Below are 72,089 nucleotides of genomic sequence, written 5' to 3'. Positions count from 1 at the left end.
TTGTTAAAATGTCCATACTTCCCAAAGTGATCTATAAATTCAATGCAATTCTTATCAAAATTCCAATGACATTTTTCACAGAAACAGAAAAAATAATCCTAAAATTTGTATAGAATCACAAAAGATAAAAATAAATATAAAATAACAAATAAAAATTTAATAAAATAATTTAAATAAATACAAAATTTAAAAGTAAGTGAATAAAAAATTTGAAAGAGACAAAATAAAATAAAAATAAAAGATGAAAGATTAAAAATACCCAAAACACATCCTCTCCAGCACCTGTTGTTTCCTGATTTTTTAATGATGGCCATTCTAACTGGTGTGAGATGGTATCTCACTGTGGTTTTGATTTGCATTTCTCTGATGGCCAGTGATGATGAGCATTTCTTCATGTGTTTTCTGGCTGCATAAATGTCTTCTTTTGAGAAGTGTCTGTTCATGTCCTTTGCCCACTTTTTGATGGGGTTGTTTGCTTTTTTCTTGTAAATTTGTTGGAGTTCATTGTAGATTCTGGATATTAGCCCTTTGTCAGATGAGTAGGTTGCAAAAATTTTCTCCCATTCTGTAGGTTGCCTGTTCACTCTGATGGTAGTTTCTTTTGCTGTGCAGAAGCTCTTTAGTTTAATGAGATCCCATTTGTCAATTTTGGCTTTTGTTGCCATTGCTTTTGGTGTTTTAGACATGAAGTCCTTGCCCACGCCTATGGCCTGAATGGTATTGCCTAGGTTTTCTTGTAGGATTTTAATGGTTTTAGGTCTAACATTTAAGTCTTTGATCCATCTTGAATTAATTTTTGTATAAGGTGTAAGGAAGGGATCCAGTTTCAGCTTTCTACATATGGCTAGCCAGTTTTCCCAGCACCATTTATTAAATAGGGAATTCTTTCCCCATTTCTTGTTTTTGTCAGGTTCGTCAAAGATCAAATAGTTGTAGATATGCGGCATCATTTCTGAGGGCTCTGTTCTGTTCCATTGATCTATATGTCTGTTGTGGTACCAGTACCATGCTGTTTTGGTTACTGTAGCCTTGTAGTATAGTTTGTTGGTGGGACTGTAAACTAGTTCAACCATTGTGGAAGTCAGTGTGGCGATTCCTCAGGGATCTAGAACTAGAAATACCATTTGACCCAGCCATCCCATTACTGGGTATATACCCAAAGGAGTATAAATCATGCTGCTATAAAGACACATGCACACGTATGTTTATTGCGGCACTATTCACAATAGCAAAGACTTGGAACCAACCCAAATGTCCAACAACAATAGACTGGATTAAGAAAATGTGGCACATATACACCATGGAATACTATGCAGCCATAAAAAATGATGAGTTCGTGTCCTTTGTAGGGACATGGATGAAACTGGAAAACATCATTCTCAGTAAACTATCGCAAGGACAAAAAAACCAAACACTGCATGTTCTCACTCATAGGTGGGAATTGAACAATGAGAACTCATGGACACAGGAAGGGGAACATCACATTCCGGGTACTGTTGTGGGGTGGGGGGTGGGGGGGGAGGGGACAGCATTAGGAGATATACCTAATGCTAAATGACGAGCTAATGGGTGCAGGAAATCAACATGGCACATGGATACATATGTAACAAACCTGCACATTGTGCACATGTACCCTAAAACCTAAAGTATAATAAAAAAAATAAATAAATAAAGAGTAACATAATATTAAAAAAAAAAAAATACCCAAAACAGTGTGAGCAAAAAGAACAAATCTGGAGGCATTATAGTATCTGACTTTAAAATGTACTACAAACCTATAGTAATCAAAACAGTACAGTACCAGCATAAAAACAGACACATAGACCAATATAACGGAATAAAGACCCCAGGAAAAAACCTATAAATTTATGTTCAACTGATTTTCCACAAAGATGTCTAGATCATACAGTGGACAAAGGACAATTTCTTCAATAAGTGGTACTGGGAAAATTGGATATTCACATACAGAAGAGGGAAACTGGACCCTTATCTTTGGCCAAATAGAAAATCAACTCAAAATGGGTTAATGACTTAAATGTAAGTCCCAAAACTATGAAGCTACTAGAAGAAAACATATGGGAAAAACTTCATGACATTGGGCTGGCTAAGAATATTTTGAATATGACTCCAAAAGCACAGACAACAAAACGAAAAATAAACAAATAGGATTAGATCGAACAAAATTTTTTCTACACAAAAGAAACAATCAACAGAATAATGAGACAGCCTATAGAATGAGAAAAATATTTTCAAACAGTTCATCTGACAAGAGGTTAATATTCAGTGTATGTAAGGAACTCAAAAAACTCAATAGCAAAGCAAACAAAAACAAACAATCTGATTTAAAATGGGCAAAGACCTTAATACACATTTCTTAAAGGAAGACATACAGATGGCCAACAGGTATATGAAAAAATGCTCAACATTACTAACCTTTAGGGAAACGCAAATCAAAACCACAATAGGTGGTTCCTTAAAAAATTAAAAATAGAACTACCATATGATCTAGAAATCCCACTATTGGGTATACATCCAAAGGAAATAAAATCAGTATGTTGAGAAGATACCTGTACACCCATGTTTATTGTAGCACTATTCACAGTAGCCAAAATATGCAATCAAACTAAGAGCCCATCAATCAATTCACAATTGCAATAGTATGGAACCAGCCCAAATGCTCATCAATCAACTAATGGATAAAGAAAATGTAGTATATATATACACCACGAAATACTACTCAGTCATAGAAAGGAACAAAACAATGGCATTCCTAGCAATCTGGATGGAATTGAAGACCATTATTCTAAGTGAAGTAACTCAGAAATGGAAAACCAAACATTGTACATTCTCACTCATAAGTGGGAGCACTTATGAGGATGCAAAGGCATGAGGGTGATATAATGAAAGGGTGGAAAGGAGATGAGGAATAAAAGAATACACATCAGATATGGGGTACAATGCTTAGGTGATGGGTGCACCAAAATCTCAGAAATCACCACTGAATAACTTATTCATGTAACCAAACACCACACGCTCCCCAAAAACCTATTGAAATAAAAAATAATTAATTAATTAAGAAAAAACTTATTAAAGAAAATGTGGTGTATATACACAATGGAATACCATTCAGCCATTAAAAAAAAATGAAATCCTCTCATTTAGGACAACACGGATGAACCTGGAAGACATCATGTTAAGTGAAATAAACTAGGCACCAAAAGACAAATAGTACTTGATCTCATCCACATGTGGAATTTAAAAAGACGACCTCATAGAAGTAATGACTAGGATAGTGGTTACCAGGGTCTAAGGAGAGCGGGAGAAGGAGAATGGGGGGAGAGTAATCAATAGGTAAAAGTCACAATTAGATATAAAGAATAGGTTCTGGTGTCTTATATTGCACAGCACTGTGACTATAGTTAACCATAATGTATAGAATATTTCAAAATAGTTAGAAGAGAGGATTTTGAGTGTTCTGACTACAAATAAATGATGAATGTTTGAAGTGATAGATATGCTAATTTCCATGATTTGATCATTGCACAAGGTATACATGAATTGAAACATGACATTGTACCCCATAAATATGTACAATTATTTTGTGTCATAAAAAAACATAAAAATTATTAGTTTTTGTAATAAAAAACTTAGACAATTGTCAGAACCTTTTATATGTTATATATCTTTGTAGTATATTGTAAACCACCAAGTGCAATAAACTATATATAGTTCTCACTAAATAAAACATAAGGAGATACGACTATACACTCACTAAAACAGCTAACATTACAATGACTGACAATCTTAAGTGTTGATGAAGATGTGGGAAAACTGTCACTCTCACATGTTAAGGATAAGAATGTAAAATGGCACAGCCACTTGGAAGGCAATTTGGCAATTTCTTATAAGATTGAAAATGCATGTACCTTGTGATCAGCAATCCTACTCCTAGATATTTATTTACCTGAGAGAAATGATAACATATGCTTGTGCAAAGACCTGTACACAAATGTCTTTTCTAGCTTTCTTTATAATAGCCAGACCCTGGAAACAACCTGGCTGTCCATTAGCGTGTGAGTGGATAAATAAATTGTGGTATAACTATCTTATGGAATAATATATAGCAATAAATAAAAAAGGAAAAAGCACCGATACATGTTACAACATGAATGAATCTGCAAAAGTATTATGCTAAGTGAAAGAAATCCAAAAGAAAACATTACATGCTGTCAGATTTCATTTATGTACAATTCTGTAGCAACAGAAAATAGATCAGTGGTTCTCCAGGGCTAGGGGTGAGGGTCGTATTGACTGCAGAACTACCCAAGGGAATTTTTGGAATGGTGGAAGTTTGAAATATCTTCATTGTTGTGGCAATTGCATGACTGTATACATGTACAAAATCTCACAAAACAGTACATTTAAATGGGTAAAATACCAACCTACTTGCCAGGTGTCGAGTCTGCTATGGCAGGATGCCTGAGCTTCGGGTCAGAACAGCTTCAGCATCCCCTGCCTAATAAATCCCCCTCCAAAGACCACTGCCAATGGATTCAAAGTTCTTCCATAAAACTCAGCGTGGAGGGTGAGATTGAGGAGCAGAGGAGTTGAGAGAGAGGACAGCCATGGAAGGTACCTCAACTGACACCCTCTCCATCATCAGACCCTTGGAAATGGCAGGAGAGCCACAGCTCGGCAAGGAGATGGTGGGGGTGGTGTACTTATGGAAGTGGCCACATCTCTTTTAGGGACAAGGGTATTAAAAGTGAATGCTTTGTCCATATTCGCTTTGTCCATTGTGTTGACATGAGGACATTCATATTAACTCTCCAAAGCCACTTTAGAGAAGTCAGTGCACAGAATGTTCTAAGTGAGTAGTTGTGGAAACTGAAGAAAGGATGTACATTCTGCATCTGTGTCACAGCAATACAAAACAGAATTGGAGGGGCTGCCAGATGAGGCTGCCAGAACCCAAAGGGTCCCCAGATTGTGCCGTGCAACCTGTGCTCACAGCAGCCTGAGGATGACCCACAAGTGAAATCATTAGGTGGAATGAGGTCCTTAGAAGCAGAAGGAACCAAGAGGACTCTCACTCACTGCCTCTCTGCAACTGACTGGGTTATTGTCCTTTTGGCTTCCATCCAGTCCCTTCATTAGAGGGTTTTACCTCCTTTAACATCCAGGGGATGGAAGAAGGTTGGACCACACTCTATATGATCTCAAAGTTCCAGGGCCGCCACCAGTCAATCAGAGTTGAGTCCAGATTTTACAGTGTGAGGAGAAAGACTGTGGTAGTCCCACTGAGGTAAGTGCATGCCCCTAGTCCAAACCACAAGGCACTTGGTTGGAAACCAGGCTTCAATCCTCCACAGCCATCAGAGTATGAACAATCTGGGAGTAAGGGAGTTTTGAAGAGGTCAATGGGAGTAACAGCCGCTTCCTTCTCTCTAGGCTGCAGCCTGCTTACCTATACAATGAGGGAGTTATCCTGGGCTGTCATTTCCAGAATCCCTGTAAAGCTCTATGACAATGGAATACTCTTTATCCACCTCCTACAGTCCCCAGTGTAGGCTGGTTTTCTCTGTTAATGATCTGAGAACCACAGAGAGCATGCTAGTCAAGAAGGAGCTGCCACGTGGAGGGAAGGATTGGCGAGCCCAGCCATCCAGACCTGAAGATATTTTAAGAACCAGTTTGTCTTTCCAGAGTCTGCACGAGGCATGTTCCAATGGAAATTCCTGGCAAGAAGCTAAGCCTTTCCAGTCTTTCCCAGCACTGCTCCACTCCGCCAGCCCCTGCAATGTGCAGACTTCTCCTTAAACTCAGGGGGCAATTTCTTCCAAAGGTGGATGTACTAGCTCAGTTCTTTACCTGAGAATGGCATTGAAATGACAACCCTGACAGTCTGTGGGTGGGATTTCCCATTCTTTATCTCAAACTTCAGCCAAGCAAAGCACCAGGAAGTGCAAACAAGCACTTGTTTTCAGAGCCTCAGCGTCCTCCTCCATAAAATGTGCATGATTGCTTTGTCTACTGCCTATGAGAAAAGAGAAGTCTGGTTGTGAACATTTGTGATGAGCAGTGATCAAAATCATAAACGGGCTCCTCGATGTTGCACCTCAGCAGCCAGCCTGAGCCAGACTTTGGGGAGCTGTGGCCCGGGATAGGCAGCTCACTCATCCTGATTTTTTCTCCAGAAGAACAGAGCAAAGCGTCTTAAGCCTCTCAGGGTAGCTGAGGACACAAAAGGCTGACTCTTCTAGCCACGGTATGAACTGCAGCAAGGGACACCTCATCTTTGAGGGGTGTGTGCACACAATGGGACGTGGGGCTTTTCCTGTGCAACTTCAGGGCAAGTACAGAAAAATGTCATAGCCTTTGACAACCAGGGTCTGGGAGCAGAGATTGTGGGTTAGTCTGGTGTCCTTAACTCAGAGACAATCCAATGTTTTGGGCAGTTGGGAGGAGGAAGAAGAGGTACAGTATACAGTGGGTGTCAGCAGGCCATGGACATTTACAATTAAATCCAGAACAGCTACAAATTTGCAGGGCCCACTACAAAATGAAACTGCAGAAACTTTTGTTCAAAGATGATTAAGAATTTCAGACAGGCGAGGTGACTCACGCCTGTAATCTCAGCACTCTGGGAGGCCGAGGCGGGTGGATCACCTGAGGTTCGGAGTTCGAGACCAGCCTGAGCAACATGGTGAAACCTGGTTTCTACTAAAAATACAAAAATTAGGCAGGCTTGGTGGCAGCCACCTATAGTTCCAGTTACTCGGGAGGCTGAGGCAGGAGAATCACTTGAACATCGGGAGGCAGAGGTTGCAGTCAGTCAAGATCGTGCCACTGCACTCCAGCCTGGATGGCAGAGCAAGGCTCCGTCTCAAAAAAAAAAAAAAAAAAAAAAAATTCAAAATGGCAACAATAGGACAATAAGCCAGGTCGGGGGGGTCCTAGTGACAGACCTGCGGGACTACACAGGTGGCATATCCATGAGGCTGGCCTCAAACGTGCTTCAGCAATGTATTCCTGACCTATGCAGAAACTTCACCTTCCACTGTTTCTGTGGCACCACCACTATAGGGCTTCTGATTTTCTGTTCCATTGGCCATATCACCACCTTCTCCCTGCTTGGTGCCTGGCTCTGTGTCTCGGATTCAGTAAGTATGCTCTAACTGTGGGTTAAATTGGCCTAATAAGTTTAATATTTGGTCAAATGCTGGAAAGGTGCATGTAATGAAATCACATTTGTTTTCAAGTCATATGATTCCCCAGAAAATGTGTACACTGTGGGACAAGAACCACACAGCCTGATAGGCATTTCCTAACATCCCACAGTAGGGGTTTGATATAGTTTGGCTCTGTCCCCATCTTGAATTGTACCTCCCACAATTCCCATGTGTTGTGGGAAGGACCCAGTGGGAGATAATAACATCACGGGGGTGGTTTCCCCCATACTGTTCTCATGGTAGTGAATAAGTCTCACGAGATCTGATGGTTCTGTAAGGGGTTTCCCCTTTCACTTGGTTCTCATTCTCTCTTTGCCTGCTGCCATGTAAGATGTGCCTTTCGCCTTCTGCCATGATTGTGAGGCCTCCCCAGCCACATGGAGCTATGAGTCCATTAAAGCTCTTTTTCTTTATGAATTACCCAGTCTTGGGTGTGCCTTTATCAGCAGTGTGAAAACGGACTATAACAGGGTTCATGCTCATTAGCTCATGGGACATGCTGAGTTGAGGGCTCTGGAGGTGGTGAGGAAATCTGACCTAAGACACCAGGATAGGGAGGAACCCCTGCATGTTAACAGCAAAGGACCCTGCAAATGTTCTGCTCTGAGGTTTTACCTGTAAGAACCTGCCCTCCATGGGAACTTACTGTCTGAGCTCCTGCTCTTAGGGAAATAGTGAGCCTGCAGGATCCTGAGTCAAACCCAACATAGCCCAGGCCTTCTGCAACAGCTGTCACGACAGCAAGGACCCAGGCTGGCTGGCAACCGTCTCTAGAGGCAGAGCTATAGATAGGATCAGATCAGGACACACTCTAACAGCCAGGCTGTCCGCAGCAGGAATGCAGAGCATGACGCCTTCAGGACACCAAAACACCACTTCTGGGCTGTGTCAGCAGCTAGGTTGAATCAGTGGTTTGCCAACTTAGCCCTTCTTCCTCATCTTGATCTTCATCATGATTGACATATTATGCTAAATCCTGTTCTAAAAACCCTACAGGGGTGATCATGTGTACTATTTACAAGAACCCTGTGAGATAGATACTACGTTCCCTCCTTTTGTAAGAAAAGCAAACAGAAGCACAGAACAGTGGTAGAAATACATAGTTTTAAACCCAGTGTCATAACGCCAAGGCTGTTTTGTTATACAGCTGCCCACCCAAAGCCAACGCAGGGAGCTCTTTGAAAAATGCACACACCTAGGCTGGAGGGTTAGCATTGGGAGTCATAGGGCTTGGGGACCCCGAAGGTCCTTCACAGCCCCAAGATTCTCTGATGCTCTGATTCCACCTGTCTTACAAAGGATGCTTTACTCAGGCTTTACAGGATGGCTCAAATTCCACTTCTCTTCCCCAGTCTCTGAGCTAGATCTAATCACAGGGCCATTTTCCCCTGTCTTCTGTGGCTTACAAAGAATAAAATTAGCCAAATGGATAAAAGCTTGTGGTAGGCATATGTAGAGCATTTCAAAGTCTATTTATCAAAAGGCTGACCATTGCATTTACACCGTGGAAACTCCAAGTGCACAATGACTCTGTCATTTAATTTTGAGGACGAAAAAAAATGCCACGGGGAGATGCAAAGTCACAGCCAGCCACTGGAGAGATTTTGTGCTGCACATGGGTTCATTTGCAGAGGCAGCCACATTCAATGTCATCTGCCCTCAGGGTGCTCTTCTCCCACCCCAAGTACTTGGTCACTAAAGTGCAGAATAATTTGGCTATGTTAAGTGTTGTCTTGACTCCTAACACCCCAGCTCCTGAGTATCTCGCCTGACTGGGCCATTGGAGTGACCAGATGCCATTCCTCACTGGTCACCACTGTGCTGCCACCAGCCCCCACATCCACAGTGTGGCCAAAATGCAAAATGGCATTATCAGTGCTGGGAGGCAGTGACCTGGTGCTCACTGATAAGAATTTTTGTTCATCAATAAATGTTTCTTGAGCATCCATTTTCTCAAAAGTTTTTTTATTCTCTGTAGGTTCTACCCCCTGAATTCTGTTTCACGTTAGTGTTTCCAATGGAGTGATAGCACATTCGGCTCTATAACGCCATTGTGAAATTTCCATTTTCATCTGCATAGGCAGCGCTGCAGCAATATTCCCTTCTTATGCATTGTTCCTAGTTATTCCAAACTTTCAGGCAACTCCTACCTCTCCCAGAGCATCCCGGTCCTGATAGATACTCACTGGCTCATTTGGAAACTCAGCTAGTGCAGCTCAGTTGCTTTTCATGGGATGGCGCTTGCAGCATGGTCCTATGTAGGACGACATCAGCCTGATTGTAGCTTTCCCAATCACCTCAAAACCAGCCAGACACTGGGCACATATAGTCATGACTTCCTCTTTTTACTCTGTAATATTCTCGAACCCTCCTCCACAGAAGTGATGGCTGATGAGTTCATGTTTATGAATTAGACTGTGGGTTTTGACTCAGACATGATGGATTTATTTGATGGAGATGCTGAGAGCAGTATGTATAGTACATATCAATTCATGTCCCTTTCCTATATCAATTATTCATTTTCTAGATGGAGTATACACACACACACACACACAGTGGGTGTGCATGTATCTATACAGTTACCTTTCCTTCTCCAAAGCCGATTCAACAAGTCCTCATGTTAAATCTGGAAATAGGACTGAACGTTGGCTGTACGCCAAGACGGGAAGCACATACAAGCAACGTGTGAGACGTGATTTCTCCCTCATGGCAGCCCGTGAGCTACAGTATCAGACTTGAGAGACTGCTGGCCGTGGCAGCGAGTACCCCACCCACCAGTTCCAGGAAATGACCAGCCACAGAAAACCCCCACCCCAACAGTGAACAACCCTTCTTTTCTTGAAATCTCCCCAAATTACCACCAACCAAGGATGGCCAAATGTACCTGAAGACCAATTAGAAAGTCTCTCCAGCTTCCAAAATTCCACCTAAACATAATATTTGCGAATCAGAGACTGTCTCTATATTTCCTCTTTTTATGCTGTGTAAGAACTCTCCTTTAACACCCCTGAACACTTGTCCACAAAAGTGACAGCCAATGGGTTTCCTTACTACGTACGTATTTACGAATAAACAGGCTGTGAGTTTTGTCTCAGACTTAGTTTTGTCTCTGACAGATTTAACTCATGAATGACCCAACCACAGAACAGAAGTAATCAATATAGAACCAGGTCCTGTAAGTGTGCAAAGAAGGGCAGGAGATGAGGACCGAGATGATGAAGAGAGGCTTCTCAGAGCAGGTCAGACTTGAAGGAGGCCTTCTAGTAGGAGTGGGATGGAGCAGCTGGGAAGGCAATGTATAAAGAATGGGCTGGAAGGAATACCAGACACTGTTATGTGGAGAGGGGCCAGGGATGAAGGTGGGGGAGGACAGGATTGTATGCTTCCCCAGGCGGACACGCTTCCGAAAGAGAAACTCCAAATTGGGAAAATGCAAGGGCAATGAATTAAGATAGTGTGAGGAAAGGAGAGTTAGAAGACCATGTGTTTACATGACATTGTGAAAGTGTTCATACTAAGTATTTCTGGTGTTATCTAAATAAAGGCATGACCATTACACTTTGTCCATCTTCAATCAGTGATAATGAGCATAGCTGTATGCATGTTTTGCTCTCTGGAATGTTTTCGGAATCCCTCATGCTGGAAATATCAAGATATTTGCATGTGTATTTTATGTTGCTTCACTGTAGGTAATATGCATTCAATCAGTTAATCAATCAATCAATTAATCAATGAATCAACAAATACATATTGAGTACCTACCATGCACTAAGCTCTGCTCTAGACCTGGGGATACAGCAATGATAAAAAGGGACTCAGTTCACATGGAACTGGCATTCTAGTGGGGGAGACTGACACCTTCTGATCCTTGTTCCTTTTCTGTTTTTTCACTCCTACCATCCCTACACAGCACTTCTCCTTCCAAAGCCTCTGGCAGGATGTTTCCCTCTAGCTTGTTTCTTGGTCAAGTGCCTCTGTAGCATCTCATGCATAACTACCACAAAATGGCACTTCACAGATCTGCTCCTCCAAGGACAGAATCCAGGTCTGTGAGTGTGGCCATGGCAGTGGACTTCTAAGAGAGTGAGTAAAGAGAGCTAGGAGGTGGGGCTTGGAGATTAATTGGAAAGTAATTCACAGTAGGATGTTGGGAGCTGAAGATCTCTAAAGATATTTGAATTTAAAGGAGGGTCCAGTCACAGCTTTGGGCACTGGGATGAGGCTGCAATGCATTCAGTCATTTAGCAAATATTTAGTGAGAGCTACTATGTGACAGATGCTATGCTGGGTTCTGGGAATATAAGAATAGGCAAAACAAGTGGGGTCCTTGAGCACCTCGCTTCTAGTAGTGGAGACAACTTAATAAGCAATACATTCTAGGAAGATGAGTGCTATGACAGAGAGAAAAACAGTGCTACAGAAAGCATTCACAGGGACACCAAATCTGATCTAAATGAGGCAGGGAGGGGTGAGGTTTCAGATGAAGAAGAAATCTTAAATCCAGGTCTGAAGAATTAGTAAGAGTAAACTAAGTGAAGTGTGTACAGATAGCATCACACATGCCTTGTATGTTAGAGGGCTTGCAAAAAATTTTATGTCAGTGTCAGAGTTCTTGATTACAAGTACTAGACCCAGACTCTGGTTAACTTCAGAGGAAAAGGAATTTGTTGGAAGAATATTAAGTATCTTATAAAAGGACAGGATGACTGAGGAATCAAGCAGTAGCCAAAGGAAGTTGGGCTGCCAAGAACCCCGTCAAGGTTCACTATGATACTCGCAGGGCGCTGCCATCATTGTCCACCTAACTGGCCATGTCTGAGTCACATGATCACATGCTAGTTGCCAGTGAAGGGGAGAGAGTGTATCTACAGCCCTTTTGGTGTAAATCCACACAGGAGAATTTCCCCAAATCAAAATAAAGTGTTCAGATGCTAGGCAACCAATACATGACAAAAGTCCACTAAATCCCATGTGGCTGAAACACAGACTATAAAAGACGAAATGGAGAACTTCCATTGGCAATGAGACCAGATGCCAGTAAGTCAAGACTGTAATTGCCCAATAAGTTTCTTCTTGCCCACTGCACAAATAAAAACAATTCACTGAGGCTGTGGTGTTACAGTAGAGAAATAGCTTATTAATGGCAGGGCCAGCTGAACAGAAGGACAGGAGGCATTTCTCAAAACTGCCTCCTTGAGAGCTTGGAGACTAGAGTTTTTAAGGATAATTATGTTGGCCAGGGGGATAGGGAATGGGTGCTGCTGATTGGTTGGGGATGAAATCACAGGGGTGTTCAAACAGCCTTCAATGCACTGAGTTACTTTCTAGGTGGGAGTTTCTGGGTAGGAATAAGCTCTTTGCTGTGAGTCATGGGTCCAGGTGGAGTCAGTCAGTCACCAGAACACAGAAGTCTGAAAAATATCTCAGAGACCAATCTTATGTTTTGACAATAGTGATATTATCCACAGGAGTGACTGGGGAAGTTCCAAATCTTGCGACTTCTGGAACAATGGCTGGTTATTCTTTCACTGGGCCTATAGTTTAGCAGAACTCAGGCACCCACCCCCATAATCCTAAACTTGTGGCCTTTCATTAGTCTTACAAAGGCAGTTTCAGTCCCCAGAGGGGGTAAATTTAGGGAGGGATTATGATCATCCTTGTTTCAAAGTGAAATTATAAGCTAATTCCTCCCACAGTTTGCTTAGCCTATGTCCAGGAATGAGCAAAGACAGTTAACTTGGGAGGTCAGAAGCAAGATGGAGTCCGTTAGGTTAAACTTTTCTCCCTGCCATAATTCTTGCAAAAGTTGTTTCGAGATCTTTGGAAAGCAAGTTAAAGAATTTGGTGCTTATCCTCAGGGCAATGGGAAATCTTTAGTGAACTTTTGATGGAGATCTCCCTGGGGCAGTGCAGGGCATGCAACAGAGGGGAGACTGGTGCGAGAGAACATGTGAAGGGCGATCCTAGTGACCTAGGAAGGGAGAGTAGTAGTCCAGGTTGGTTTAATGGCTGTGGAGCTGGAGAGATGCTGAGGGGTCTGATAGGTATTTAGGAAATAGAATCAACGTAGAGGAGAGGAAAAGTTGAAGAATGACCCCTACACCATTGGTTTGGACTGTGGAGTGCGAGTTGATACACTCCATGGACATAGAAACTCCCAGAGGAACAGCTTGGGGATAAAGGGGAGGGCTTCATATGGGAGCCTATGAGACGTCTGAGGGTCCACTTCCAATGGGGCTCAGGAGAGAAGGCTGGCTGGAAAGAGTTATCACAGGCCAGCAACCAGGGAATAGGTGAGGTCAGACTCTTAAAAACATCTGCATTTACATTATCAATTTGCACAGCAAGAGGAGCCAAGGAAGAACTGCCCGGGGTAGGGTGTGAGAGCCCACAGAGTAGTATTGGAAGAGAGAAAAAGGTCACCAGAGCCAAGGGTGCATAGAGGTGAAGAGACAGGAGTGAAACATTTTCCTTGGGTTTAGTGGCAGGAAATTCATGGTGCAAGCAGTTTCAAGAATGGATGGACTGGAGCTGGACCACCCTAGACTAAGGAGGGAGAAATTAGGAGGGAAAAGCAACAGGTGCACACAGTTGTCTCACCCAAGAAAGTCAATAGCAAGGGTGAATTTTTAGAGAGGACAACAGTTGGCTGTAGATGTGAGTTGAGAAAGAATTCCTTCTTAAATATGAGAGATGATCACATTTAAATGTTGGCAGGAAGGAAGCAGGGATAATAAGATAACCTATATTTATTTTATGCTTGTGATGTGCTAGCCACTTGTATAAGTGTTTTATATGTATTAACCTTTTCATCTTCAAAACAAGCCCATTAGATGGGAATTATTATTATCTCCATTTCCCAGATGGGGACACCAGGCGCAGGGAAGCTGGGTTTTCCCCCAAGCCTTCCATACAACGGCAGACAGTCTGGCTTCCAAACAGTACGTTTAATCACCATGCTGAAAATGCCTTACATGGAAATGAGCAGTCTATGAGCAAAGGATGAAAGTTATCAGGGTCCCAGAGGAGGAAACAAGAGTGGAACCCAGTGCAAAGCTGGAGGGATTTGCCCTGCACATGGGGAGGCACATGAGAGGAGAGAAAACGATGGATTTAGACACAGGAAGCGTGGTAGGTATGGTGACAATGAGTTCAATGGGTGGCTTTTGTTTAGTCCTTAAAGTAAAAACCAAGATCATCTCCTGAGAAGGAAGGGCAAGGTGAGTAGGTGGCTCAGGGCTTCGAGGAGGGTGACATTTCTGATTTTCCCTCCCATCACCGGTCACTTCTGCCAACCAACTCCTTCATCCTAGAGGATCTGGCAGGACATGCTGGGGCACCACAGAACAGCTTTGGTTCAGAGGATCCATCCCAGGGGGAAGCTCAAAGCAACTGGGATGTTGAGAATCCATGGCTGGAGGGCTGTGGGAAAGAGAGAGGAGAATTTTACCAAAGGGAGGACAGGCTGGGAATGATGCCTGAAGAATAAACTGTCCTTCCCCTACGGTAAGGTCACATCTAATGGTTCACAGAAGATGAACCTTGCTCAGGTTTGGTTTACCTTTTCCACCTTGTGAGCTTCTTGGTCAGTAGGTGAATCTAGCTTACCTGTCACAGACACATCTGTGACTTCTTCACTCTGGCACTGTGTGGATATCTCTTCTATCCTGGGGACTTGCCCTGTTTGTCTGCACCACCAGGTCTAGAGATAAAGCATCAACCATCAGCAATGCCTTATAAGGCCCCCACACTGGGTGGTCCATCCTGCTGGAAGCCCACACCTCACTTATGCTGTCCTAATTGGTTCCACACAACCTTCAGCACAATTTGCTATTTTTGAAAACCAAGGAAGGAGACCATGGGTGTTAAGAATCTGTGTGGAGCGGGCAAACCCAGCTGTATTTTGGATTTTTTGCCTCCTTAAAAAATATTTTTCATTGTTTTGAGTTTGATGAGAATGTGTTTTCCTATTAATTTTTAAACCAAAATTGGGTCCATATGTTTTCTGATTCATGTCTGCTTAACCCATCTTGCTGCTTTAACAGAGCAAGTGATGCCCAAGAAACCTCTTTATGCACTTCCTTTTCCCCAAGTTAGAGGGAAAAGGTGAGGAGTCAAGAAAATGCATGTGATCATTACATCCTGGGGTCCATTTGGAAATGTAACCAAGAGTTTAAACAGAGATCTTTGATTTTTCCCAGAAAGCATCTCTCTTTCCAGGGCAAAAGATGAGATCGTGGGGCACCTTCTTTTTTTTTTTGAGGCAGGGTGTCACTTCCATCGCTCAAGCTGGAGTGCAGTGGCATGACCACTGCAGCCTCAACCTCCCATGCTCAAGCTATACTCCCACCTCAGCCTCTCAAGTAGCTGGGACTACAGGTGCATGCCATAATGCCTGATTAATTTTTTGTCCTTTTAGTAGAAATGAAGTCTCGCTATGTTGCCCAGGTTGGTCTCAAACTTCTAGGTTCAAGCAGTCTTCCTGCCTCTGCCTCCCAAAGTGCTGGGATCACAGGTGTGAGCCACGGTGCCCAGCCAGGGCATCTTTTGGATTTGGGGAGGCTGTCATATGTCCTCCCACCCTGAGCATCCCTAAAGTCAGAGGTCAAACCTGGAGGGCTTGCAGGTAGACTCTGTTTTCTGGGTGAGCCGGAGTAAAGGAAATGAGAATTCTGCTTTCTTGCAAAGCTTGGTTCTGTGCAAAGACCATGGCCTCATAGAGCCTTTCAGTATCTGAGACAGCAGTTGCTGGAGAGGTCCTGTCTGTCTTTTCCCCAGGCCTCTGTAATATCTGGGTGAGTCTTTCATTCTGCATCCTGAAAGGCAGCCTAGCAGTAAACGCATGAGGGGTGGAGCCTTTGCTCCTGACTGAATGCCTCCAGCCCCAGGGACATCTTGGGCTGGCAATTCATGGAAACAGGGTGCCACCTCCACGTTCAGGCCAGCCAGAAGACTGCTGGATGATGTCACAGGCTGCAGAGCCTCAGCGACTTTCTTCCTTAATTATGGTCTCACTGCAACTTTGTTACAGGTAAACAAACACACTGCTTAAAAATTTACAAACTCCACAGTGAACTTTAGAAGTGGTTCCAAGTATCCTTGAATAGCCTTCTTTGTTTCTTTTTGTTTTTAGTTTTAATCTTCTGAGAACCTCAACTTCCTTATCGGTAGAGATTGTATAATAATATTTAGCTCAGTATTGTTGGGAGGAACTGATTTTGTTAAACACTCGCCTTAAGCTGTAAAATGCTGTGGGCAGTTTTAGAATAATTATCTCAGGCCTCCTAACTCTCTCCGGAGGACTTACGCCTGGAAAAATGAACTAGCGCACCCTCCATCCTACCCTCCTCCCCACCCCAAACACACACAGTAAGGAGAAGCCAGGAGGAGAATATGAGCTTTTCCAGGATCCCGAAGTGACAGCAAGGTTTCAAAGCGGGATGAGTTAGTTCCAGGATTTCCCTCGGCACCCCTCCCTTCCCCCTCCATGGGCGTCAGTCTCTCCATTTGGTTCTTTGAATTTGGTAATTGTCCAAGCAGAGACGTTTAATTCTCAAGACTGTCTGCAACCCTCCCATTGGTGTGATATGCAAGTGCCTTGTTGATACTCGCCGTGCAGCCTCTAAGACAGAAGAATTTGGTTCAAAAGGGCAAAGGACCTTATGGTTTAGGCATAACCTGTGCAGGTTTCCAATTGTCAGCAGCCACAAAACCAGATCAAGAATTCAAGGTGTGGAAAAGTCCCCGAGAAGAAGCAAACCAACTTCACATATGGTTGGTCTCTCTTTCCTTCTCTCTCTGTCTTTGCCAGGAAGAAGTGTAGGACCAATTTATGCACAAATTGGTCACATTTTCACACATAGCTCCAATTATCTAAAAGGGGTTTAACATTATATTTATATTGATAAGCTTAACAATGTTGAACTGCGACTCTCAGCTGATCTGTTACAATTCACATCCAAAGAGACCAGAAGGAATAATTGGAAACTCTCCAGCATCTCGAGAAAGAGAGGCAGCCTTGAAAAAGATGAAAACTGCTGCACAAGGTCTCGGTTTCACTGAAATTACCACATAAATTCCAAATGAAGGATGGCCAAGAATATTCCAGCAATTCCAAATTCTCTCCTAAAGACACAGAGAAGGTACCAGGTGAGAGAGAGTGAAGACATACCCCATCATCAATGTCACCAAAGGAAAAAAAATAATATATTGTAACAGTGATAGACTTAGCACCCAGGGAGACACTTGATAGAAAAAAATTGAGTTTGCTGCAATTTCTTACAAAATGATAGAGTTCTAGGTTGGGAATTTAGCAATAAACAGCACTAATACTTTGCACTTCAAAGACACCTGTCATTCCAAGTACCTTAGCCACTGACAATAGGCATAATTGCATTCAGCTATTTTGTCCTCTCTCAAATGATCCTTGGTAGATCTATGGTAATTCTTGTTCTCCCACTGTTAGCCACGTGCCTCAGCTGGGTGCTGACTTGAAGAACAGGATGGAGACAGAATTGAAGGCAGTCATTCATTCCTGGATATATATCGCTCACAGCTGAAAACAGCTGAAAAGAGTTGGCAATTTTGGGGTCATATGAATCGGCAATGCAGACTAATATGATTAATGGTAGGGCGAATTTGGTTAATTGCTTATAATTTGCTGAGGTCAATCCCAAAAACACAAGTTGCATTGTTTGCTCTACAGTAGTGACTTGGGGACAGTACATGAGTGGGCCTAGCAGGTGCATGCACAACTAATAGCAGCATCTCAGCATCCGGCAAAGGTTGGCTGAGGGTCTGTTATGGGTGTCACCCTCCAGCCACTGCCTTCATCAGAACACGGACCTGGCCCAGGTGGCTGAGCTGCTGCTCTTCAGGCCGCTGGTGGCTTTGAGGGAATAAACGTGGTGAAACTCTGCAAGAGGGTTCCCAAGCAACTCAGGTGCACAGACTCATAAAACAGAAGACGGCCAGAACAGCTCATCCAGTGCTTTGGAAAAAAACAAATGCAAATTGGTTATCTACATGTATCATATAGAAATCTAATAAAAAGGGAAGGTTTAGATCAACCCGTGGCCCAGGATGGTTTTGAATGCCACCCAACACAAATTCGTAAACTTTCCTAAAACATTATGAGATTTTTTTTTTTGCAATTTGTTTAAAGCTCATCAGCAGTTGTTAGCATTAGTGTATTTTATGTGTGGGCCAACACAATTCTTCTTCTTCCAGTGTGGCTGAGGGAAGCCAAAAGATTGGACAACCCTGGTTTAGATGTTGCCTATGTTTAAGTTTTCAACTTGAATTTCCCAAATGCTAAGAATGTGAAGACCCTACACAAGTTAGTTTCTATCAAGTAAGTTTACTCCACATCGGCCACACCCTCTCCTGTTCACTCCTACTCCTCTTAATCACCAGAAGCAATCACTCAGCTGGCAAGTGAGAGAAGAAGTGCCTCATTTGGTAACATGGCTGTTAGGACTGGGGGGCTCCAGGGACCCTTAGACTTAGAGATGTGTATGTTGGGGAGCGGTAAAGGGGTGGCAGAAAATCCCTTCCTCCCCATGCCAGCTTTCAGGGAAGAGAGAGGCTGAAAGCCTCAGGAACACCAAAGGACATGGTGCATCTGCTTCTAGACACCATGGCACAACCCAGCCTCTCATTGGTCATTGATGAACAGCACCGGAAATGCATGCTAGATGTGGACAGAGCTTTGGAAGCATCTGCTTGTGTCTCGGCAGACACAGAGATGCTGCTGCTCTCTCACATAAGCCTTCCAATGATCCCATCTCAACTTTCACTGAATGATCGTGTGATTTCCTGTTCAATGTCTGTCTTTCACAAACTGCGCTCTCCATTAAGACAGAGGCTACATCTGTCTTGTTCTTTGCTAGACCCCTGGACCCAGCCCAGTTTGTGAGCCATAGAAGACATGAGTGGAGCAACTTAACACATCTAGGGTAGCCCTTCGTATTTCATGAGAAAGCTTGCAGTTCCAGAGAAGTAGATGATGTATCCAGAGGACAGGCAAGCCATGGGTAGACTTGGCAGCCATTCGCTCATGCAATCACCATTCACTCCACACCTACCCTGAGCTGTTCTAGATGCAGAGATATGCAGGTGAGTGAACACAGCAGGTGCCTGCGGTCACGGAGAGTCTAGATGTAGAACAGATGAAGAACAAAAACTCAGATGAATGCATGGATGAATGAATGAACTAAGAAAATTTTGAGAAGAGTTAATTTCTACAAGCCAGGGTAGTGGAGTGATACAGAGATGGGAGCAATATTGCAAAAGGCCCATAGGAGAAGGTAATATTTGTGTGAAATTAACAGAAAGAAGCTTGTGGAAGACAGAGCGATGATTTGTGGGTCGTGAGGCTTTTACGATTTGTGGAATCCTTTCAAGAAAGATATTTATAGGCCAGTCGTGGTGGCTTACATCTGTAATCTCAGCACTTTTTGAGAGGCTGGGGTGGGAGGATCATTTGAGGCCAGGAGTTCAAGACTGGCCCGGGCAACATAGTGAAGCTCTGACTCTACAAAAAATAAAATACAAAAATTCACCAGTCGTAGTAGCATGCCTGTAGTCCCAGCTACTCGGGAGGCTGAGGCAGGAGGATTGCATGAGCCTGGGACTTCAAGACTGCAGTGAGCTGTGATCGCACCACTGCACTCCAGCCTGGGTGACAGAATGAGATCTTGTCTATAAAAGAATTAATAAACAAAATAAAAATAAAAATATTCATATGAAAGTAAATATTTACTGAGAATAAGAGGAGAGCACAAGAAATTCCTGGGTCTTGGAGACTGAGAAGCTCCTGAGAGTTCTGTATGTGTTCATCTGAAATGTCAGCATAGAAATGCTTCCTGACTGCCAGCCAGTCTCCAGTCCCCACCTGAACCCTCTACCTGCCCTGGCACTAACAGGACCCAGCAAGTGAGTTTTCTCGTAGCTTAACTGGCATGAGCTTCTCTGGACCCCCACAGGACAGTCTGCAGAAAGAGCATTTGGGGCAGTGGAATCTGCATATTCAGAGGCCCTGCCCACATGGCCAGAGCACCTAAGCAAAGTTACAGGCGTGGGAGGTGAGATGGTGAGGTGGTCAGGGGCCAGACCTCGGCTGCCACAGGGAAGGGCCTCACTGTGTACCTCGGTGATGAGGTCATGCAGCATTAAGGCTGTGGAGCCCAGAAGCATCCGCCCCCAACCCCCCACCTCCTGGGGAGCTCAGGTAGTTGGAGAAGCACCTGTCGCCACCTGACTCACGCAGAGCCGGGAAGTGAATCAAACAATCCAATCTGTGCTGCCTCACTCAAAACACGATGCCGCTCTCACACCGGCCTTTAATTCTATTCCTCCTCCTATTTTCCTTTCAAATGTATGTTTTGTGTGGAGTTATCTGTCACCCGGGCGCTGTCAGTGAGATGTGTCATTCCTCTGTGTGTGCATTCTGATAAAATGGCCTTAATGCATATGCAAATCTGTCTTCTCAAGAAGGAAGTGTGTGGAAACACTCACATTTGGCTGGGAGTCTTATACTGTGAAAATACTGGAGAAGCATATGCGTTAATTTTACCTTAAATTGCAGACAGAAGCCACCCACCCTGTCCCTGACACACAGAACAAATAATTCAGATTTGAGGCATCGTATTTTCCATGAGATTAGCTTTAAGTTAGAAGGAGGACAGGGAGCTGGTGGTTCTTCCTTGTCCACACAGGGGTCCCACAGAGCCAGGCAGGAGACTTCAACTTTCCTTTCCTTGCCTTTCCTTGCCTTTCCTTTCCTCCCTCCCTCCCTCCTTCCTTTCTTCCTTCTTTTCTTTCCTTCCTTTTCTTTAATCTCTTCCTCCTCCTCCTCCTCCTTGTCCTCCTGCTCCTTCTTTCTTCTCCTTTCTCCTCCTTCTCTCCTCCTTTTTCTTCTTTTGTAACTTTTCTTAAGAGTCATATTATAGAGAACCATACTTCTCTCCACATTTTTTTTTCTATTAAAAAAAGGAACGTGACCAGAACAGCATCCAAAACAACTCTACAATCACGTGCCAGGTTATCTGACACATTAGTGATTTAAAAGGCCAATTATGGACATTTCAAGTACCAGTTAGGCTTTGGGCTTCTCTGCCTCCTTAAAGTGCTAATAGGATGACACCCTATGAGACATGATCATCTGGGGATGTCAAGGTAGACTCCTGGAACAGGAGGATTTGGCAGCAAGGCCGGGGTTTAGCCCTTCCCCTGGCTGTCTTGTGTTTCCATCTCCCTCCAGCCCCATTATGTAATTATTTGGCCAGGCATCGGCACAGGGAACACAGATGATGCGAACTAGGCTAGGAAGTGTGAGGAGGATCCCTGTAGGAGTTGGCCGTTGTGTGTGCCATCCCATAGGACAAAGGGCTGGCTTGGCGGGACTTTGGTGTGTCAATCAGTCCATGGGCAAGTTCATTGTGTGCCCAGCCCTGGTCATGGGGCAGAGCTGGGACAAGACTCCCTTATTCCAGCATCTGACTGGCTGGCAGAGATAAGACTGAAATAATTCTAGGTCATGACCAAATACTGACCCATGCAAAGCTACAGCATGGCACAGTGGGAGAGAGGATTTGGGGAAAGCATAAATTGATGTGGGAGGAGAACTAAAGAGTCTTCTTGGGAAAGAGGGGGCTTGAACCTAAACCTCTCAGAGTTCACATGTAGAAAAAAAAAAAAAAAAGAGGCCTCTCCCCGATCTCAGACCAATCTTCGAAACTTGCCTAGGACTTACCCTTTCTTAATAACAAAGTCACCCAATGCCCCTAGCATTTTTTATATTTTAACCAATTAATCTTCATTACAACTGTATGAGATAAATATCCCATATTATTGATGGGAAAGCCAAGGCTCAGAGAGGTAATCAACTTATTCAAGTTCACACAGCTTCTCCAAGCTCAGAGCTCCAAGTGGAAATCGATTGGCTCTGGGGCTCCCATGGTGCTCACTGGAAGACTTCGGCAAGGGTTTGAACCCGGGGAGTCTACCTCTTGAATCCTTGCCTGTAACTATTCAATGCTCTGCAAAGAGTGGAGTGGAAGAATGGAGGGAGACCACGGCATATTCAAAGAACTACAAAAGGTTCCATCTGGCTGGAGTATGCAGAGAAAGGGGAGATTTTGTAGAGATGAGGCTGGAGAGATAGTCAGGGGTGGAAGAATGAAGGCAAGGAGCTTGAACTTGAGCCTGTGGCAATGGAGAACCAAGCGAGGGTTTCAGTTAAGCTGCCAGTAGTCAGTTATGTTAGGAGGGTTTTTCCGTGTGTGAGATGAGAGGCAAGGAAAGGGTCAAATAAAAGCCTTTAGATGAGTCCCAAGGTCTCATCTTAGGCAAAGGCTGGAGATGAGGGAATAGCGGGCATGAAATAATAAATAAATTAGGGCCACGCTTTCAATGATATGGTGTTATTGTTATCAGTATCTTTTTTTGCATGCCGTTCACTTTTCAATGCTCCTTTTTATGTGATTTGTTTCATTTAGGTCTCTCGGTAAGACCAGGAGAGCAGCATTCTAATTTCAGCTTCACAGATCACAGGTGTGAAGCTCTTTGGGAAAACTTTCCAGGACCAAGTCTTTTGGAACCTTGGAGTCATACACAGGAAGGACAATTTAAATGCTTTCAATGTATTGATGCATTTAATCCTCCTAACAACCCTACAAAGTGAGCCTTATTCTTGTCCTCATTTTACAGCAGAGAGGTTAGGAAACTCACCTGAGATCACACAGGTAGTGAGTGTTGAGTGTCCGAGGCAGAACTCTGTGGTCTCTGCCCCCAACCCCAGAATAAAGGAGTCTAAGCTGAGCCGTGCCCCTCAGACCCCAGCCCGTGAAACAGCTGCTGAAGAGAAGCCCAGCAGGCCAAGCTTTTAAGGTACATTTTTCAGAGCAATTATTTCTTCCAAATATTAGAAGATAAAGGTATCAGTGCAGGCTAGGGCATCACACTGATATGCTCATAATAGATATCATAGGTATTAAGTGCAGTTTATCCTGAGTGTAATTAGTGGATGCTTTTCAAACGTGATGATAATTGCAGCCTATTGTTTCTACAGTAATTTACAGAAATAAGGAACTCTACCACTGCTCATCTCCTGGAAGAAACAGAAAGAGTTCTTATTCAGGATTTAGCTGATGTCTGTGGCCAAACAATACAACAGTCACCAGTCACTGTTAGCCACGGTCCCTCACACCTCCAAAAGCGACCACTTACGATAACATTCCCAGGATAATATAAAACATATTTTCGTCTACTGCATCCGGACATATGCCCAACAGAAAGAAAACCTGCAAATCAGCTATCTCTTTGGCTGCGAGATGTTTACTAATTTAAAAATCTCTGTGGAGAGACGCCTCTGCTCTCTGTTAAAATTTGACGGTACTTTTCTCTGTGGCATGGAATGGGCGACGTTCACGGGACCCCTCTGGCCAAGCCTCAGTTGGTCTGAGGAGGGGAAAGGCATGCCCACCCACCCCTTCTCTGATGGTGACCAAGGTTCACAAACAGCAAAGGTCTCTTCCAGTGGAACACTGTTTTGGGGTACCCGGCATTGCCCTGAGAACTGAAAATGTCTCCGGATGTTAGAACCATTTAGTTTGCCTTGCTCTACACATATCACACAATCTAAATATTTTATTTGCTCAGGAGTCAACTGGCGCAGACTTGGGATGCACCTTCCACTTCTCGACCCCAAATCTAAGTGGGGGTGCATAGGGGATTTGTGCCCAAGGTGACATTTGTTTATTTTAAAACATCATGCAACTTACCTCTTATATAGCTTTTTACCTCCTATCATCCTCTTGAGTAATTACATTTCTTAAGGCAGAACTGTCTTTTGACATCTATCAAAACAAAGAGGGAAGAGAAGGAGGCTGCTAATAGAAGTCCTGTTGTCAAGGCCGATCTCCAGGGGACAGGGGAGACTCCCGCTCCCAGAGACCAGAATGGTCTTGAGGGCTCAGAAACATCCCATCCATGGCCAAAGCCCAGTTCTGCAATATCCGAGGCAAAGGAGGTTTCAAATACGCAGCTTCTGACATCAGGTTTTAAAGAAAAGACCGGGGCTTATGCAGTGCAGGTCCAATTAGGTGAGGCCCTTTGAAAATATTTTACCCTTTGGGAAAGTCATATACGTTTCAGCTGTTCTCACCTCTTAACTATCCCCAGCCCAAGGGACACTGGGCCCACACTCAAGGCTTCCGTCAGGACCCGCGTGCTGTGGCTGGAGGCAGCTGATGCCGTGGAAAGTCTAGCTGCCTGCTAGAATCCCTTTCCTTCCCCACAGGGCTCTGGAAGTGGAGCTTCCATAAATTTACACAAGTGCATTGACTGCTTCCCCACCCCCACCCTGGCAACATGGGCAAATTTCAAAAGACACTAAATTTGATAACTAACACTTATTACTCATTGCCTCTCCACAATATTCTTGGCAGGGGTTAGAAACTGACATTTGCAGCTGAAAATAATGCATTGTCAAATAGGAAAACTGCAGGCTATAATTTTTAACACTTGTATCTGTTATTTTAAACATGAAACATTGCATCAGTTTGACATTAATTTATATAATGGAGACCAAAAGGGATAATGCAATCTTAGTGACCACCTCTATTTAATTAGCTGCCAGGGAGAACCACTAACCAAAAATATGGAATTACCATACACAAAAACAAAGGGCTGTTTGTACACCTTCCATCATGCATTATTGAAATGCACCGTATCATTAGGGAGAATGATCAGGATGCTAGTGTGAAACCAGCCACTGATAAATGCAGACACAAAACTTTTATGAAAGTTTGTAAATACAGTATTGTATGGAAATTCTGATGCATATTGGCTTTCTTCAGCACTGTAAAATGTTTTATTATGAAAAAAGTGGATAAGATACTTATCCTTTAAATTGGAGTTTAATATTTTATTAGTGCCAGGCACATAATTCTCATCAAATGGCAGGAAACTCTTTTTTGTATGGATATAAATGTCTAGAGTTTAATATTTCAAAGATAAGTACCTACCACTGCATCTATCACACAGTGGCTTAATAGAATTTACTTTTTCTTAAATATTTATACTGTATATGTGTTTGCTAGTCAAGTGATTATAGCGCTCTAAGGTGGAGAGCGAGGCTGGTGATGTGGTTAAGAAGACAAGCCACCCATGCAGTTTGCTTTTTCAGTGCATACATCACTCACCTGGACGAGGAGGAAAAGGAGAGAATAATTAAGTAATTCAGACCCAGAGGCTTAAGAAGGAGAACGTTCTGCTTTTCAAAAACAAACAGCCAGAAAGTTTCTCTGATTTGACCTGAGCTTCCAGACAACTCCTCAGAAGAAATTAAGTTTAACAAATTAGAACAAAATGAGAGTGGGGGGAGTAGAGAGGTGTTTGGCTTTAAAAGGGAAATTGCATTGTGCTGAAAATCTCCCTTCGAACCACTGGTGCGGGCTGTTGACCAAGCGTTGGGGGGGGAATTGAGCAGCAGCTTTGGAGTCCTTCAGCCCTGCAAACTCTTTCATCGGGCCTGAGAAATGCTTTCTGATCCATGCTGATACAATTACCTAGCCTTTATTGGCAATTTAGACCTGCTTTTAGGGACATTTTAGAGCAAATGATGTTTTCTTGATATTTTAAAAAAAGCGGTGCTATTTCCTATACCTTTGGGATAAGGTAGAAACCGAGTTAGAGGCTTATTAGAGGGCTGATTGCTACAATGCGGTTTTTGTTGTTGTTGTTGTTGTTGATGTTGAACTGAGCTACCGAAACTGAAGGTATGGGCCCCAGTGGGCGACTTGTCTCTCTCAATCAAAGCTATTTTTATTTTGGATATTTGGGTGAAATATGCAGCAGGATTTACTACTACTATACTTAGAAAGGTCTTAAAACCCTCCCATTAGTCGAAGGATATTAAAATAGGTTCAATAAATTTTTTAATATGCACATACGCCAAGGAGAGGAGGAAGCCTCCTTTGTTCCTTCGGCAGGATGGAGGTCCAGTTGATGAGCCTGGGCTTTCTTTCCTGGAAGTGTTTAGGCCAGTATCAACCAAAGGAGTGGTTACATTGACAGTAAATAAAACTGGCTGTCCTTAAGGGCTTTCTGACAGGGGTTTAAATAGAGTGGCATTGAAAGCTGAGCAATGGAATTAGCCAGGGTGCAAAAGCCACAGTGTTTCCTGCCCAGCCCCAGTGAGCTCTCCGGACCAGCAGCACCCTGGCAGGCTTCAAACTGGTGAGATTTAATTCAGACACTGCTTGGGCAAACCACATCCGAAAAGGTGACTGTCACTTGCCCCGCTGTCAGCAGCCAGGAAAGAGGAGAGGAGAAGGCCACGTGTGTCCGTATGCAAGGAAAGTCCTGCTTCAGGCTGTGTCTCCCGCTGAGACTGGGGCCAGGCCTGCAGGGGACAGGGTTGAGCTCCTGGTCTCCCCATCTCCCTGCTCGCTCAGGCCAGCATGGGGAACAACAGGGAAGTGCCCCTACTGGGGAGACTTTCTTGTGATAAATAAAAGCTGATGATTTAAAATGCTCTTAAACAGGGCCATGTGAGCAAGAGAGAACACACGGTGGTAAATAAAACCTGTTAATTAAAAACGTATTCTTCTGAGACAACAATGTTCTCCTAATCCCTGCTGGCACAGGTTTGTGTCAAGTGTGTGTTTTCCAGGCTGTGATGGGTTCACGTCCGCCAGGAGCAGGGCAGGACGATGGAGCCCAGCCTCAACTTCTCCTCGCCTTGCTGGCTGTGCCCTGTGATCTGGCCCCAGCCTCCCTCTCAGACTCGGAGGCCTCAGTGGTCAGACTCTTCCCCTGGTCCCCTAAAGCCCCGGCCACCCTAGGCAAGCTCTGTCCCGCTTCCCAGCCTTTGCTGTTGCAGTTTCCTCTGCCCAAAATTCCCTCCCACCAATCCTTGCATGCTGGCTGCCCCGCTCACTTAGTCACCACTTTTTAAATTTTTATTTTATTTATTCTTTTAGAGATAGGATTTTGATATGTCATCCAGGCTGAAAGGCAGTGGCACCATCACGGTTCACTGCAGCCTCGACCTCCTGGGCTCAAGTGATCCTCCTGCCTCAGCCTCCTGAGTAGCTGGAACTACAGGTGTGTGCCACCATGCCTGGCTAATTTTTTAATTTTTTTGTAGATATGAGGTCTTGCTGTGCTGCCCAGCCTGGTCTCGAACTCCTGGGCTCAAGTGATCCTCCTACCTCGGCCTCCCAAAGCACTGGAATTACACGCAGGAGCACTGGCCTTAGTTGACACTTTGTAAGGGTCACCTCCTCAAGTGTCAGAGAGACTCACCCTGACTGTGATGTCTAATGTGGGCACCTGCACCCCCACATCCCATCCAGATCACCCTGTTTTATTTCATTTCTGGCCCTTCTCACTATGGAAAATGATTTTCATTTGTCTTTTTCTGGGTGATCTGTCACCGCTACTGAGCTCTACTCTCTAGGAGAGCACAGACTTTGTCTAGTCTCTGCTGTATCCCCAGCTCTTAGCCTCGTGAAGGGAGACAGTAGGTGTTCAATCCATGCTTGTGGGGAGACTAGAAAGACTTACAGGAAGGCAGGAGCAGCACCACCTGAGGCTATTTCCCTCCAGAGGGGCAGCCCTGTGCTTTGGTGAGGACCCTGCAAGCCTGTTAAGGGAGGTGGGTGCAGCTCAAGGCCGCGGAGAGTTCAACGGGTCGGCAGGGGGCACTGAGGAGGCGGCTTGAGGGAGAAACAGCCATGCTGAGGCCCTGGCTGGAGCCCCACACCCACATGGAGCAAACAGCCACCCTGCCTCGTATTTCACCACTATCTGACTGTCTTGATGCCGGCAAGGTTCTAGGTTCTAGGCTAGAACTGCAGTAAAGGCTATTAGGTAGCAAGTAGTTTCCAACAGTGAGCTGGGCCTCCTGGGGAAGTCGCAGCCTACAGGGCCAGGCAGGACCAGAGCACAGGTGCAGCAGAGGCTCTAGAAAGCCAAGCACATTCAGAGCCATCTGTGTTACAACCAGGGCAGCCCAGGGAGCCTCTACCCCAGACCTCAGGGCCGAGACCTGGCACCAGCTAGGAAAGAATGGATGTGGAAGCCTGCCACAACTATGGACCGCACAGGACCATGGCCAAGGTCTGAAGGGCCACACCCTGGCTCCAGGAGCATCCTGTGTGAATAGCTGAGATCTGCATGGACCCTCGGTGAGGCCCTGGCTGGTGGAGACGGCTGGGAGTCCCAGGCAGCAGAGGGAGCAGTAGGGTGTGTGTGTAGGAGACAAGACTCCAGGGAGCGAGGTGAACAGGGCCACGGAGGCCTGCACTGCCCAGGAAATGCCTTACCCGGGGCTGGACCATGTGGGAAATGTGGCAACTTTGTTCCCTGGCACAATCTGTCTTGCATATTCAGGAGGCCAGGTTGGACAGTGACATCAATCCCAAGGAGTGTCCTTACCTAGAGAGAGCAAATCAACCCACGCAGGTCTTGGGACACCTGTGATGCATGCCCCAGGTGCAAAGGGTGGGGCAGTAGTGTCTTATCGAATTGTCTCACCTGGAGGGTTCAGCACTGGGCCTGGCAGCAGATACACCGAGCACTGTTTGCTGAGTACGTTGGTTCCTTTCTTTCTGCCCATGCTCTGCACAGAGGCCCATGCAGAAGAGCCAGTGGCTGCAAGCTCCTTCCACAGCCTCGCAGTCATCCTGGTTGTAACTGCCTGGGGCTGCCCAAAGGGAATGAGCCCCAGCAGTAATTTTCTGTTGTCCTGTCCGTGGTCTCGGACTCCCATGGTGGCTCCCCACTCTCCAGGCAGACTAAGAAGGCACCTTAGAGTCATAAAACCCTCTGGGTAAATGGAATCTCAGGGCCCTTCCCCATACCCACTCCGTGCACCCACACCTGCCCTGGGCCAGGGCACTCAGTCAGCTCGTGCCCAGCAGGGAGCCTCCCCCGTCTGGGTGCAAATTCCCTTTCTTTCACCGAAAGGGAATTGAGAGGAGAGATTCCTTCAGAGGCCTAGCAGCTGCAGGCAGACACAAAGGGGTTGCTTTAAATGTGGTTTATTTCCCAAGCAGCTGTGATAGTGAAGGGAGGGCACGAACTTCCTGTGTTCAGCACCAGGTAGGAGCAAAGGGAAGATGAGGTCCCCCAAGGAGGAAATGTCATTGCTTTTCAAAGAGGTTTTCACACATCCAGCTCCATGAAAGGCATCCTTCTTCCTTCCTTTTTCCAGATCACATTTTTGGAAAAAAAAAAAAAATCTACTTTGTGTATGTGTGGGGTGTGGGGTGTGAGAGACACATTCCTTTTTAGTGTCTAAATCTCACAGTCCACATATGACTTTCCCCACTTGAGAATTCTCTCTCATCCGTGTGGCTCCCTGCATTCTATAAAAATATAAATAAATAAAAATTTAAAAAGTATAAAGCCGGTGCCGTGAGACCCTTGGGTTGGGCAAAGCCTGTGAAGTTCGAACCGCTTAATGCACAAATACAAGGGAGCGATTATTACAAGGCCATCCCGCTTAGCATCGGGGAATCATTTGGGGAGAGAGATTCAATTTCATAAAAATGATTTTCAAGAGCTGTTTTGTGAGTAGTAGAAGGTTGGGTATTTTTTTTTCCTTTTCACCAAAATGAATAAAAACTTTATGTTCACTGCGGTACTTAGGTATCGGTTTTGTTAATTTCTTAAAACAAATTGGCTCCCCAGTAAATCCCAAACTTGGACAGCCACATTAAGCTAGCAGTAGGGAGGCAATCTGAACATGATTATCCTGCAAGAGAATTCCCAGAATTTCATCCAAACTGTGATTTGTTCTGTTATAAAAGGCCTGTAAAACCCAGTCTCGAAATTCCTGTAGGAAACTCAAGTGTTTAAATATCTGCAATTACTCTCTCATGATTAAAGAAAGATATGAAGGACGGGGCATTAGCACACAACAGAAAGTGCGAGGTGTGGAGCAGGCGATAAATCACACGGGACTGTGACACTGGCAGACCTTGAGGCACGTCCACAAATCAGCTCCTGGCTGGAGACTCTCTTAACTGGCTGGGAGGGGTGAGGGCTGGGGAGGGATGCAGCACGCCCTGCTCCAGGCTGCTGGGGACTAAGGGAGGCCCTGGTGGCCCAGGTCCCTACCACGACAGAACTCAGTATCTGCCATGGTCACTGTGCTTTCTGCAGAAGCAGGGTTTGAAGACTGTCATGCATAAACACGCACCTACCACGCCAATGTGTTGTTAACTCACACTCACACCATGTGTCTCAGGCTCAACCCTCAGTTCCAGAGTCCCCGGACCCCAGCTGCTGTGGTGCCGTATCAGGCCCCATGCATGATGCTCCTGAGAGGCCTTGGGTACTGTCTTTTCTCTAAAGCTCCATCTTCTAAGTGGTGAGCTTTAAAACTGCTCCCTTTGATAACATGGATGGGTAACACCTCTGAGCGGACCCAGTCATCCCATGCTACAGGTCGGGGAGCTGAGGCCCCACCCAGCAAGGAGACCAATTCATATTTACCAAGTGAGCTCCCAGCAGCCTTGGGAGGAAAGCCCATCCTTCTTATTCCTTGCCTTCATTGCATTTAGGAAAGCACTCATCTTCTTGAGAGTCCCAGCTGAACCAATGGGGATTGTCTTTTTAGCTGGAACTTTCCTCCTGCCTCACATGCTCCCTGCGCTGCTGTCTTGAGACTCTCTCACTAAAAGGGGCCTTAGGGAATAAGCCCAAACAACTGCCTGCAGTACCCCTGAGTCTGGGCTTGTGGAGGGGTGGCATATCTGCCTGTAGCAGCATCACCTCTGTGGTTTCACAACCCTCACGGGCAGCCCCTTCCTCCATGGCCCTAGTTTATGGGAACAGCTCAAGACCCTACTCCTAAAACACCACCTCTTCCTTCCCTCTGCCATCACTTCCTGCAATTACCATCTCCAATTTACTCTTCTGATACCTTTAGAACAAGTTCCCTCTATTAAGCCAGCGCTTGGGCTGATGACATGGGTGACACAAAGCTCCTCAGGGTAGGCGCTGTCTGTTCCCCTCCGCTCTCCTCCCCGGCACACCATGGGCACCTATAGAATGTATCTTGGAGTGAATGAGTCAGTGGCCTTAAAGGTCATGCTGTTGATTTCCACTTCACCCTGGAGACCGTATGTTGGATATCTTGGTTAATTCAATCCCCTTTCTCCTCCCTGGCCTTCTGAGAAGTTGAGCAGGGCTGCATTTGAGGGCTGTTTTCCCTTGGAGTAGCAGAGCTGTTTGCCTGGAAGGCAAGGAAGGGCTCCAGCTACCTGGCTGACCTCAGAGGGACTAGGGTGGTATTGGCAGCTGGCATCTGATACAGTTGGCTGCAGCCGGCATTTTTGGACGTGCTCCCTCTCTCATTCTGCCAGCTCCCTTGCTCCCTCCCTCTCTCTTCGCCTCTCTCTCCCCATCATCCAGCCTCCTGGAAGTTGAAACAATATTTTGAGGGGTCAAAGTGGGGCATAATGGGAGACCATGGAAACACACGCAGCTCAGGATAGCGTAAGCCCCAGAATGCCTGCGTAGGTCACAGATGACAAATGGCAGAGCCCTGCAGGTGTGCAATCCATTTATTGATTTCAAGCCCTCCCTCCTCTTGTTCTCTAGGCCTCCAGGGAGGGAGAGTCACAGATTCTTAGGGCTGAAATTGTGCAGGAAGGACATAGCTTTCCTATTGGCCAGACATCTAAGGCTGCTGGGCCCAAATATGGAGCCTATTACAAGGAAATCTGGTTCATGTTTCCAATGGAGGCACAGAGCCCCGCTTGGGCTGAAGGCCTGGGTCTCTGTGTTGCTGGCACAGGCTGACAGTAGCAGGCATCCCTTCTTCCTGGCTGCCTGATATACCAGGGTGAGGGCCCTGAAACAATGAAAATAAAGGGAATAATCATATTTAGCAAGGATTGCAAATTTGCACTATGCTGGGAACATTTTTTCAACCCATTTACATTTACTGATATATTTAATCCCCACAGTTGCCATGAAGAATGGAGTTTGTCTTTTTATTCCCAGCTGTGTGGCCTGTAACAGGTCACTGAATCCTGCTGAACCTCAGTCTTCTTTTCTGTAAAATAGAATGATTTCACATCCCCCTTATCCAGCCTGAGTGAAGGAAAAAAAAAAAAAAAAACCTCTTTATAAGTATAAAACTTCTCAAGCCATTCATTCTTTCTAGAAATGTGCCCTCTAAAGATATGGAAAAATTAGGCCTGGAATCACAAAAGGAAGAAAATGAGCATTTGAAGCTTGAAATTACAGGGAGACAACTTTTTCTGTAAAGGGCCGATAAGAACGCTTTATGAGTCATGCTGTGTCTGTTGGGACAACTCAACTCTGCAGATTGAAAACAGCCACAGATAAACCGATAAGTAAGTGTGTGTGGTTCTGTCTGAATAATACTTTATTTACAGAAACAGGCCGGGGAAGAGGCAGACTGAATTTGGCCAACAGGCCATAGCTTGTTGACCCTTTCTTAAACCAATAAGTCACGTTTCCCATCCTGTTCACAACACATCCACTATAAAAATGAGTTATGACAAAGTGGTTCTGAGATATAGAAATCAAATACTGTCATCTTCCTTCTGCCGGCTTTTCATTTTCGGGATGTATAAACAAAATGAGGTGACACTAATCAACCTGTTTGAACTACGAACAATTGGAGATGTCTAATTCACATAAGTGGATGAGCCTGGGGTTTTAATCTTAAACATAGAGAGTTCATGAATGTAAGTTCCTGGCATGGTTTACTGAATTATAATTGACAAAAGAAACAGTAAAAATAGATTAATGCTAACCTGAGTGATCAATTTCCCCCTGAAGTACCATGCGGGATTACTCTGCACATTTACTTCATTTCTAAGGCTTTCTTCTGACACTCTCAAATCCTCTACCGTAGGCATTGGAATTCCTTGTACTACACTGGGGTGATGGTACCATGTTTCAAAGTTATTCAGAACCTGATTGGCCATGTTCCTGCAATACATTTTCCTAACCTCAAGATAAAGATCCATGCATCTCTTTACCCTTTAAACAAAAAAGCTATTGTAATAGCATGTAGTCTCAGGCATGGTCTGAATACCAAAACCTGTACATGCACTGCTAAACTGTTTAAGTATGGAAGAAGTAGTGTCTAATAGCATCAGGAAATTGAAATTTAAAAATTTTTCTCACTCACTTATTTGATGAGAACTGGGTATGCTGACAGGTGAAGCAGAAAGCCATTTTTCAAGTTAAATGCCAAGTGGTTATATAGCATAATATTCAGTCAAAATTAACCACCTCACTGCTGCACTGACACCCAGCATATTTAATGCCAACTGTTCTTCCAAAGAAAACGGCAGACCTCTGGGAGTGCCTGCAGAAGGGGAAAGAAACTGTTACTAATACTTCAATTATTTAGGGGGTGCCCCAACTCTCCGAGTGGGAAAAATGGACTGACCAGCGGCGACACTGACTCTCACGGACGCCACAGAGGGAAATCGCTCAGTGTCTTCCGGGGCCCTCTGGGTCTGCTAAGCCGAACCCCAGAAATTTCTGAATTTACGTGGGCCTCAGGCAGTCTCCCTACAGGCAAACACTTTTGGAAAAAGCAGGTGGATTCTTGCCTGCTGGCACAGGTGCCGGGGAGGCTGTTTTTCTAAGCTAGTTTCCTAGTGACTGCCAAGCAAGGTTCCCCAGCTTCCAGGGAGCAAATGATGCCCGTGCCAGAGGACAGCAGATCCAGGAGCCCAGAGTAGCAGGCAGAAGGCAGGCATCACTTGGTAGGATTCAGATTCCGAAGAGTGGCTTGAGAACCCCCATCTAGGAAGTACGCGGAAGGGCAAAGACAGCCTTTGTTGGAAATTCTAGCAACCCTTTTCCTGGACTGATTTTATTTGTGAGGATGCACTAATACTTCAGCTAACAGCCCGGGGAGTGTATAACTCGAAAATTCCAACCACAAACAAAAACGCACTGTCGAGTCCACTCCCAGCTTTAAATCCTAGGTAACCAAGTAACCAGAGGGCCACTGCTTTTCCTCCTACAAAGGTAGGGAAATTCATCTGTAAAGTGCAATGCCCCATGGTGGCTCCTGGCTGCCCCAGGACCTGCCAAGAGCAAAGGGAAAACCAGCCTAGATCCAGATCCCTCCCCTCCCCTCCCCTTCCTTCCCCTCCCCTCCCCATAGGAAGAATTTATCAAATTCTTCCTACCAGAAGTACGATCTTGAACCATTTCATTTATTCAGCTTTTCATTTCCCCATGTGGTGTTTCCTGGGCTTCTCAGAGCCACTCTGAAAGACAGGAAGGTGGAGGTTATTGGGGTCCCCTGGTACCAAGTACACAAGCAGATCAACTGAGGAAGGTGAGGAAGGGCTATGGGTCGCTGACATCATGGTATCTACTGGGGGATGAGCCAAGCCCAGTATCCTGGTCTCTTGGCTTCTAAACTGATGTGCCATCTTTCGAAAATAACCAACATTTTATCTTTTTATTTATTTATTTATTTACTTACTTTTGAGACACAGTTTCACTCTGTCACCTAGGCTGGAGTGCAGTGGCACTATCTTGGCTCACTGCAACCTCTGTCTCCTGGATTCAAGTGATTCTCCTGCCTCAGCCTCCAGAGTAGTTGGGATTACAGGCACCTGCCACCACGCCCAGCTAATTTTTAGTAGAGATGCGGTTTTGCCGTGATGGCCAGGCTGGTCTCAAACTCCTGACCTCAAGTGATCTACCCACCTCGGCCTCCCAAAGTGCTGGGATTAAAGGCATGAGCCACCGTGCCCAGTCTAAAATAATCTTTAAAAAATAAAAACAACTAAGAAAATTGTTTCTTTTAATTTTTGAGAATCTGGAGAATACCGAAAAATTAAAGTAAAATTAAAAACAAATGGTATCTCTAATCCCAACATCTAGAAACAGGTATTAACTCATAGTTTTATTTCTCTCCATCCTTTTTTCTATGCGTGTGAGAGAAAAAGAGAGAAAAAGAGAGATTGGGGAAAGGACATTCCTTTTCACTGAACTTAAAATTACATGCATTGTATATGTCATTCAAGTTACTTGCAGACATCTTTAAAATCTTAAAAATATATCCTAATTTATTGAGCCAACCTACAGTGTTGGCCATTTAGGTTGTTTTTAACTTTATTACTTTTGTTCCTGTTTCTCTTGTAGCTTGGAGCATCTCTGTGCATAATTTGGTAACAGCCATTCTGACCATTTTTTTTGTGGGCAGATTTCTGGATGGTAAATTACCAAGTCAAGGGGAAGGGGCAGTGGTCATTTTAAGACCCTCAACTGTCTCTCCAGGTCAAGTCTCAGCTCTCCTCCAAGAAACTCAGGCCAATTTCACTGGCCTTGTTCAGAATGACTCCCACCCAGCACAGGACCCTTTTGAGCAAAACAGTGGTTCTCAACCTCAACTTGGACACTCCTGGTATTTGGGGCCAGAGAACTATTTGGTGTGGGGGTTGTCCTGGCCTTTGCTGGGTGCTTAGCTTTATTTCTAGCCTCTACCCACTAAATGCCGGTAGCACCCTCTCATCACCTAAAATGGTTCCAGAGATTGCCAGATGTCTCTAGAAGGAAAACCTCCCCTGGGTGAGAACCACCAGGCTAGACCATGGTCTGGTTGACACTGGCAGATGGATGGGTTAGCAACCTAGTGATGGAAGGCAAGTCCCATTCCAAGAAAAAAGCCAGAGAATTCTTCTCAAATTAAGCCTTGCTATTACACGTAGAGCTACATGTACATCAAAAAGAAATCCCTCTACAAAATTAGTGCTTCTTTGTTTCCATGGCATTGCACATGTACATCTACACTGCTTAATAATTCCTTATGTACCATTGATATTTTATTACTTACTTTTTGCTCTTCTGTTAGTCCTGTGAATCTCTCAGGGCAGTGTTTCTCATCCATTTCCTTGAGTTTGACACCTAACACAGAGTGGATTAAACTGAATGAATGAATGAATAAATCTGAGCTGAGACAAGGGCTTCTCTTACACATACGTGTGTGCACACATATGCACACAAACACATACACATGCACACATGTGTGTGCGCATTTAAGCACCAACAGAAGCCTTGGAGGAAAGGAAGGGCTACCAACTACGAAGGCTTCTGTTGCTTTTGACTAGATGGTGATAGCTGAGGGTAAAATTTCTCTGTGTAAGCACTACAAATTTCCTAAATCTGCATAGAGTAACATTTGGGGAGTCAGAAGTAATGTATTTTCCAGTGAGGTAAGGCCCCTACTTTTAAATAAGGGTACTTAGGGTTGTCAAAGGAGAAGAGAACTTTCTCTATTGCTTTAAGAGGCAATTTACGGCATCATTAACGATGTCGTTTAATGGAAAGTCCTGTTATTTTTGGAGGACAAAATGCATATTCCACACTAAATATAATAACAACATAAACCTTTAATAAATAATTGTAACAGTTTATAAATATTTAAGTAGTAAATCTGAAAGTCCTGAGGGACAGGAAGAGGCCGGGAGGGAAGATCTGACTTGTAAAGCACTAAAAATAGGTCCCGACACATATATTGTTAGGCTTTCTTTCTTTCTTTTCTTTCTTTCTTTTTCTTTCTTTCTTTCTTTCTTTCTTTCTTTCTTTCTTTCTTCTTTCTTTCCTTTCTTTTTCTTCCTTCCTTCCTTCCTTCCTTCCTTCCTTCCTTCCTTCCTTTCCTTTTTCCTTTTTTTTTTTTTTCCAGACAGGGGACTGTAGATTGGGGCCTTTCGGCAAACATGATGATTAGAGCAAAGTGGCCACCCTAGGGTTAATAAGTAAAGGAACTGTGGAGGGTGAGATTGATCAAAGGGCTCAACAAAAGGGAAAGAAGCCCCCAAACCTTTCATTTTCTGACCTTGACTTTGGCTGTAGACACCTGAAAGAGGCATACTGAACACTGGGATACTCGGAGACAATCCATGCCAGAGCATGGAAACCCCTTCAACTAGCAGGACACGCCAGGCAAGTCAAGCTCCTCGTTTCTGAGAACAACAGTGTGCCAGGGCTGGTGTTGAGCACTTCAGCGGGATTACTCCACTGATATTCACAAGGATTCAAGGACTATTATTATCATCCCTTTGATGCTGCTTGGGGCCACCTGCCACTGAGTGGTGGAGATAAGATTTCAGCCCAGGTGCTTTGGGGAAAATGTCCTCTCTCCAAGGTAAAATCACAAGAGTTGGTTTCTCCTTGTTGTTCTGGATTGTCATGTCTAGAGGTGCAACAGTCACCTCGAAAATACAAAAGGAAGAAGACTTAGGATGAAACAGATGGTGAGGACAGGAGAGAAGAGAGACAGGAAGAACCTGGGCCATTGGTGACTACTGAGCAGCTCATTGGGCTGTCTCTGGTAGACGTCCTTACTCTGAATGTGAGATTCCATGTTTTCTGGTTATTTAAGACAGATGGAGTCAGGATTTTGTGTTACTTGCAGCCAGATGCATCCTAACTGATCTAGGCACATACACAAGGGCCCAGTTAAGGGCTTGTATGCATAAGAAGAGTTTCAGAAATGATGAATGATTGGGCAGTATTCTTCATAGGGTCAAACTCCTGGCCCAGGACAGCTCCTGATTGACTTTCCAGTACCCATTTTAAACTTTTACTGAAAATCCTTTCTTTTCCCCTGCAGAGTTTCCTCTCCTTCTTTTGTGTTAAATGTGTACTGGGAATTGACCAATTCCCCAGCACCTGGTGGTAGGTGCTGATTGGCAAGACAAGAAGAGAAGCCCAGTCCCCTAGCCTTAGCCACAGTGATTGGTTCAGGAACGACTTTGGGTTCCATTTCAGGCCAATGACATATGAAAAGAAGTTTTTCCTAGAGCTTCTGTAAAAGGATCTTTCTCACTCTTCTAAAACAGAAGCTCTCTCTCTCTCTCACAATCTCAACCTTCCTGGGGAAGAAAACGTACTCCAGCTGACTTGCTGGCTGCCATCTTTCTCTCAGAGAGAGGAGGCGGCCATTGAATGAAGCTGACGTCCTAGCAGCCAGAACAGAGAGGCAGAAAGAAAAGCATTGCAGTGACCCTAAAGTCCTCTCTACAAGTGGGTTTCCCACTACATGAGCCAATACATCCCCTTTGTTGTTCTTACCAGTTAGAGCTCCCATCATTTGGAAACAAAGGCATGGTTGCAGATACACATACACATACACTCTATCCACCTGGCATTCTAACAGAAAGCCTAGGATGGTATTTGGGGTTTGTGCCCAGAGACTTTTGCCGGATACTCATCACCAGATGAGTGGAACAGTGACCATGACCACTATGAGACACTCCTGAAGGCCTTTAGCAGACAGTGCACAGTGGGGAAGGAGGACACTGGGAATGAACACTGGAGATTTGAGCACAAAACCCGGCACACAGGGAAGAAGGAGAAAGAACCCAAGACAGGGTGTCTAAGGAAGTCTTTCCTGATTTTGAGAGTCCTTGCTCAATCCAGTGACCTGCAGATAGCCCCTGTGAGCATGGCTGTCTAGACTCCTAAGTGGAAGCATACAGGCAGGAGAAATAAGCAGGTGCCTCCAAAGAGTGGCTCTAGGCCCTCTGATGGTAGAACTCATATGTAGTAGTATCTCTACTAAGACTGACGTCAGCAACCTTGGTCTTTTAATCATTGTTTAAGTATTTACCGTAACAGTTGCTTACTCTCACTGTTTCTCATTTTATGAGAATGAAAGGAAAGCTCCCCCAGGAGTGCCCAGCTACCCCTCGCAGTCTTTTACAGGGCAGAGGTTCCATCTCCATTCCTCATCTAAGCCTCTCACTCCTCTTTCTATGCTCCACCACGTAAAGCATTAGCCACTGTTACGATTTATTATTACTGATGTTAAACATTGCACATGACAGTGTATTAAATCACCTCTATGGGAACCTGTCTTATTGGTTGATCATCTAGAAGAGGCAGAAAGAGCTTAATTTTACTTTATTATTATATTTGTTTGAATTATTCTATTTCTAGTATTGTGTTTAATATTTTGTAGTTTTCTTTTTTCCTGAAGAATGGATACCCACTGCCTGTGTGACCCTAGAGCCTGATTGCATTGGCATTCACAGGCTGCTGTCTTCTGTCTAAAGCCCCCATCCCCACCTGATTTTCCACTCCTTCTGCCTACTTATGCTCATGCAGAGAGACTCACCAGCCTCTAACCACACTTCGTACTGTTCTGTGCTAGCATTTCTCAGACCATCCTCATTTCTGTCCAGGCCCCTGAACCCCTGAATTCAACAAGTCTTTCTGGCTTTGTGAAGTCCTCCAGGCCCCGTGAAGTCTCTACAATGACCCAGACCTTGAGGAGGAAGCTTCCTCTAAGATCTCCCTAAGCACCTGGCCTGTCAACACCCACTGCTGCGTGTGATCACTTGGGTCTGCGTGTGGACCTGGCTTCTTTCCCCTTCGACACTCACAATCCTTGGGGCAGAGGGTAGAGGGTCCAGGTCTCCTGCATCATCCCATAACACTTACCATGAAATTCTGCACAGAGGGAAGAGTTCTGAGAGAGAGAGAGAGACTGACCGGCACAGCCACCAGCCTATGGTGGGCCAGGAACACACAGCAATCCTATCTGAATGTCCTCAGGGATTATAATGAACTTCCCCTGGCCTGGAGCAGATTCCAGGCCACCCTGCAGGCCCTGCAGGTGCCAACAGGATCTGTGATAGGTGAGGAGAGAGTAGACAGCCTACCAGCAAGTGAGTCTTCACAAATCAGAAAAATCATTGTATATCGCCCCTGTAAGGGGTCTTTGGAATGATCTAATTTCAGTCCTCTGTTTTATAGGCAAGGAAACCAAGGCTCAGAAGAACGTGATTTCCCCAAAGTCACATAGCTAATTAATGAAAGAGTCTAGACCAGAATCCAGGTCTTCTGACACCTGGCAGATTGTTCATTCTATTGCCTAAGCCTCCTTTGATTAATAATCAGTTTCAGTCTAGTTCTGCCCAATTAGGAGTTTTTGAAAATGGGTTCTTCAGGTTTTTCATAGGTATGACATGAAGACAGCGTTCTGCGGTCAGATAAATTGGAAAATGACGAACCAAAAATTAAATTGATTCATTGACTCAGAACATCCCAGAGCTTTTAGTATGTGAGTCCAAGAAGGCAATATTGTATGTAGCATTTTCCAAATTTAATTGATCATGGAATTCTTTCTCATCCATCCCCCAACAAAATGTGTTGAGGCATTAGTGTACCAGGACACCTAACTAGAGAAATGGGAATCAATTATGTTTTTCAGTGATTAAGGGCCCATGATTTCACTTTCAAAGTGCAAGATCCACATGGCTTTAGGCCTTTGCTCATCAGAATAGAAGGAGCCACCACCAGTAGTTCTGTGAGCTTGTCTGCCTGGAGAGCTGTAGGCTGTCCATCCTTGAAAGAGTCTCAGAGTGGGATGAGGAAGTTGGGTGAGTGGGGGTGTTGTCATCTTAGTCCTTTTAGGCTGCTATTACAAAACACCATAAGACAGGTGCCTTATAAACAACAGAAATTTATTGTTCACAGTCCTGGAGGCCGGGAAGTCCAACATAAACTCATAGGCAGATTTGGTGTCTGCAGCAGCCTGCTTTCTGATTCAAAGATGGCACCTCCTGGCTGTGTCCTCACATGGGGGAAGGGGAAAGGCAGCTCTCTGGGACCTCTTGTGAGGGCACTCATCCCATTCATTAGGGCTCTACCTTCATGACCTAATCACCCCCCAAAAGCTTCACCTCCTACAGCTACCATACTGGGGATTAGAATTTTAACATATGAATTTAGGGCAGATGCAAGCGTTTATACCACAGTAGCTGCCCTTCTGTCTCTTGAAATTTTAAGTGAAAATTTAATTTTTAAAAGTTATCATTTAAATCTTAAAAAGTGCCTATTCCTAATTACCTCTAATGTGCAGCAGCCTCAGAAATGTTAAACACATGGGGGTGCATTTCACCAGTTCAAATATGGGCCCTGTCTAAGGTCCCTGATGCGTCCCTCTACAGCCATTGGAGACAGGATGGCACCAAGGAGACCTCAGTTCTGCAACGGACCCATCAGATCAACTCCCTGGTTGGCTGTGGCATGAGTTATCCTAAGAAAAGGCATTATATTTCTGCATCTTACCACGTATTTCCAATTGAGTTATCACAAGGGTATTACAAAAAAAAATCATAGGAATTGGCAGTAACTCAGTAAATAAAATCACCACTTTAATTGTGCCAGTGTAACAGGTCGATCATTATCAAGAAAGGTTTTGATATATTTTTTAATTAAATGTTGACTCTGTTGATCAATTTCACTGATAGCCAAGTAATCTCCTCCTCTTTCCCCATCCTCCAAAACAGTTTGCTTCCCGAATACGACCGTGACTAAGAGGCAGAAATTCAGGAATCTAATCTTAGCTCAGCAGTTAGCTGCCATGCGGCTTTAGGCAAGTGACTTCTCCTCTCTGTGCCTCAGTTTCTCACTCTGCAAGGATAGAGAAGAAACCAATATTTTCTAAGGCCCCCTCTCACTTTGGAATTCTATGATGTGAATACATAATATACTATTACTGAACAATATTTTACAGCAACAGAAACTTGCATTTTTATCATTCATTCAAAGATGTCCAAGGGACCTATGAATGTTAGTGCCCAGCATGGGGCAGCATGATTTTCTGTAAAAAGCCCCTGGCATCTGGCCTCTGTACCAGCAGTAATTGTAAGACACTCCCTAAGCTTGTTTCCTGGTTTACAAAACAGGACAGTGGTTCCTGTCCCTACTCTTGGATGTTGAAAATTTGAATCCCAGGGTCATAGTCAAAAGACCTCCTTCTGCCTGTTCTCAGCATGGGAGGGAGGGCCACCCAGTGGCCCAACCTGCAGGAGCCAACAGCAGGCAGCCTCTGCCAAAGCCCAGCTCCACTGCTTACTGGTTAAGTCGCTCCAACAAGTTGCTTGGGCCAGTTTTATAAGTGAGAAGTTAAGGTACCAAGATATTAACAGTCATATCTACCTTATAGGATACAGAGAGAATAAATGATTGTCACACACAGAAACTGCTCACAGCAGGGCCCGGCATTTGATAAGTACACATTGCATCTTAACCATAGTTGTTAACTATCTTTATTCCACTTCACGATGACTGGCATTAAAATGTCTATTTGGGCCAGTTGCAGTGGCTCACACCTGTCATCTCAGTGCTTTGGGAGGCCAAGGCAGGAGGAGCACTTGAACCCAAAACTTTGAGACCAGGCTGGGAAACATAGTGAGAACCCCATCCCTACAAGAAATAGAAATTAAAAATTAGCTGAGTGTGGTGTTGTAGTCCCACCTGTGCCTGTAGTCCCAGCTACTAGGGAGGCTGAGGAGCAGGGATTGCTTGAGCCTGGGAGGTCACTGCTGTAGTGAGCCGTGATTGCTCTGCACTCCAGCCTGGGTGACAGAGCAAGACCTTGTCTCAAAATACAAAAAGGAAAGCAGGGCTGGGCGCGGTGGCTCACGCCTGTAATCCCAGCACTTCGGGAGGCCAAGGCAGGCAGATCATGAGGTCAGGAGATCCAGACCATTCTGGCTAACATGGTGAAACACCGTCTCTACCAAAAATACAGAAAATTAGCTGGGTGTGGTGGCGGGCGCCTGTAGTCCCAGCTACTCAGGAGGCTGAGGCAGGAGAATGGCATGAACCCGGGAGGTGGAGCTTGTAGTGAGCTGAGATCGCACCACTGCACTCCAGCCTGGGCAACAGTGCGAGACTCCGTTTCAAAAAAAAAAAAAGAAAAGTAAAACCAGCAAAAACAGAAAACACTTATTTGAACCACAAAATTCGCAAAAGAGTGATTTGACTCAAGTCTGGGGAGGTTTGTGGCCATTCCATTCCTGCCCAACCTGCCCCACAGTGGTCTCCCACCCTCCAAATCTGCACTCCAGGCCTGCAGTCTACCATCCGTGTGAGGCCTGGGGAAGGCCTGCCCCAACTCAGCCCTCCCGGGCCCCTTCCCAGTGCAACCTTTGCTTCTCAAAGATATGATTATAAAGTGAATTTCTCAGTGAAAGTCAAACCATAAACGGGCATTTTCCCTCTGATGCTTACTTGTTATCTGGGGAGATGGCCAGAGGAGGGCCAACGGATAGCAGCTGTCTGAGTTTAAAACTCTCCATTGCATTGGTCAAAGAGGCTGTTGTCAATAGTGAGGTGTTCTGCCCAGATGCCCCCACTGTGGATGCCCTAGCTCGCAGTAGGGCACATGGCTCACCTCTCTCTGGGATGAACTCATAGGATACAAAGGCCCAGCCCCCTTACCTCCATTCGGAACAGCTCTGAAGGCTCCACCCAGCCCCAGAGTGCCCCAGGGACCAGCTGAGGCCTCACTCAAGAGGCACTGCCGTCAGCTTTTCCCTCTGCCCCTGTTGCCTTCCTCCATTCCTCACAGGGGGTTCTCCCCAAAAACCTGCCCGCTACTCAACACTTGCGCCTGTCTCAGGGAACCCAGCCTGAGACAGAGGCTCTGTTTCTCTCTGCTAGTCAGAAGACAAATGGTTTCTCCTCCCTCATCAGGACCGGAAGGGAGGCCCCAGGGAATCTGCTGAGTGGGGAAGTGGGGTGAAGGGACCCCAAGGTGGGAGGCTTGAGCCAAGGGCCCCAGCCAGTGATCTCGCCATGTGGGCTGAATAGCACCCTGTCTGCTGGAAGGAGGCATTCACCCCCCAACACCTCCAGAGACCCAGAACATGGAGGAGCAAGACCTCCCCTTCACCTCCCTGGGCTTTCTGGTCTCCAGCGATATCCCTGGGATCGGCCAGCCCCTGGAGATCCCTGTGTGCCTCCCCTCTCTCTCCTCCTACCATTTCCTGCCTCTTTTACTCTCAGGACTTGTTCTGCTCCCTCCTGTCCAGATTGCAGGAATGTAAGAGAGCTTTGATCTTTCCCTGGGTCACTGGGGAGAGGGCTAAATTTAGATATAACAGGGGATGAAATGGAAGGGGGGGAGGGGAAACAAGGCAGGTCTAATGCTTGTGTGGTTGGACGCAGGGAGCAGAATTATTTCCCCAGCTGTCCGAGCCCTTCATGGAGGTAACCCCGGTCACAGGCATCCATTTCGTTATTAGCTTTTTGGACACTGCGAGGAGCTTTCTAGAAAACTGAAGAGTAAAGCAATCATAATTCTGGTGGAGGGAAAAGTGGAGCATTCTAACTTCAGAGAAATGATCTTGGAGAAGCACTAAGGCAGCCTGGGCATGGCGGTGGCTTGCAGGTCACACAGGAGCTCCGCTAGCAGGCTCTGCATCTCCTGGGAGCAGCCGCCTGGAAGAGGCTTTGCTCCCTTTTCCTTTTCAGACGCCATTCTCTTTTGCCTTCAAGAAGCAGGTTATTCCATGAAAGTGAGAGCATTGATTTAAAAAGAAGAAGAAGAAGATTAAAAGGAAAGGAAAAAGGGGCAGTTTCTTCTAGATCGGGGTTTTTCAACATTGGCCCTATTGACACCTGCGATGGGGTAATTTTTGTTACAGAGAGCAGTCCTGTGCATGGTGGCTTGTTTAGCACCAGCATTTCTGGCCTCAACCCACTAGATGCCAGTAGCAACCCCCTCCACCTGTGACAACCAAAAATGCCAAAAATGTCCCCAAATGTTGCCAAGTGTCCCCCAGAAAACTTCCCCCCACCCCACCACCACAACAACGCACACGATTGAGAACGATTGCTCAAGATGCACTCTTTAGTGTGGGCACTGGGTGGGAATGTGGGGACGTTCTTTTGTATTTACCTAATATTTTATAATTGACAGAGCAGTTTTCCATACCTCTGCTTAATGTTTTTCATGTTACTATTTGTGATGGGCTGATGTGTGCCCTCCCCCCAAAATTCATATGTTGATGTCTTAACCCCCAGTATCTCAGAATGTCACTGCGTTTGCATCTTTAAAGAGGTAATTCAGTTAAGATGAGGTCATTAGGGTGGGTCCTATTCTGATTTGTCAATGTCCTTATAAGAAGAGAAGATTAGGACACCAACAGGTACAGAGGGTGAGGGCAGGGCAAGAAGGTGGCCGTCTGCAAGCCCAGCTGAGAGGCCTCAGAATAAACCAACTCTGCCCACATCTGACACCTGGATCTTGGACTTCAGGCCTCCAGAACTGTGAGAAAATAAATGTTGGTTGTTTAAACCAGCCAGTCCATAGTGCACTATCATCGCAGCTCAGCAGAGTAATTCACAATGTTAGGGGTCTGGCCAGACTGAGTTACCATTTCCGAGGGAACAGCCCTGTTCCCAGAGGCATGGAGCTCCTTGCTCACTGGGGACCCAGACAGAAAACCTGCACCTTCTGGGCACCTTTCAGACAGCCTCTGAATATTTGTCAGCATGTATTTACTGGGGGCTAGACAAAGAGAGATTTTCTATTCAGAGAAATTACAGGCTTCTTCCTTGATGATCAGTATGAGGGAAGTAGCACCTGCTTTGAACATAGTGTTTTCCTTTATCCAGAATTAGCTCCTATTTTGCTGCTTTTTTTGTCAGAAACCTAGATACTATTAACCGGTCGCTCACACTTAACTGAAGACAGAGGAAATGTACATGGATGAAATTTAAGCATTTTGCTAAAAATATGCAATGGCTTCTTTTTCTGGCTTTTAGTGCAGCAAAACATGTTTCTCCCTTTTCCCGACTGTCCATTTTTTCTTCAGTTTTTGTTTCAATTTTCAGAGCTTCTTGGGACCTAATACAGATTTGTACATTTAGATAAAATAAATCCACTTACTGTCCTCAGTAAATAGCACATTGTCATGCATTATTTGGTAGATTATTTCAGTGACTACATCATCAAGTTCAGGTGACTGGCAGCCAACTGGTTTTAGGATTAAGGACATGTAGTAGTATTCTGTGACATGTATGCATGCATTAAAAAATATGAACAAAAATGCATTGTCAATGATGAGGGCTTGTGAGAAATTCTGTTGTAAAGAGGTCCCTACTTTGAGAAGATGATCTAAAATTACTGGTTACCTTCCCCAGCTTCCCCTACAGGGCTAAGCAGCATTAGGAAAAGGTGGCCTAGAAGTGGCCTGTCTTCCTCTCGCTAATCTTACTTTGTTTCTATAACCAAATGAAGTCAGTTACCATAGATGACATTTGCAAGCTCCTATAAACAGGTACACAACTCTTTCCCACTGGAAAAGTGCTGAGCTCACAAAGAGGCACAGATGGATGTCCACAGACCAAAGTCTTTGTAAAAGAAATTCCCCCCCCAGAAAACCTGACAGAATCAAAAACCACTAAAATCTCACCTAACTCAGATTTTCTGGCAACCTGATTTTTTTTTGTATATGTGGCATATTTCAGGTTTTGTTGCTTGGACTTAAAAAAAAAATGCTAACGGTAATAGGCACATGAACTATCTTTAGGATTTATGATATATGAGAAAAAAACAGAAAGTGCCATAGATTTGTATAATTTTTTTTTCCTAGAAAAGATGTAGTGTGCTGGTACTAGCAGTAAGATGAAGACAAACCATGAAATTCTTCATGGTATTATATGAAAATTGTCAAGCTGCTAGGATATCCTCATTGCCCATGAGCCAGCCTTAAACACACTAGTATATTTATACTCAAATTTTTCAGTTTTCTTGGACAGTAGCTTTAGCCTTGTGCAGTTGTAAAGTCCCACAAAAGAGTATTTACTTTATCTTGTCAGAAAATGTAGTCATAAAAGAATCATAAATGCCCTGTGTTTATCAGGTTGTCTGTGCATACTGGTTGTCATTGGAGACACAGCTTTCTATTTTTTTTCTCTCTCGCTCTAAAGAAAATGAAATGTCTCATTGCTCTCTTCAACAAAAATACCAAGGATCCTAAGTTATCAGAGCGAGCTCCTCTCCCCATTAGTACTATGTTAGTGATAAACAATGTTTTATGCCCCATAATCAAGATACAGGTAATGAGCAATTATGCAGATTGTGAATTAATTATATTTAAAACAGAGGCCATTACAATCAATATTCACCACATTTCAACTACATTCTGGAATTAATAAATCTAATTAAAAGTTTCTATTGGTAGAGATCTGTGCATACCACCTTGGTGAAGAATCATAATTAACAGCTCTCTACGAAAAAGTACATTCTGTATATCTACACACACACACACACACACACACACACACACACACACACACACACTGGATGTGGGGACTTGGTGCTGTCACTTTTGCACGGGTAGATTGGTTAAGATAAACCTTTGTTGGAGTGATTCCTTTCTCTTGCCAGTTGACCACCCTAGGGGATGATTCAGAGGCCTTTTTTTTTTTAGTGAGTGTGCTAGAACTGAGTCCTGGTTCTAAGTCATAGAACAATTGTTTCAAAGCTGGCTTGGAGTGCGGTCAGCCCTGGGTTGGTGGTTGGCTGGTGGACATCCTGCCCAGCATCTGTGTTTTGGAGGACAACCTTTCTCTCATTCTCCATCTATGTTTTCAGATTGGGACTGGCAATCCTTTTCCCACCATGGCAGACTCATGTCTCAGTCCTGACCAATGGGACATCATCACACTTTGAAGTCCCCGGCAATAGGTTCAGGGATGGGTCCATGACCTTATCAGAGCTCAGAGTCACAATGATAACTTTGCTGTGGGTTTTGAGGACGAAGTTCTCTTGTTTTCCCATGTACTCAAAACCAAGAAGATGGAGATCTGGAGCTCTTGGCAACCACCTTGCCACCAGACGGAGCAGAGCTGAGTGGGAGAGAGACCAGGTCCCAGCTATATCACATGTGTCTCTGAACCCAGCTGTGCCTGAGCCTCTAACTCTGGAGTTTCCATTTATATAACTTATATAATCCAATAAGAATATTCTCTTTTTTATTTAAGCTTCTCTGTGAAGAGTCTTTGGTCACTTGCACAGTATCTGATAAAGCAGTTCTCCCATTCGGCTGATGCATTACTTCAATATAGTTACTGTGCCAAGTCACCTTAAACAAATAAAAATCCCGGCTAGAATAAGAGACTTAGAATAGCAGAGGGTTGGTGATGGGGCAGGGAAGAAGATTCATCTCACTTTAAAATGAAACATTTGTGGGTTAATATCTGCTTTTTATTAAGTTTTCAAAATACACTTCAGTTCATAGCAGGCACACGTCTAAAAATACTAGTGTTATATAAAACCTGGACTATGGTTTAAGAATTTTTCCCACCCATTCTTCACAATCTCCTGATGACAGAAGACAACAGAAGATGGCAAGAGACTTTAGTCTTTCTTAAAAGTGGTGTGCCTCTTTCAAATTGATTTGTTGGGTGGGGAAGATGTCTTCCAAAAATACTAACGATTATCTTCAATCAATGGTCTAGGGAGCATCACAACCAAACTGAACTCTTTTGTTAGACATATTTTGCTACAGAAATTTTCTATTTGTAAAATACTTCCATATCCATTACCTTGTTTGATCCTTACAGCAATAGCTGCAGCCCTCATCCATTTCCCGTCTATCAGTTCTCTGTGCAGATATCTATCAGCTAGGTCCTACTAGGTGGTAGACATGGAGTTATGTGGAGACGCAAGAGACATGGATCCCCTCTTCCATTATTTAGAACACTGTGCTTCAAGAGACTGGGCTAAGACCATTAGATTTTGAACCCCAGCTCTTAATGTCATTTAAGAAGAAAATGAAAAGATGTACCCCATTGTAATCCATCCAGCAAATGCATCCATCTCTCCCTTCTCTAATATCCCACAACATTTACACTCTAAACAGAAGCCATTTTACCTTGACACTGATACAGCTTGATCTTCAGGGTCCTTTGCCTGCATGAGTGCCTTCCTAAGCCCTAAACCTTAGGAATGTGGTCCTGTGCTTTGGAAGATCCCAAAGGTTTTAGCTATAATTGGTTGAGAACACTGTCTCTTCCCACTCAAACTTCCTCTCCACCATAAGTCTTCTAATGTTAGTTGGATTTAGAGAGGCCGTGGACACTTTTGGGATCTGGGTAAAGACAGGTTGAATGCAGATACGTTCATTTTGAGTTTGGAGGGATGCATTAATGTATTTGTAGTCAATTCTGTGTGTAGTTGTATGCTTGCAGAAATGATTTGCCTTCTACATCCATCTACCCCATGCAAGCCATGAACCGCAAGGCCAGAGTCTCTATAGAGATATGCATGTATCCAATGGCACCTCGAAAGGGTTGTAGAGAATTGAAATGGTTTGCAGTGTATGAAACCAGAAGCTAGTCTACAGAAATTCTTCCAGTCATTAGACATGTAAAATTATTAATGTAGAATAGGTTATTATTGATGTATAGTCAAAATGGAAATCATCTCCCATAAGGAATATATTTAACATAAAACATACAATTATAAACATACCATACTTCCTTTTCCTTTTTGATGAGGAATAAGAGAAACAGAATGTATGAGAATTCATATGTTTGTAAGGCACAAATCTGTAGCAGTACGTCACTCAGCAAATTCATCTGAGTGTGAATTTGCATGTTTTATGCATGCTAGAGGAAGGATCTTTTCAGTCCCACTATAGAAAATGACATTATAAAATTGTTGATCAAAGAGAATGCAGGCCGAAAAAACGGTAGGAAAAAAATATACAATCGAGATGTGTCAGAATGTTAATTAATTTTAAAAATTGATTAATGAAATGTGCTTTTTTTCCTGAGATATTTGTGATACTTGTTAGCTGTTTCAAATGTATATTTTTGGTGATTTCTTTTCTCATCCTAAGTAAATATTTACTTCCAATTCTAATTTTGTATATGTAATGTATTCTTAAAGACAGCCTCCAAAGTTGTATAAGCTTGTATACAATCTGGAACCATCTCCGACCGGAACCTCACTCCCCATGCTGAACTCTAGTGTAAGTCCCCAGGGATGCATCTAATACTACAGAGATAGAGACAAAAGAAAGACAGTGGCCCTTGCGTAGGGTAAAATTTAATATATTTGAAACTATCTATAGAAAAAAAAAAAGTCACAGAAAGATAGGGTCAAGAAGTAGCATGTAGGAAAGCGTGCTGAAGGATAGCAGAAGAGTTAAGAGAATTATCCATGTGTTCATGTCTATGTCTATATAACAGGTTTTACTACCTTAGTTGTAATTGGAAGATCAATATCAGTGGTGGATAGTCTAAAAATAGTGGATAGCCTATCCTTCCTCTACCCCTTTTCTGGAAGCACCTCTTCCCCTTACTTCCTATGATTATATTAAGATGCCAGATTGCCTAACTGCAGTAGAATGGTCCAGGAGTAGAAACCTGACCCAATTTGGACTAATTAGCTTTTCTCCTGGAAACCTGGAATCAGGACTAAGAGATTCCTGACTCATTCTGATTAGTCTCTCGTGCAAAGGAATGGAAGTTCGGGAGTTATGGGAGGCCATTTTCTTTACTTTGGATTGGGGAGCAAAGCAAGCCAACAAGCTGCTCAGAAGAGAGAAGGAAACAGATGAGAAAAAAAGAGGAAATGCTCTTGGGAACATCTTGTCCCTGGTTCCCGTTCCCATCATTTTTTAGCTATAATTCACATGCCATAAAATGTGCCTTTTAAAACTCTACAATGCAGTGATTTTTAGTATATTCACAGAGTTTTGCAACAATCACGACTAATTTCAGAACATTTCCGTCACCCCAAAAAGAAAATTCAGACTCATTAGCAGTCAATTCCCATTCTCCTCTCCCCTCAACCCCTGGCAACTACTAATCTACTTTTTGTCTCTATGAATTTGCCTACTCTGGACATTTGGTGTAAATAGGGTAATACAATGTATGGACCTAGCTTCTTCTTTTGCAACTGGCTTTTTTTTTTTTTTTTCACTGAACATGCTTGTTTTCAAGGTCCATGTTTTAACGTGTATCAGTCCTTCATTTCTTGTGTGGATATAACATACCTTCTTATCTATTCACTTCATCCAGCTTTGAAGCCCAGGAATATCTTTTTTTCTTTGTTTCCTAGAGAAATCTGTGCATCCTTCACATCCTGATATAAGTGCTCCCTTTTGCTGAGGTCCACGGCAATTCACTTTGGTTTCTGTATTCATCCTGAGTAATTGAGGAGGAATTGCCTGATAAGATTCCTGAAGGAGGTGAAGTCTTGAGCAGAGCCAGGAAAAAGAGAGCACGGATTTGATAGTTGGAAAGGAAAAAGTAGAGGCGGGGAGGAAAGCCATTTAAGACTGTAGAGACAGAACTAGCAAAGATGTGAGCGGTGTTCTCAAGCACTGGGGGAGAGTGGCTCACCCAACACATGGGAAGTTGAGAACAGGGGTGCCATGCATGGAGAGACAGGATGGCGTCGGGATAAAGAACTACTAGGCAGGCTGAGGTCCAAAAGTCAACTTCTCTCTATCTCTGTCAGTCTAGAGGGGGCATTTTTGTGGCACTACAAAATATGTTAGAATTGGAAATCACTGGCTTTTGAGTTCTCCTCCCCACTGGTAAGCTAAACCGTAAAATCTTGACCTAAAACAAGCTAGTTGCTTCCCAAAGCCCCAGTGGTAGAAAAGCCAAGAGTAGAACAAGAGTATGTGCCATTCCTAGGACAAGTTAGCCTATGCAGACCCACTGCCTTTTGAAGCAGGGACAGAAGGGGCACTCTCACAAGTTATCCACAGCACCTGGGGCACAGAAGTCTACAGGGGAGGTTGAGCCCTCTCTGCTAATTGATAGCTGAGTGGCATTTAACATTTGATTCATTTGTCTGAACCATGTCCTATCTATATCTGTGTTTATCCTATTTTTGTTCTGTTTCTTTTGTCTAAAACACATCTCATTGGGTGTTGGTGGTGATCAAATGAGATATTGAGCTGTCTGTGAAAGGATATTGTAGCACCTTCTAGGGCTTTATTCCCATGTATGATCCCGTGCGTCTATTGACCACAGATAGTCACAGAATCCTTGTGAGGAAGACATAGGGCTGGAATTCACTGACAGAAAAAAAAAAATGGCCAGGCACAATGGCTCATGCCTGCAATCTCAGCAGTTTGGGAGGCCAAGGCAGGAAGACTGCTTGAGGCCAGGAGTTCGAGACCAACCTGGGCATCATAGTGAGATTCCATCTTTAAAAAAAAATTATTATGATTTTGAGACAGTCTCTCTCTCTCTGTTGCCAAGGCTGGAGTGCACTGGTGTGATTTCAGCTCACTGCAACCTCCACCTCCTGGATTCAAGTGATTCTCCTGCCTCAGCATCCTGAGTAGCTGGGATTACAGGTGCGTGACACCATGCTCAACTAATTTTTGTATTTTTAGTAGAGACAAGGTTTCACCATGTTAGCCAGGCTAGTCTCGAACTCCTGACCTCAGGAGATCCACCTGCCTCGGCCTTCCAAAGCGTTGGGATTACAGGCGTGAGCCACCACACTGGACTTTTTTTTTTAATAAAATTAATTTTTTAAAAAATCAACCTTTCATTTATTGACCAAATGGAAAATCGTTCCTGCAGGTCTTTCCATATAATGGCTACATTCTAAAAGAAAACAAAAAAATTACAGAATATGCATAATAGGCCTTTATTGTCCCATCATCTATCCAACTTCATCAGCTGAGGGGTGCCCCAGGTCACCCTTGTAGATTCACAGGCATATTGGTCTCTCTGTCCAGGCTGGTTGGTGTGTGCTCTCTTGGTCTCTAGAAGGCATCTTGCAAAGTAGACAGACCTGACGTTTTACCCTCGGCCCAGTCCTGTGATTTCACTCTTTCCTTATGTTTAAATGAAAAAGTGCAGGCCAAGAATAACCCAAAGTAATTGAGCGGATTTGCACCACAACATGCGGCACTGCCCACAGCTATACCTTACAATCACCCAATTCATATTTTAGGTTCTGACACCAGAGTTTGCAGTATTTTAAAATTTTCTGTTCCATGTCAGCAGCTCACTGTACAGCTGAATATCAGTCCTATTTAAATCTGCAGGAAAATAGCTGTAGGTGACATAACCTTTCGTGTCGTACCACTGTGTACATACACAAATAATTGGGGCTCTTGACCCTGTCTGGGCCCATACAACTGTAAGTACAAACTTGACATTTTGATACTGCTGCTAGCCTTTCTCGTTGTTATTTTCTGTTTCAATAATCCATTGCAGGTAGAAAAATGAAAGAAGGAAGCATGAATGATTAATGCCGTCAAGCTAAAATAATGTATTTAGAAAAATCTATAAATCTGTTATTTGTGGCATTTTAAAACTGAACACGACACTCCTCGGTGCCATGCCGCCTGTTTGCCGGTAGATGAATGTGAGTGTTTTGCAGCAAAGGGTGGCCAGGAGGCCTTTGGCTTATGGCCTGAGCCAGACCATGGACATCTTGGGATAGGTGCAGTGGGAACCTTGGATTCTTCCTGTTCTCAAGGTCAGGAGCAGAAACCCACAGGAGTCTTCCACAATGTGCAGTGGGTCTGTTTTGTGCTCCACACCAGGGTGAGGCTGGGCTTGGCCTGCCGCCGTTTCTGATTTGCCACTCTCAGGGGGCTGCTGTCCAGAGGGCCCAGACAGCCAGCTGTCTCTTGCTCCAAGCCAATCTCTATTGGATTTAGTTCCAGCTCAGGCTGAAAGTTGATCAAGTTAAGCTCCTAGGAGGCTCCGCGCTGCTCCAGGCAGTCCGCTGAATGCTGATCCTAGAGCGTGACTCTGCTGTCCACACTGGCCCCACTTTGGACTCTCCCAGCCTCCAGGACAGACAACAATTTCAGTCCTCTCACCTGGAAGTCCCCGGTTCTCTGAGGCTAACAACTACCTCTATGGGCAGAACAAGCTTCCAAGCTCTGACCATTCCACTCTGGCCAGAGGAGCTCTGGTTAAGAGAGTATAGGGCCTACAGAAGACATTAAAATGACATGAAATCAACTGGCCAATGACACCTTGGCAGCCCCAACTGATATAATCCACGTATGTGTTAGGTTTACTTGGACAATGGGTCAAATTTTTGCAGATAGTAAAAATAGCAATTAATGTCAACAGTGTGATTATTTGCAACTTTCAAACTGTTTAGCATCTGGCTAGAATGGTCCCACATCCCACCTTCTATGACCCTGGAGACAACACAGGCAGACAACTGGGAGTGCTGCTGTTCTGGTAGTGTGGTGTCAGGAAATGGGAGGGGCCAACGAGAGTAGGAATTCTCTGGAAACAACTTGGGCTACTGGGAGAGGAGAGAGGATCTCCTGGAATACAGATGCCCCGGCAGAGTTAGGGTCCTCCATGAATGAGGACTGCACTGAGAGACAGGCATCTCTGGGATCTGCTGGCTGGAGGCTCAAGCTCCTCATTTCCTGGCGGCAGCCTTGGCAGCTGGGGAGGCAGCTGCCCCTGTTCCAGCTGGGCAATTCTGTTGCCAATTTCTATCCAATAGAGCAAGGCTCATCTTAAAGCAATCTAGCGAGGGGGACTGGGGGCAGCCCGGGTTGGGGGGAGGGTCACAGACATTTTAGAGAATAGCAGGCATCCTGCAGTGACCAGCCTATAAAGGATGCTGGCCACATACAATGCGGAGGAGGTCTCAGGAGATTCCAGAAGCAACTTTCTGAAGTCCATGGACAGCTCTCTCCTGCCCTGCTGGGAGGCAGGTGCCAGGGAGGAGGCTATGCACTGAGAACAGGATCAACAGGCTCTGGTTCCTTTCTCCTGTCCAACTATAATGTGACTCTCATTCGCCCCAAGTGTCTCTGCCACTAAGGACTCCTTGGAAACACAGTCTCAGCACCTAGCACTGTGGCCGTTAGAGACTGGTGCTGGGGAAGGCAAGGCCCTTCCACTCCGTAACTGGGTCGGGAAAGCAGATTGCACCTGTAAGTCAGCCTTCTGCTTCCTGAGAGGCAGACCCAAGCCTGGTTCTGCCCAAAATCCATTCTGGCAAAATTAATGGCAATGCCAGACCTCTCTCTGAGTCCATTGTGTATATGCATCTGGCCAGCAGAGGAGAAATGTGTTTCAATCCAGTTGTGTTTCTATATTAGCAGGGCCTACAGATGCCCAATCTCTGCGAAGACGCTCACTTCACTCAGGTGCTGGGCCTCAATAATTTAAAATTAACTCAACTCTCTCAGCATAAAAAGTAATGGCTCTGTCAGAACCCGAGTGCAGAATGCCTAATTTAGGATTTTACATGCTAATTCTGAATAAATGGAGGTGTCATGAGAAGGAAGGGTTCTCTTTTTAAGTGCATAAACGCAGACCAGGAATTAGTGGAGACCATTAAAGTTACATCTTCAGTGTCTCAGTTTCATAAATGCCAGACCCAGAGGGTTTCTGAAAGCCTGTCACCTGGGGTCTCCCAGGGCAGAGACTTCTGGGTATCTATTGAAAAGACAGACAATGTTTTCTTCCCGGAAACCTCTGACTTTGGGACTCAGAGTCTCCTCTCTGATATGGGCTGGAAGCCCCAGCTAGCATATGTTCTTATGGCCCAAAGACCTCAGACTGCTTCAGAGACCTTGACAGGTCCCAAAGTCCTCAGGCTGTGGGCACTCATGACAGTGGAAGAACCTGGGTCTTTCTGCCCTGTTGGACTTTCCCTTTGAGGGTCTACTTCTCAAAGAAGAAAGCAGGGGGAGACTTGGGGTCCCAGTACAGTTATGGAGCCTGGTGTGGGACTTCTGTGAATATCCCAGGTGACCCAAGGTGACTTGATGGAGATCTCTTTGTGTGTCCACAACTCATAAAACGATCACACCATGAGTCCCATTCCAGGTCTGTCCCTGGCCCGGCAAGTACCTGAAGAAGTTCAGGGCACAGCAGTGACTTCCCGGCTCCTCATCTCACCCGTGACATTTTGCTTGGGCTGTATGGGACAGAGAGACTTGTAAATAAAGTCTTGTCTCTCGGCTGTTTGGCTCCTCTATTGGAATCCAGGGGCCCACAGCCTTGCCTTGTAGCTTGGCTTATCTGGGGCCCGCAGCCTTACCCTATAGCTTGGCTTGTCTAGACTCTCACAGCCCAGGTTCTTTCTCCTTCCAAATGAAGCCCCAGGGCACCAGGCAGAGATTGGGTGATGATACTGGCTAGCATGGGCCTGACACCATGTGGTTCCCAGAAACACATGCCCCTATGTGTGGGGCCTGTGTTCCAACACAGCGTGGCCTGGACCCCCTTTCTTTTCACTTACATGGACACCATGGTGTCCTGCTGCAGGGCTGAGGGCCGCACATGCAGAGGAGTGACTGTGAAGAGACCTTTCCGTACCAACTGCCCCTCCCGTAAGTGGTGGGGCATTATTCAGAAGCTTCTGAGACCCTGTGAGGCAGAAAGAACAGAGTGTGGAGTGTCCCCAGAGGCGGCCTCTTTCCCCTCCCCCAAAACATGGAACCCTGAGCAGATCACACGGCTAAGGTGGAGGTTCAGGGTGCTCCTCTCCATTCTGCTGTGGTTGGGAGGGTCTGTGTGAGATGAAGGTGGTGGAGCTTCTCTGTAACCCTCCACAGCTGACTTCTAGTGGTACCTGCAGAGAATAAAGGAAGTTCTGGTCATTTCCACATGCTCGTTTAAAAAGAAGAAGTGGGGGCCAGGTGTGGTGGCTCATGCCTGTAATCCCAGCAGTTTGGGAGGCCGAGGGGGGTGGATCACCTGAGGTCAGGGATTCGAGACCAGCCTGGCCAACATGGTGAAACCCCATCTTTTCTAAAAATACAAAAAATTAACTGGGCATGGTGGTGGGCACCTGTAATCCCAGCTACTCAGGAGGTTGAGGCAGGAGAATCGCTTGAACTTGGGAGGCGGATGTTGCAGTGAGCCGAGATTGCACCACTGCACTCCAGCCTGGGTGACAAGAGCAAAACTCTGTCTCAAAAAAAAAAAAAAAGAAGAAGAAGTGGGATCAGTGTTTGGGTTCTTTTCACTCCCAATTGGACTCAGAGGTACTTGTTGGCTCTTTAACTTCTTTGACATACAGAGACAGCTTGTTCTGTACCTCTTTTTCCTAAAGTAGAGAGAAATAAATAAGATTCATGACAAACAGCTACCTCCCCAGCCAGGGTCTGTCTCTGCCTCCCCCTTTCCTTGTCACTCTCAGGGATGCTGGTTCTGGCATTTGTCAGGGGTGACTCACTGTGGGGTCTCTGAGGATATGCTTGTGATGCAGGCAGGCAAGCCCCCACATTGGGGCTTAGCCCAGGAGGGTTCTTGGCTCCACCTAGGAAAGAATTCAAGGGCTAGCAGGTGGTCTTAGCAACTTTTATTGAAGCCGCAGTATACAGCAGCAGCAGAGGTACTTCTCCATGTGAAGCAGGTCTACCCCACAGGCAGTGTGCCCAGAGCAGCAGCTCAGAGGCAGTTCTGCACTCATATTTATACCCACTTTTAATTACATGCAAAGTAAGGGGTGGCCTATGCAGAAATTTCTAGGAAAATGGAGGTAACTTCTAGGTCATTGGGTCATTGCTGTGGAAAAGGGTGGAAACTTCCAGGTGTTGCCATGGCAATGGTAAACTGACATGGCACATTAGTGGGTGTGTCTTATGGAAAGCTGCTTCTCTGCCCCAGCCCTTAGTCATCAATTTGGTCCAGTGTCTGAGCCCTGCCTCCAAAGTCAAATCCCACCTGCTACCTCACCCATGCTCTCCTTGGCACTGTGAGTGCCCTGTGGGCTGGGACCCTGCCTGGCTATCTCTATAGCCTCAAAGGCCAGGCAAAGTACCAGCCAAACTGTGGCTGCTCTATACCATCTGAAAATTAAATTCCTGCCTAAATCAATTGACACATCGCATGGTTCCCAGGATAAGACTTACAAGGTTTGTTTCAGTTTTCCCTGGGAACAAAAAAAATATATCGGAATAACTGTTCCCTCAGTAGTTCCAGACATTTTCTCTCTCAGAAGGGGAGGACATTTGAAAATGCCTATGAAGAAGACTCCATCTGCTTTCCTTTGGGGTAAATCCACCTGAATGGCCCTGCAGGGTGTGAATGGAAAGCACATCCTCTCCCAGTGTTTTGGAGAAAGCAGAACTCACCATTGTTGGGCAAGCAGAGCTCGAGGTTTGTTCAGGGGAAGTAAATTGGTATTTGGGATCAATCAGCACCGAATCTCAGAAGGTTTTGTTCCTCTAGGGGGAGTACAGCTTTTGTATTTTGGGATTTAGACAGAACAGTACTGATAAATGGCTGAGTGGCAGGGATAAGCGATTGCTGGTGGATCATAGGTGGGTGCACTCCAATTGCAGGGAGAGGATGGTCAAAGAAGCTTCCCTCCCTGACCAGGCAGGACGAGGACTAGAGTGTTATGTGTTATTATTGTTGGGGGGGACAGATCAAACAATGCAGTCTCCCAAGTAGTCTCTGTCACTCTCATGCTGTTGATCCCCTGTGGCCATAATTCAAGGAAGCTGGAGGTGGGAGGTGGAAGACTTTCCTTTGAAGGAACTGGACTCACCCACGGTCAACCATTATAAGAGAGGGCGTCAAGAAGCAGCAACTGGCCTTAGCCCAAGAACAGTTTTATTCTCTGGCCTCTTTGCAAGCTGAACCTGGACTCAAAAAAAAAATGGAGTCATGCATGTGGATTTGCCATTTTGGGACAAAAGAAGCCAGTTCCTGACACAGGGAGACACACTGACAGGGAGTTAACAGGCTGCACCAACCAGCCTCTTAGGGCAGAATGGGCCTCAGCCTGTGGGCTATGGAGACAGCCACATCTACTTGCCATGCTGTGACTTCATTTCCTGATGCTGTCCTCATCCCCTCAGTCAAGTTTTGCCAAAAGTTGCAGCCTGGTTTCAGCTGCATTGGAGGTCATTAGTGAAAGGACCCATTCCCTTCCTGGTGGCCAGCCCAGCATTAGCTGTGGAAGGTGAGTGGTCTCTGAGCTGCCAGAGGAGTTAATGTGCAGAGAAGACATCATCCACATGGATCCAAGCAATGACAGCAGTAAGGACTTGTGGGTGCAGAAACCCATGAGAAATACTAGCACCCTAGGAACTTGCTGAGATAATCAAAGGAGTTCTAAGGTAGGGACTGGAATCCCAGAGCATGGAACAGGAGGAATTAAAATATGAATGGAGATGTGGCCCCCATGTGACTTCCAGGCTAACAATCTTGGTGCATAAGGGTTGCCCAAATTATGACCACTCCCTTAAAGCCAGAGCACTTGTCCGACATTGATGTAAGCTTTAACAGATTCATGGTGCTTGGATGCACCCGAATACAAGGACTTCCCAGGCTGCACATTCTCATGTCTACTAGAAAAGTTAACGTCACTTTGCTTCCCACTAGACCCACACACACGCTCTTCTGGACCCCATCACACTGCACAGCTGAACACTCACACAACGCCCTCACCTAATCACATGCTTGCACCTCGCCAGCCCTGACATTCTCAGGAAGTCCCCACACACGTGCTAAACTCACAGCTCTCCCCTCCCAAAGGGAGTCACACCCTTACATCTGGCCCCACCCCACTCCGTCCACTGGATTTGTTTTGCCGGTTTATGTCAGGAGAACAAAAGTAATGTATATTACTTTTTGGGATCAATGCGCCAAGTTCCAAATGATGTATGCAGTAAAAAAAAAAAAAAAAAAAAAATCTGTGCCTTGCGCACAGAGAATACAAACGATTATGGCTGAGAGAACTGCACTTGGCTGCCTATTTGCTGTTTGTTGACTGCTGTCAAATATAATAAAATGAAATAAATCTCTAGGAACAGAAAAATTAAGGCACCTAAATGTGCTATTGTTTTTTATTTTGTCCTGCGCTCATAAAATGGTACTTTTCTTCCCTTCCCGAGTGGTCAGATAAATAAATTAACTATAAAGTCTGAAAGAAAAACACATCCGTGGAAAAGTGCTCTGCAGGGACACAGCCTCTATTCTCACTCTGCCATCCACCCTTCCTCTCGGCTGCCCCCTCCCTTGCTCTGCAGATCCTTGGGATTAGGTGCTTGGCAAAGGAGAGAGGTGGACTCCCAGGGAGAGGCAGCCCACCTCTCCCTGTGCCCCCTGCCCCAGGGCCCTCCTCTGCCCGGTTTCAGGCACCTTCCCCACAGAGACATGATGTCATTGCTCTGCCCTGATTTCCTTGGGGACTCAAATTCATCATTTCCTGTGTGACCCATGACTTGAGTGGGTCTTCTCTTCTAGGAGCCAGCACCAGCTGCTCATCTTGGGCAGACCACCCTCAGAAGGCTGCAAGCCTTTCTCGGTCCCCTTTGAGTATGAAATGCTGAGGAGTATTCTCACCTCTCCCATGGGATTTGGATGTCATTCCTAATCTAGGCATGAAAGCTGCAGTCCCTTGCCTAGAAGTGAATGACACTGAGTTTTAACTAACACTTCAAAGTCCCCCAGCAGGATCAGGCTGTGGCTACCCTTTCAGGGGCTTCAGAAATTCTCACCTTTTCGTGGCTTCCTTCTCTTCCATGGTTTTCCCCCTCCCTTACCAGTTCCCTGGATGCCCTTCCTTAGGATGTCCCTGCATACACATCCTGGTGCAGAACCTGCTTCCGAGAACCTTCTTCCCAAGCAAATCTCCAGTGGGCGTTTGGCAGAGAGGCTACGGAGGGAAACGTCTCCTCCCCTGCCCATGCCTGCCCTACTTGACCCAGAGAATCCAGCTTCCATCATGGAATTGCCTGGAAATGCTTTGTAAAGGTTTCCAGTGATTAACGTAATTTTTCAAAACCGCTGACTATATGCCATTTACTCATTTTATAGTGGGAGAAACAGATCCCACTATCTTTGGAACCACACCAGGCCAATCTGGCTAAACTTTCATGTAACAAAGTTGTGAGCTTGTTGTTCAGTGGCCATGGACCCCAAGTGGAAGGTCACATAACTTGAGTGTGCCCAGATGAGCCAACTGTGCAACCACCATGGGTAACCTAAGCACTGGGACTGAGGAGTGGGAACTGAATTGAGAAGCGGGCATGAATAGTAGGATCCAGTATCCAATCAGATCAAACACTGGCATCACCCCATGGTAGGATCCAATCAGATCATGCTGCCTGTCATCACCTCATTGCAAGATCTAATCAGATCACACTTCATTATTCTATGTTTACAAAATCCAACCCAGCCCTCAGCTCCGGAGACATAGTGAGTGTTTCCTCCTGTCTCCTTGCCAGTAGACTCACAATAAAACCTTTCCTTTCTCAAAATCCTCTCTGTGCATTGGGCAGAGAGCCCATTGATTGCCCCTGTAACATCTTCATCCTAAGAACTGATGTCAAGGCAGCCTGTCAGGGTGGACCAAGTTAGCCTACAGGACAGAAAGGACACAAAAGGCTCCAAAGAGGAATGCCCTTTGGGCATTCAACCCATTGGGCAATTAGAAGAATCAAACTAAAAGACAATAAACCAACAAACAGCCTCATTTCCCAGTGCTAGAGAGATCTTTGCGTGGATGGGTTTATCTCATCCCATGGTTGCTTTCCATCTCTATCCTTCTACTTATCATAAATGTAGGGAAGAGCCTGGGACACTGAGAAACAGACAGGGCTTGGATGATTGGGGGCTGGGGGCCTGACACTGGCTCAGAAGAAAGACCTGGCTCTTGGCCAGTGGTAGTCTAAGGCAGGAGGCCTTTCCACACCAGCCCTTCTGTTGTCTTGAGCAGAACCAGGCAGCTCTCAGAATAAGCGGAGCAGTAAAGTGGATACCTAGCATGGAGCATCAGCAGGGCTCTGCCCAGAGAGCTGGGCAAGGAAGGCCTCCTTGCCTTCTGTCTTCCCTCCCTGCAGTGGAAGCAAGCCTAGGCCAGCCATGAAGTGCCCTCATCAGAAGCAAAAAAGAGAGACAGGTGGAAGTGATGCTGCTGGAAACCTATGGGACTTTCTTTCTAAGCCATCCCAGTCCTGTGGAAGCTACCCTTGAGTAATTTACAGAATGGGAGAGCCTGAAGAGGGCTATATTGGGCTTCCTACTCATGTAAAATGCTATTGTTATTCCCATTTTATAGATGACAAAATGTAGGCACAGAGAGGTTCAATAATTCACCCAAGGTCACACAGCTAAGAAGTGGCAAGGCTAGGAATCACTCCTCTCATCACAACAAAAGGATGTCTGTCTCTTGCAGCTGGGCCACAGTCAAGACTCTCACAGACATGGCATACAGGAGACAGACCTTTCTGTGCAGCCAAACTGTGGCAAAGTCATTGGGAAGGGAAGTCCCGGCCCCAGGCTGCTGTGACTCTGCTGAGTGGGTGGCTCCAGGAGGCCCAGGCCGTGAGGTCTGTGCTTAGGGAAAGGAAAGGTCCAGCAGGGTGTTGAGAGGCGAACTGTCTTTGCATAGAGAAGGGGAGCAGAAGGGAGCTCTGGACATGGGAAGGGGCATGAATAAGAACAGGGAGATGTGAAGACACACAGGAACCCAGTGTGAGGGCAATGTGGAGATGAAGACTGTCTCTGTTGGCAGAGAGTGGTGAGGCTGGAAGCTGGAGAGTCCAAATATTGGAGGGTTTTTAGTGCTAGGTTAAGGTGTTTAGACTTAATCCTGGTAGGGAAGGTTGCATCAGACTTTCTAATGCTGAGTCTTTGCCTTTTATGTGATCAGAAAATCAGTCTTACTCTTGCACAAGGCTCAGCTTTCTCTACCACATCCTGTGAAAGAATGCCCCTCCCCTTGCAAATCACCCATGCCCCATCTGTTTCTCAGTGTCCCAGGATTTTCCCTCTGTTTGCAGCAAGTAGAGGGATGGAGATGGAAAGGAACCATAGGGTTAGATACACCAAAGCCATCCATGCAGAGATGTCTCTAGCACCAGGGGTTGAGGCTGTTTGTCGGTTTGTTTTGTTTTGATTCTTCAAATTGCCCAATGAGTTGACTCATACACACACACACACACACACACACACACACACACACTCACACACATACCCCTAACCAAAGTCAACAACTATCCTCAAGACAGTGCCATCTAAAATATGAGGGGAAAGAAATATTTGCCCAACTGCTCCACAATTTGAACAGAAACTCTCTTACGATGAAATTAATGATTCATGAGACCTTGAATGGCACAGTGGGTCCCCTCCTCCATCTTTCTGTTCTCACTTTGTGCCCCTTTGGTCCTCCTGCCTGTTATGAAAGAAAGACGTATGACTGAGCCATGCCTCCTGTGATAGGCATGATTGATCGGCAAATCCACTGCCTTCCTCACACAGCACTCCCCTTCCATGTCTCGCTGTAGTCTTCCAGCCTCCCTTGCACATAGCAATGCCCAGGAGGCCCCGTTCTGACCAGCAAGATATAAGGGAGGTTTGTTGGTGGACTTTTAAGGAAGTTATATTGCTTCCTGATAAAAATAACAGGAACAAAGGGAAAGTGTGCCGGCAGAGCACTGGCTGCTTTGAATACAGATTTGATGCCTGGAGCTGCAGTGGCCATTTTGCCACCATGAGGGAAAAAACAAAATAAAATAAAAAAGACAGGTGAAAATCTAGCAAGCCAAAGGTGAGAGAACGGAAAGACAGAAAAATTCTGAAACCTTGATTGCACTGCTGAGCTGAGTAACAACCTGGAGACTTTGTGACAATAAATGTCCTCAGTGTTTTAGACACAGTTAATCTGGTTGTCTATTACTTAGAGTGAAAAGCTTTCTCAACTGACAGACACATCTTAATGGCCACTCTCTTACCTATGCAAAGGCCCAGCAGAAGCTCTGAAATTACTCCCCATAAATACTCCTTTAAGCTCGCTGAGAGCCATCTGTACCTCTGTCTGAAGGAAGGGAAAGACAGAGAAAGTCCCTGGTATGCATATCTGGACTCCCTAACTAAGCTCTTTAGCAGGAAGAATGCATTTTTATGTTCTTTTGTCTCCTCAATAACACCTAAGCTATATCTATGCACATAGAAGATGTTTAGAAAATCCCTGATGAATTGTGCTGAGCCCAGCGTTTGTTAGCTGTTCTTCTAAACAATTGCAGTAGGTTTCCATTTAGTGGTTTGTTTCTATGTCTCATTTCCCTATTATCGAAAGCTTTCTTAGGGCAGAGCCTGTGTCTATTTATTTTATCTACCTTGGAGTGCCTTACACTGTACCCAGCATGAAGAACGTACCCAGCTGCGAATGACTGCTGAGTAAGGGGTGATTGATTGACATGAGGGAGCATATTGGATACAGTGGTTGACTCCACCATGTCAAGGCTATCTCGGGATGACAAATTTAAGACAATCCTGGTCATTTCATTCCATTTGCTAATGACTGGTTCAAGAGGAAGTGTCCAACCCAGAACTAGCCGAAAAGACGTAGGTGAAAATCTGCTGTGGCCTCTGGGAAAGATTTTCTCATTCCTATACGGAAGGCACAGAGAGAGACAGCGCCACCTTTTTCCTCTGGATATTGTGTCTGAACATGGTAGCTGAACAGCTGCAGCCATTGTGTGACCCAAGGGGGCCAAGGCTTGTGATGAAGCAGATCCTGAGGGTGGTAGACTGGGGAGATGGAAAGAACTCATGTCCTTGATGAGATTATTGTGCTGTGAATGGAAGCATTCTACCTCACTCCTCCCCACCGCTCTGGATGCCTAGTTTTGTGAAATAGTAAATTTCCACATTTTTCAAGTCAATATAAGTTGAGATTTTGTGCTCATTGCTACAACTAAAGGCATCTTAACTGATCTGGGTGCTTTTGAAATTGATGGTGAAGAATTGAGACACCTCCCCATGCTACAGATCCAGTGGCCCTGCCCCTCTCTTAGATCCCCAAGAAGTCAGGCAGTTTTGCTGATGAAGAAAAGAGTTTTGTGTGTTCAGGATGCAGACTGGAGTGGATTGAGTTCCGGGTCCTTAGTAAGCCGGGCCTCGTTCTGCTGGGGCTGAGATTTACTCTTGGTCTGCTTGTCATTTCCAAATAGCCCCATAATTTCTTGATTTGCATCTTGAAAACCTCTGATGACTTACAGCAGTAACAAATTAACCAGCAAAACACATTGGGGCATCACCCAAATCTCAACCACATGTACTTCTTGATGCTTCCAGCCTAGGTGAGCCCCAGAACAGTGAAAATAGAGCCCAGATGAATGGGATCCCCATAAGGGGCCTAGAAAGTTAAGAAATGGCAAGATCTTAGCCCATAACCCTGCCTTCTGTGGAACTGGCCGGTTGTGCTGATAGATTTTGCCTAGGGCAGGAACCCTGATGAATTCTCAAAGATAGCTAAAGGGCTATAGGAAAGGCCTGTAGGTGTACAAGACAGAGATCCGGACATGTCATCTGAGTATCTAGGTTCTTACCTACCTGGGTCACTCTGTGTGAGTTTGGGCCAAAGGCCCGCAAGCCTCAGTTTCCCTGTCAGTAAATGAAGCGGTTGCTTCTCATAATCTCCCAGGCTTTCACAGTGCTAATGTTCTCAAAAGCAGTAGGTCTTTCTCAATCAGTAGTAACCTTCCAGTCATGCATGAGCACATGGACAAAGCTTAAACAATGGGACATATGTCTGCATCCTTATTAAGGTGCATTTTAATCAAAATGTCACCCCAATGCCAGTCTTCTGGACTAGCTTACACAAACAGGGCTGGAGAAAGGAAATGGAGAGAAAGTGTGGACATTGCTTTTCTATTGATTTCCAATCAACACCACCTCCTGAAACAGAGGTTCAAATTCCTATTTGCCTGGCTGGTTAAAGAAACCTTTCTCTTCCACACAAAGAGTGGTACCAGACTTCTATAGTGGTGGTGGGTTGGCGGGGGGATGACATTTTGAGTAGAAATGGTAGAAAAATCTTAAGCTACAGAAGACTTTTAAATTGACTCATATCTTGAAAGCAATGCCATTTTATATCCACTCTGAAAGGGTAATATCAAACTTATGAAATATTTACTAACTTGGCTACATAAACAACAAATCACCTCTTTTCCATTAAATATTTTAGTGAAAGATATTTTAGTAAAATACTGCAGCTTGCAATTTAATTACAATGAGTAATTAAAACTTAGAGCATAATCATTTTTGGCAAAAAGTCAGTTTTTGTTAAAATTTTAAGATAGAAAAAAGATGCATATTACGACCATAATACTGTTAGTAATTAAGATAAATGCATCAATTATTAAAGATGCAAACATGTCAAGCAAGCATAACTAATTATTTGAGCATGTTAACAGTTGTTTAATGTTAACAAGCAGTGAATTATTAAAGACCCCATGTGTCACATTCTGGACTGCATAAAATATAATGTTCTGGAACATTTTATGATTTTCAGGTCTTTCTTAGATCTTCTCCATTGGATTAGCCATGAAGTTAAGATCACTTGCCTTTAAAATATATTTCTAAAATAATTAGCTGTAATCAGACTAGGAGAGACAACATCACTGAGTTTGTGTAACAGAGAAAAATGCAGCAGATCCAGAGAAAAACTGCAAACCAAGCTCCACGTCTGCAGGAAAAATTTACGCAATTTGGGGAAATGTTTCCCACTAAAGGTCCAGTCTGGGGGCAGAAACTGGAAAATGTGGTGTCAGTGCATAAAAGCAAAGGGAAGGCATAGATTCTGGGGGGCTTCACGCACACTTCACAGCTGTATATTTCTTCTTTTTTCTATTTAGAGATACACCTTCTTGAAAACAGCCCTTCACGCAATCATATAATCAAGATGCCAATTAAGACACTTGTATAAATCACATGCAAAGCAATGCTTGGATTATTTTTGACTGTCAAACCACAAATCAACGCTGGCATCATTCTCACTGGAATTCAACCAGTCCTGGGTGTTTCCTTCCCCCAGACACAGAGCAGGGCCCTCAGGGAACCCATCTGTTTATAGGCCTAGAGAATCAGTTGGGAAACATCCCGTTGGGGTCCTAGAGCCCCAATATTCTGAGCCTACTTGGCCTCTTGTCCTCCACTGCTGACCCTTCTGCATGGGAAAAAAGAAGCTTCCCTAGAATCTAACTGAGCCTCGTGGGGCCTGAATAAGGCTCTCAAGGGAGCTGGGTGTGAACAGGAGGATAAGAAGAGCAGAAACAGATGGGAGGCTGACCCCTAGCTACCCCTGCCTGGTGCCTGCAGAGATGGCTGCCACACCCCCACAGTCTTTTAGGAATATACCTTCTAATGGCAACCAGAGCAGCTTCCTGTATGCCTGAGGCAGCCCATCTTTCCCTTGCACACCGAGGGTCCACTGTCTTCCCATGCTAGAGAAATGTCAACAGCAGCCACTGATGGAGTCAGCTGCACCACCAGCCCTGCTCAGATCCTTCTGAGCACTCAGCCCTCTACCAGGCTGTGAGAGATTAACAATAATGCAATGGACACACATCCAGCTTACAGCGGCCTTGCAGTCTATTCAAAGCAAGACTTGCCAAGAAGAAAGATAAATACAGAAGCAGCTGTGAGGCAGTGTCTGATCCTTCCATTCAATAGGAACCTGCTAAAGATTTCCATCTTTTCATCCTTCCATGCATCTAATCAGGCTTATTCCAAACATGTACTGTGCATAGACTGTTCCCCACACCATTCCAAGTACAGGAAGTGGGGTGGGGAGTAAGGGTGAGGAGAGCCTCCTGGAAAGACAGTGTTGGGCTTACTCTTGAGAATACATGCTCTCATGGAAGCCACATGGCCAATGGGAAACCAGCTATAAATCCCACTGGAGAGAGGTCTGTGGCCACAGGTGAAGGGACGACCAGGGTAGGGAATGGTCAGTCAGAAAAAGCAGGCTGGAGAAGCAGAAGGGGCACCAGCGCTCTTTCTCTTTCTTCAGGTGATGCAGAAGTGCTGAGTCAGCTCTGAAGGGGCCAGGAATCTGTACAATCAGCCTTTCAGTCCCATCCCTGAGCAGCAAAGACTTCTCTTCTGCAAGGGCCTCCCTTTTCTCCATCAGCTGCTCTCAGAAAGACCCTCAGCCCCAGATGTCCTCAACTGCCTCCTGCTACCAGCACGAACTGGCTGGGGCACACCACCTAGACACGCTGCCTGTTCTCCCCCTACCCCCCACTTCCATACACAGCAGAGTCCTCATGAAGCTCAAGTGTCTGGGGAACCCGTTGCCCTACCCACCAGGTACAGGCCCTGGAGGAACTCTAGCGGTTTTGCACTCATAATCGTACGCTCTTATTCTTAGAGGGCCTCTCAAACTGTTTAAACTTTAGCACCCCTCAAAACCTAGTCCTGCTCCCAAACCAGCCTCTGGCCAGCCTAAGGTAGGAAATTGGCTCCTATGTCCCTACAGCCCCACCTCAGGTATGCCGAGTTGCCTGGTCATAGCACAGTCAGTCACGGCACAGGAGCCATCTCAGGGTAAAATCAGAGTGGTCAGCTTGCCCCTTCCTCTCCCAAATCCTACACAATCACCTTAGGACCAGACCCTGCAGACACTAAAGTTGCCTGGCTGTCTCCTCTCTGGATCAAGGAGGGCTAATGGCATGAGAAAAGTCATGCCTATTGGAAGGTCTGGTCCTAAGTGGAAATATCACTCTGCTCCTCACATGTTCCTTGCTTTTGGGAAACAAACATCATTTGCCAGTGATGAGAAGGAGAATTTTTGCAGGGACACAAGGAATAGTTCAGGCTCAGCCTCAGCTGAGATTGGCTTATAGAGCTTGAGTCTCCCAACCTCTCACAATAGGGGTCTCTCAATGTCTGAGTGATTTCCATAGAAGTAAAGAGGCTGGGAAGAAAATGGTTGGGACCTGAGTGCCTGGAATCAGAGATGAGAGAGGATAAACAATGAGGGTTCCACTGGGTCTGGTCCCCAGCTCCACCCCAGCCCCAGGGCTGAGTCCTGTGGAGGGAGGAACGTTCTTCTAAGTTTTGATCAGAATTCAGCTGACTCTGGTGGGAGGAAATGCAGGGCCACTGGGCACCTCTGGACTTGGCGGATCTGCAAGGACCCCAGTTCTCAGGAGGGATGGAGGATCAGAGGACACCACATTTCCTGGAAAGGAAAAGACAGCATCAATTTCAGACAGGCTTGAATAGACGGAGAGAACATGCAAGACCCTCCTGGGATGACAGAGCATCTAGTTAATACATCCACATGCCACATTGCAGCTGCCCATCAAAACTTCTCTGTCTACATGCAAGGCAGTGGCACCCAAGTCCTTGTGACCAGTGAATTATGAGTCGAAGGGGAATGTAGAACTCTGGGAATCAGCTCTGAAGACAGCAGTGGGCCTCCACTGTGCTCTCTGCCTCCCACCTGCTGGGTGCTGGAGGTGACAAGACCCCGCTGGATGGGGAGCCTCAAGATGGACAGAGACCTCCCCACCACTTTGCACACCCTAGACTGCTGTATACGGGACACGTAAACTTCCATTGTGTTTGCATCGCTATATTTTGGAGTCTGTGTAACAGAATTTAACCCACCCTCACTAATACAGCACGTAGAAAAAAAATGCATGTATTAATGCCATTGGGATACAACATGGAAATGTGTTAAATTCTCTTGGGAAAACACGATATCCAAGAGAGGCTCCTTTGCCTGCACGTGCCATCCAATCAACTAGGGTCACAGGTGGGGCTGGCACCGGGGTCCTTCCCTTTCCGTCTAATATCATTTTCACTGATGTCTCTTTGTCCTGCACATTTTCTCTTCTTTCAGCATCCACTGGCGGCAGCTCTAGGTAAAAAGCAAATCCTAACTTAGTTAAAGGAAGCTCCAGCAAACCTGGCATTTCTCCACTATTGTTTTTATGAACCATTTATAAAAGCCAGGATGAGCTCTCTGTTGGAACTCACGGTCACCTGAAACACTGAGAACACCGTCCTCCATGGCAGGATGGAAAGAGCCCAAGAACCTTCCACAGCATTCTAAATCCTGGAGCTGCTGGCATTCCAGATCCTGAAATTGTGGGTCTCCCATCTCAAGCTTGAACACTCACGGCTGAATTAGAGTGTACTGCTGGCACCACGCCAAATGCATTCCTTCATGTGTCAGCCCTGAATCTCTTCATATGTTAGGGTGAGCTGCGTGTACACTAGTTTCTTCACTTCCAAGGCAGTTTCACCATCTGTTTCTATTATGGGAGTTTATGGCACAGAATACCTCAGACACCAGAGCCTCCATTTTTTTCCTGGCATGCAGTTAAAGCACTTTATGAACAGAATGATTAAAAGGTAGGGGCCTCCTTAATTTTTCCCCATTTTTCTTGGCACATTATGGAATTCAGAAGGATTTTTACAGTTCATTTTATGAAGATGAAAGGTGATTTGAAAGAAAATTAAGAAATTATCGGGGAATGTAAATGTGGCTGCAACTCAGCTTTTAAAAATCCTTTAATCTCATCATGATTAAGTGGATTTTTCATATTGTTTCCTAACTACATATACTTAAGAAGGCAAAATTCAAGCATTTCTGAAATTTGCAAATAATTCTGGAATTTGATATCACAGAGGCTCCCATATCTCTGTATTTTAAAACCAAATTAAGACAGCTACACTCTGAAGCTTTTAGTCAAAGGGTTTTGGGTGCATTCTGTATCACATCCACACAGATGATAAAACCATATAGCTTTTAAGGCAGGAGATGAAAGTGTTGAAATCCCACATAAAAACCTTACTTCTCAGGCTCTTCCATGAACATAAAATAGGTCTACTTTGCACACACTCATTTACACACACATTTTTCTGTATAGCCAATATATGGAATAACCAATGTGGTCTACACAATACTTAGACTGTTCACTGCAGCGCTTTTTTTGGCCTATTAATGCCAGTAGTTATGTGTCCATAGAAGACATTAAAATGGTTAGTGATGACCTGTGACACCTTGACAATGCACATGGTGGTAAAAAGTAAGGAGAAGCCAGAAGACTTACTACAACTTGCATGGAGAAGGAACAACTGTATCATATGAAATCCCCAAGAAATCTCCTTTGTCTGTGGAAAGACCTGTGTGTGGGGATCAAATGGAACTTGAATCATCAGGTACTCTTCATGTGTGTTCAAGAAAGTGCCCACACTTTCATGCTATCTCACAGTCAAGGGTAGCTTTCGTGTTAAAGAAGGGAAGATGGGAAGGGGAATTTGGAAGAGGATGTGCAGGAGAAGGGAGGAGTAACTTCAGGCTCAGAAGTGTGTGTCAAAGTCTCCATGCTGTCATGGCTGTAGCACAGTGAGAGATCAGGCACTTGTCTGTGCTCTTGGAAGACTCATACATGCACTTGAATACCCTGGATGTGCCCATTCTCTCCTCAACAGTTCTGGCTGGCTCCTGGAAAACAGCCCACCTCTACCTTCTGTCCTCTGTTCTTTTTCTCCAAAGGTGTGCATTTTCTTGACCTGCTCCACAATTCCAAGCTGTGCTTTGTGGAGAACAGCTCAGTGTTCTGCATCCTCAAGGGCAGGACTGTGCCTAGAGGCAGAGCTGGGTCTCCCACTATTGTAATCGCCACTTGCTTGATTTATGCCCCCAAGCCCTTAGAGAGCATGGGGTAAGCCCCACAGATGGAGAGCCCACCTGAGGCCCTTTCATTGCAGGAGTGCAGGCTCCGTCAAAGAAAACAATGTAGAGATGCCAGAGCTGTGGCTGTCCTCAGTGAGCAAGGAGACACCAGGGACCTCTACAGGAGCTCTTCTACTTTAAGAGTATTTTGTTCTTTCCCTCCCGGCAGGGACTCCTCTAAAAGCTGATGAGGTTTAATGAAAAAAAAAGTGTCCTTGAAATCCAAGGAGCAAACGTAAGCATGTGGCTCTTTATTGATCATTGATGAACTCTTTAGCTGCATCTCATAGCAAGCAGAAATGGAGAAAATGGCCACCTTAGACTCCTGTGGCTCCTGTGCCACAAAGAGACATCTTTGGCAAAGCTGATGGGTTGGCACACAACAGATACTGCACAGGGTAGTGCTAGACAGGCTGTGTTGTCACTTGCTTCTTCAAGCTGCTGCTTGGATTTGTCTTCTTGGTTGAGGTGAGTTGTGGGTTTCTCCTGGGTGTGGAGACTTAGGCAGGAGCAGAGCAACCTCTAAGAGCAGCCATTCAGCTCATCCTAAACCACAGAGCATGAGGCTATAGGCACACACTAGGGCTAAGAACTAAAAATGTCTT

The sequence above is a fragment of the Hylobates moloch genome, unplaced genomic scaffold (genome assembly GCF_009828535.3).
Source record: "Hylobates moloch isolate HMO894 unplaced genomic scaffold, HMol_V3 SCAFFOLD_12, whole genome shotgun sequence".
Taxonomy (NCBI): domain Eukaryota; kingdom Metazoa; phylum Chordata; class Mammalia; order Primates; family Hylobatidae; genus Hylobates; species Hylobates moloch.
This window is presented reverse-complemented; position numbering follows the sequence as displayed.